At 46.7% G+C, this 71,223-nt stretch overlaps 1 protein-coding gene across 3 annotated transcripts; it reads left to right on the top strand.

Moving 5' to 3' along the window:
* The first annotated feature begins 44,425 nt into the window (after positions 1 to 44,425).
* On the top strand, positions 44,426 to 70,123 carry FAM76A (family with sequence similarity 76 member A). Of its 3 annotated transcripts, XM_080921763.1 has the most exons (10): positions 44,426 to 44,590; positions 45,972 to 46,036; positions 48,162 to 48,216; positions 49,174 to 49,326; positions 54,212 to 54,369; positions 57,563 to 57,649; positions 58,390 to 58,518; positions 63,510 to 63,645; positions 67,112 to 67,213; positions 68,039 to 70,123. In XM_080921763.1, the coding sequence occupies exons 1-10, from the start codon at positions 44,510 to 44,512 to the stop codon at positions 68,123 to 68,125; spliced, it is 1,053 nt and encodes a 350-aa protein (XP_080777889.1). In that variant the 5' UTR covers positions 44,426 to 44,509; the 3' UTR covers positions 68,126 to 70,123. The 3 variants fall into 3 exon arrangements, with proteins under 3 accessions (XP_080777889.1, XP_080777890.1, XP_080777891.1); XM_080921764.1 differs by lacking the exon at positions 58,390 to 58,518; XM_080921765.1 differs by lacking the exons at positions 57,563 to 57,649; positions 58,390 to 58,518.
* The last annotated feature ends 1,100 nt before the right edge of the window (positions 70,124 to 71,223 follow it).

The following is a 71,223-nucleotide window of genomic DNA, read 5'->3' as shown; positions in this document are numbered from 1 at the left end:
GGCTGACCACAGTGCTGAGCTGGTGGCCAGCTCGTGCTCATGGGATTACTGTAAAGACACGTCACCGGGAAGCATTCATTACCTCCACAGATGCTTGGCAAAAATCCAATTAAATGATCAACCCAAATATGGCCATCTGCCTGGTTCTGTGTAGCCAATGAGCTAAGAAAAATAAGTTAGGAGACAGGTAATTGCTATGTTGGCTCAGGCTGACTTCAAATTTCTGGGTTCAAAAAATCGTCCCATTTTAGTTCCTGGCTGGCTGGAACTGCAGGAACAGCCCACCGCTTCTAGCTTTGTCTGTCTGTCTGTCTGTCTGTCTGTCTGTCTGTCTGTCTATCAAGACAGGGTGTTTCTGTGTAACAGCCCTGGCTGTCCTGGAACCCAATCTATAGACCAGGCTGGCTTCTAACTCATAGAGATCTGCCCGCCTCTGAATCTCAAGAGCTGGGATTCAAGGCGTGTACCGCCATGACCGGCAACAATATATTTTAAATTTTGCATTACATTAATTTATTCATCTGGGGGGTTGAAGACAGTTTGAGGGAGTTAGTTCTCTTCTTTTTGCCATGTGTGCCCAAGGCGTGGAACCAGGTTCTGAGGGCCGATGGACAACCAAGTGCCTTTATCTGCTGAACCATCTCAATGGCTCCTTGACAATGTTTTTTTTTTTTTTTTTTTATGTTTTAAATGATTTCAAAATGACAAAAGGAGTAAGAAGAATGTTTCTCGGGGGATAAGAAAATTAAGTCGAAACCAAATTGCAGTGTGCACAAACAAAGTTGGGAACGTGGCCAGGCTCCATTTCTGTACTGCACACAGAAACTTTCATGTTACCATGACAGAACCGAGTGAGTAGCTGCAACCAAGACCGGGTGGCCAGCAAAACCAAAAATATTTATATTCTGGCCTTTTGCAGAAACAGTTTGCCACTCTCGGCTTCACGTCAACTCCCAATTTCAAAAGAGGAATCGGGCAACCATCACTGTGAGAGCTTCCAGACCTGTCTACAGTGTGTGGACCCCTGACCAGATCACTCTAAGAAATAGTTGTCAGTCTTTATCTACACAGTGAGTTTTAAAAGGCCAACCTGGGCTATATCTTATCTCAAAAAACGAAAGAGAGTGGTGTACCCCGGGAAACGATTCAGTAGGTAAAGTGCTTACCGCACCAATGTGAAGACCTGAATTCAAGTCCTCAGAACCCACATAAATCTGGGGGGAGAAGAGCTGGTCTGTAATCCCAAAATTCCTAGGGTGAGATGGAGGATTAAGATGGGAGTCTCTGGAAACCGGAGCGTCAGTTAGCCTCGTGAATACAGGAAGGGACAGCAAGAGACTCTAACCTAACCAAGGTGGAAGGTGAGGCTGTCACCAAGCTGACAATCCCAGGTTGTTCTGACCACTACATATGCACTGTAGTCTATGCACCCATAGTCACACACAGGAGGATGAACACACACACACACACACACAGAGAGAGAGAGAGAGAGAGAGAGAGACAGAGAGAGAGAGAGCAAGAGAGAGAGATTTAAAAACAGAAGAAGAAAAAAATAGTTGTTAAAGAATGAAGCAGGCATGGGTCACACACACACACACACACACACACACACAGAGATTTAACAACAGAAGGAAAAAATAGTTGTTAAAGAATGAAGCAGGCATGGGTCACACACACACACACACAGAGAGAGATTTAACAACAGAAGGAAAAAATAATTGTTAAAGAATGAAGCAGGCATGGGTCACACACACACACACACACACACAGATTTAACAACAGAAGGAAAAAATAGTTGTTAAAGAATGAAGCAGGCATGGGTGAGAGTTTTAGAGTATAAGAAAGTCTCTCTCTTTCTCTCACTCTCTGAGCTGTACCCTCAGCCCCCTCTTTCCTTCCCGAACTCCAAGCTCCACTTTGCTTATCATAAGAGTCTAGATACCCACTAGGTACCCACTAGAATGCTGGCTGGAGACAGGGATGAAGGAGGAGTACATCCTGGTGGGCTGGGGTGGGGCACGCTTTCAGAGCAGAGGCCGAATCTAAGCTGATTCCTTTTGCGGTTGTTTTCCTGGAGGTTACACCCAGAGCCTTAGTCGGTGCTATCACCGAGCTGAGCTGCTACTGAAGAATGAGGAGCAGGTGGCTCTAGGGCCTCAAATGCTAGTGATGACCCTTATTTAGGGAGCCCCAGATGGCAGAGCTCTGGCCTGATGTGGTGGCTAAAGCAAGCCAGCTTTCATCTTCGGAGCAAATCTCCATCATCAGCACAGCTTAGCAGCAGGGTGTTTGGTGTCAGGAGGAAACAGGGTGAGGTAGCACAGGGGCAGGCAGCCCCCACAGATGGACAGAGGATGAGTCTCCATGGTGATTCTACCACCAAGCCTTTACCCACCTGCTGGGCTCTGTCCTTTTGTGCCCAGGCTCAGCAGTTCCAGGCAGGTAGCATTCTTTCCCTTTTCAAAACCTTTTTCTTCGGTTTTCTGAGACAGGGCCTTGTTATGCAGTTCATGTTGGCCTTATGGCCTCTTGAGTGTTAAGGTTGCAGGCTGAGTTCCAGTCCCAGCCCCTGCTAGCACTTCTTGCCTGCACAAATGGGGATAATTGGCCCTCTGTGCCATGTATGGGAAGGTGTTTTCTGTCTTGTTTTTTCTTTGCTTATTTATTTGAGACAAGTCTCACTATATAGCTCTGGCTATCCTGGAATTCACTGCATAGACCAAGTTGCCCATGAACTCTCAGAGCACTCTCTAGTACCAGGACCACAGAGGGAGGCAGAGGCAGGTGGATCTCTATGAGTTCGAGACCAGCCTGATCTACAGGACAGCCACGGCTACACAAAGAAAACTTGTCTTAAAAAAGAAAAGAAAAGAAAGAAGGAAGGAAGGAAAGAAAGTAAGGAAAGAAGGAAGAAGGAAAAGAAGGAAGAAGACAGGGTCTTACTTTGTAGCCTAGGCTAGCCTAGCATTGTGTAACCTAGGTTACCCCCAACCTCATGCCTATCCTACAGCCTCATTCTCCTGTGTGTGAGGATGGTTAGCAAGAACCAGCACAACTGGCTTCTAGTTTATTAATTGACTCCTGCTGTCTCAAAGCCACACACTCCGAGGCAATGATGGGGCTGTGTCTAGATCACCGACCCAGCCATGGAGCTCAGGACATTTTGTCCTGTCAAGTCAAGAGCAGGCAGTGCCCTATGTTTGATAGCTGCTATCATGTTTCTGGTCACGGGGGTTTTGGCATGGGGACAGAGACTCTGTGGGGCTGCAGTGCTGTAAGGAAGCCTGTGTGGCCTTTGCCCATCTTCCTCCCACCAGGATGTCGTCTCTCTCAGTGCCACGAGCAAGAGGCCCAGTGAATTCCATCAGGAACCTGATGTCAGAGCACACTCCAGTGAGGCTTGAGTTTAGTGGGGAGGAATATGCCACTAGAGGCTGGAGGACATCAGAGATGGCTGGGTATTGTACAGCAGGAGCTAAAGGACTCCTCCGGATAGGTCAGTGCACGAGATGGCTGCTCAGCCCTTGCCACCAAGCCTTACAAATTGAGCTCAATCCCCGGACCCACAAGGTAGGATGAGGAAACCTGCTCTTGAAAGTTGCCCTCTCCTCCCAAGTGCTGGGACTAAAGGCATGTGCTACCACCGTTAAGACCCCCCCATCTTTAAAACCCACCACCACCAACAACAACAAAAACCAACTGGGCATTGTGCCACATGCCTTTAATCCCAGTACTATGGAGACAGGGAGGCAGATCTTTTGAGAGTTCAAGGCTAATCTGGTCTACAAAGCAAGTTCTGGGACAGCCAGAGCTACATAGTGAATTAATCAACTAATTAAGAAGAAATAAAGAGAGAAAAACAGAAAAACTCTGTGCCTGTTACGCCATGACAAGCAAACATGGACCCACCCATGTAATATCTTTCAGAAAAAGAATTCCACAGAGACTGGGTTATCTCAGGCTGGTTCTACAGTATTTGGGGAAGTACAAGAGAACCTAAGAGTATTTCAGAGGAACACTAAAATGTCTTAGAGAAGATAAGATTCAAATCAGGAGGTAGGGTACACACATCTTCCTATCACTCAGGAAATAGAGGCAGGTGGATCTCTGAGATCTAGGCCAGCCTGGTCTACAGAGTGAGTTCTAGGACAGCCAGGACTACACTGAGAAAACCTGTTTCAATCAATCAATCAATCAATCAATCAATCAATCAAAGCAAAAGGAAAAAACCCAATAAAACAACCCCCTCCAAAAAATACAAAAAAAAAAAAAAAAAGAAGGTTGGATCCTTTCAGGGGAAGCTGAACGGCTTGGGGGAGGGAGACGGATATTTGGGGGTAGGGATGGAAGATGGATATTCAGGGAGGAGTCAGAGTTGACACATGAGAAATGAGAATCGAAGTGGGTATTGCACACGGCCTTTAGAGACTTTGACCAAAGGGTCTCCATTTTAATTGAGCTTTGGAGATGTGGGGGGTCTTTGAGAGGCTAATAGTGTGTTTTCTCTTGTCCCTCAGGATAGGTCTGGACTAGTTCAAACATACCAGTGCTTCAGCATAGGCAGTAGGGTTGTACTGTGACCACCTCCTTGTGGACCATTGACTGCTGTTGTCTCCAAGTCCCTGAGCTCTGCACTCTTAGGTAAGAGTAAGCCTGGGGCTGGAGAGATGGCTCAGTGGTTAAGAGCACTGACTGCTCTTCCAGAGGTCCTGAGTTCAATTCCCAGCAACCACATGGTGGTTTACAACCATCTGGAATGGGATCTGATGACCTTTTCTAGTGTGTCTGAAGACAGTTACAGTGTACTCATATATAATAAATAAATCTTAAAAAAAAAAAAAAAGTCTTCCTGGACAACCCTTCTTCTGTGTAGGCAGAAGTCTCTTTCCCTAAGTACCTTTCCCACCAATGGGACTCCTACAGAAGTAGAGAGCCTTCTTAGGGTTCTCTGGTAATCTGTGCAAACTCTCCCTGCTATTCTCAAATTGGCAATCCTCCTGCCTCAGCCTCTGAGGTGCCGGGATTAAAGATGGGCGCCACCACACCCAGCTAGGTGGAGTCAGTACAGTTCTTGCTTGAATGCTAGAGACCTCGGCTGAGGCTACCTCTTTGTTTCCACGGCCCCCCTGCACCTTTCTGTGCCTCCATGAGATCTGCAGCCAGGAGCACTCAGTCTGAGCTACAAGGGGGGTCAGTGAATGACAAGAGGGAAAGTCGTGTGTGCCAGCTATAAGGAATGTTGGACCTCCTGGGTATAGTTCCTGCCCACGATTTCACTTGCTATCCCCCAACTCTCCCTTTGACAAGTGACTTCAAATGTGCCAACTTCAGCAGCTGCTGTTCACTCCGCTGCACTTGGCCCTTCCCCGGTGACATGGATGGAGTCCCAGGCCATCTCCCTGCCAGAGCGTCCCTGCTCTCACCCACATACCCCAGGGCATGCACAATGCAAGAAAATGGTGTCCCAATGTCAGGAGCAAAGCATCTCCTTTCTGGCCAGTTTGTCTGTACCAACCTAGAAACCAGTCCTTTCTCCCCGGAGAGAGAGAGGCTCCCTGGGAGTCAGGCAACTCTGAGATTAGGGTAGGTAGTAGGGACCTTCTCCAGTCCTCTTGTCTTTATCACTTTGGGAGGAGAGAACACAGTGTTTGTCCCTAAGAGACTGCCATTTGGTTTGGCTTTTGTCCAGGCTTGGAGGACCCATGATGAGCAAAAGAAGGAATCGAAGAGGGAAGATCCTTATTGAGCACCTACTGTGTACCAGATCTAGACACCAAAGAGAAGGGATCAGCACCTACTGTGTACCAGATCTAGATACCAAAGAGAAGGGATTACACTTCTTGCTCTACAGACAGACACTGAGGTTGCAGATCAAGGTCACCCCTAGCGGCTGCAGGAAACACTGGAATGGAGCTGTCCCTCAGCCAACTCGGCTTGTCTGTCAGACCCTGACGTGAGCCTCGGGAGACAACCTCATTCTTCCTTCCTCCTGTGTGACCTTGAACAAATCACATAAAGACTGTAAGCCTCAGGTTCCTCATCTGTGAGATGCACGTTAACAACACTGGGCTACGTGAGGCAATGAAGTAACCGGTATAAGAGACAGGTAAAGGCAGCGTGACCGCCAGATAACACCAGGACTTGGGGGCCCCAGCCCTGCCCTGAGGAGAGGAAGTCCTGTCTTGGGGTGGGGAGAGGGCTCAGCCTGGCACTGGAGGGGGAAGCAGGAGGATCCCTGCTCTCTGGCCAGTCAATCTAGCCTAATTGGTAAGCCCCTGTCTGAAGGGAGACCTTGTCCCAAAGGTCATGCATTCCTGAGGAGAAATTGTCATCTGTCCTATACATGTTTATGTGCACATGCATGTATACAAATGTGTACACACTCTCAAATGCTCGCACACAGAGACATGTGTGCATTCATTATTCTTTTTTTAAAGATTTATTTATTATATGTGAGTACACTGTAGCTGTCATCAGACACATCAGATCCCATTACAAATGGTTGTGAGCCACCATGTGGTTGCTGGGAATTGAACTCAGGACCTCTGGAAGAGCAGTCAGTGCTCTTAACCGCTGAGCTACCTCTCCAGCCCCTATGCACTATTCTCATCCCCATGTTACAGTCAGACTGGGAGGAGAGAGAGGCTGGGTGTCACACACAGTCAGTGCCTCTCATATGGTCTCTTGTGAACATGGATGGTGAAGAGTGGACTTGCAGAAAGCTCCTTCAGCATGTCCAAGGCCCTCAAGTTCCTCCTCAGTGCTGCAAATAAAGTAGAAAACGGTCTTTGGCCACATTTGGCTATTTTGGTTCTGCCTGACACGGCCTGAGAAATTAGAGACTCTGGGTGAAGGGTCACTTCCCAGTCCTTAACAGCCAACAAAGTTTGACACAGAAAAAAACCCCTGGCCCAGCTGCTCCGAGAAGCCCTCAGTAAACAAAGAGGAAATCAGTTCTTCATGGCTGCAGAAGTGATTCCAGTTAGATGGCAGGAGGGACTTACAGACAAGAGAGGAACTAGGCAGCAGGGGAATTCCTCATCAGAGTCAGGAAATGACATAGTGGTCCCGGCAGACAGCTTCCAGGGCTGTGAGCTCTGGGAAAGGAGAGAGCCTGTGAGGTGCGGGCACAGTTCCACGGTTCCTGCACAGGGGAGCCATTGTCTCTTGGAGAAGACATGTCACACCCTTGGGTCAACAGCCAAATGTGAAGGTCACTTGGAAAGGAGAGAGTAGAGCTGGGAGAGAGAGAAGGGGGAGGGCACCTCAGAGAAGGAACCCGGGTGGTCATGTGAGAGGCATTCCGAGACAAAAACAGGGCTGAGGAGAGGGGTGACAGTGTCCCGGGGGAGTCACATTTACAGCATCTCTCCTGTGAGTGCTTTGCAGGTGGTGTTTGGCTGTGTGAGGTTGTGCAGGGAGGAGGACTACAACTGCGAACACGGCTCCTCCCCTCCTGGACCGTGGCTGTGGGAAGAGACAACGGACAGACACCACACTGAGGGGGAAGGTGGGAGTAGTGGTGGTGGTGGTGCAAGCTTTGAAGTAGAAAGGGAAGCAGGGAGGGGCCTGGGAAGTGTCTGCAAGCACTGCTCTGAGGAAAGCAAATGCTTCGGGGAATGGAGGCTTCCCCCCGAGAGAGGAGACTCTAGCGGAGGCCAAGAGGGAGGGGCTTGGGGCAAAGATCCTGGAGGATGGGCGTGCCTAGGTGAGAGCTGGAAGGGAGGGGGTGGGTAATGAGCTGTTACTGAGGGAGATGAATGGCCCCAGTCCAGGATCTTGCTGGCCACAGGAAAGATATTTGATCTTGTGAATGTGGAGAAAGCCACTGGCGGGTGGGGTGGGGGGTTCTGAGGAGTGTAATGAGATTTAGGATTTCGTTTTGGCCTTGAACTTAGTATTTAGCCCAAAGATGACTTTGAACTTCTGATCTTCCTATCTTAGTGTTGGAGATTGTTGTTGTTGTTGTTTTGAGACAGGGTCTCACTGTGTAGCCCTGGCTGCCTTCGAATTTGTTGTAGACCAGGCTGGCCTTGAACTCACAGAGATCTGCCAGCTTCTGCCTCCCCAGTGCAGGGATTAAAGGGATGTGCTGGCTGGCAAGTGTTAGAACAATAGGGGTGTGCCACCGCTCCTAATTTTATGTAGAGCCAAGAATGGAATCCAAGGCTTTGCCTGAGCTAGGCAATCTAGCAACTAAACTGCGTTGCCAGCCTTGTATGGATGGACAGCAAGATATCATTCACTTGATTTTTTTTCAATATTTGGGTTGCATATGCTAGGCCAATGTTCTATCATGAAGCTCCCTTCTAGGCACCCCTCTTTTGAGATTGAGGGGAAATTTCGATGTAGCCTGGGCTGTTTGCAGCACCCCAAGTCACAAGATCACATATATGTGTGCCACGGACATTTCCTCATTCTTTTTGGTCACTACATGGTATTCCATCAACTGGCCAGCCTGGGCTATAGGAACCCCAGCCTCTGACACGCATGGGGCCTGTTTCCAGTCTCTTCCTAGCGCCTTTGCAGATAACATGGTGGAGAACAACATTCTACATATGTACCTTCTTATTCGGTCAAGAAAACCTAAAAAATAAAAATGCCCAGAGATAGTGCTATTTGGATGTGGTTGTAATTTTGATGGTTTCTACCTAAATGGCCTGGTCAAACCTTTGCCAAAGTTTGTCCACACGAACAACAGAACTTTCTTCTCATAACAAAAATTGGTCATCTTTTTTTTTTTTTAATGTGGTGTCAGATCCCATTACAGATGGTTGAGAGCCACCATGTGGTTGCTGGGAATTGAACCTCAGGACCTCTGAAAGTCAGTACTCTTAACCATTGAGCCATCTCTTCAGCCCCAGCCATTCTTACTTTAAGGGTTTAGTAGTACCTGCATGCGTGTTGAACGCGCTGTGTGCAGTGCCCAGAGTCCAGAAGGGAGCACCTGTAGTGAGCATCCATGTGCCATAGGTGCCAGTACTCTTAACCCCTGAGCCATTTCTGGGGGGGTAGGAGGTGCCCCCTTTCTTTGTTTAGAGACAGGTTCTCATGTAGCCCAAGCTAGTCTTGAACTCACTATGTAGCTTAGGGGTGTGCACCGCTGTGCCCAGTTTGTAGGATGCTGGGAATTGAACCTGGGGCTGTGTGGATGCTGAGCAAGTACTTTTTCCATATGCAAAGCTGTTTGTGATTGCTCTTCTGGGAATTGTCCGGTATCTGACTGTGCCTGGGTTTCTATTAGGCTGTTGGTCATTTTCGTCAGTTTCCAAGAACTCATTATAAATTAGCAAAAAGGCCTTTTGTGATCTGAGCTGCCCGGCACAGCCCCCTCGCCATTTGTCATTCATCTTACAAGTTGATCAATGGTGTTTTCCTCCCAGGAGTTTTGGGTTTTTATGTGTTGCCTTTATTAATTTTATTTTATTTTATTTTGGCCTTTTCAGTCATCATTAGACTTTCCCCATTATGAGGTTGTAAAGCCTCCGGAGTTCTCCTATTTGTTTTTATGGTTTTATTTCGGGGTTTATCAGCGCTTGGACCTTTGCTCCTTTGGGGCTCATCCTGGTGCTCTCTGAGAGCACAGATCTATTTTTTCCCCCTAGATGGCCACCTGGCTATCCCAGCCCCATGTATTAGAAACTCCCTCTGCACTCTGACAGGCCACCTTTATCAACTCCTGGATTCCCACGTGCACCCCAATCTATTTCTAGACTTTCTATTCCAGTCCCTAGGTCTACTTTGTCTCTTCCTGGATTCCAACCAGCCAGTTCAGTTGCCGAGGCTTTTTGTTTTGTTTGTGGTGCTTGGGATTGAACCCAGGGCCTCACCCACAGGAGCTACTTCCACTTGAGGTGGAAGCTTAAAATACTATCACCTAGTGGTGAGAAGATTAGCGTTGTCCTGTCCTACCTCAGCACTTTATTGGTTCTTTGTTTATTGGAGGCGAGGTAGGGGTGGGGTGGGGGTGGATGGGGGGGGTCTTGATAGCTCAAACAACCCAGTCACCACAGAGGTCCCCAGCCTCTAGGAGAGCAGGGATCATAGCCCATGCTTGGCTTCTCATCTTCACCTCACCCCAACTCTCATATAACCCAAGCTGTTCAAAGGAGGGCCAGGGTTGATTTGAGCACCTGGTGGTTTGTCTTTGTCCCTCCAGTGTTGGGACCACAGACACCACACCCCGGATGCTCCAGCCTCCCTCTCTTCCTTCCCTCCTCCCTTCTCCTCCTTTCTTCTTTCCTCCACTTCCCTTCCTTCTTTTCTATAATTCATTTTCTCTCCCCCCTCCCCCTCTTCCCCTCCCTCCACCTCTCCCCCTCCCTCCTGAGCTCTCCCAGGTCTCACAGTCCAGCAGGGAACAGAGAACAAACAAGCAATTTCGAGCCATTCGGTCACTCTGCAGAGAAGGGATAATAAAACAGGTAGAGGAGCCAGAGGCTGAGGAGGAGGAGTTTTTGTCTGCCAGGGAGAAGGCAGGCGGCATCAAAGAGGGAAGGAGGCCCTGTGGTTCCCTGGGGAAGCCTATCTGGAGGGGGATGGTGCTCCCAGGGCAGAAACAAGGGTCTGAGAAGGGAGGCTGCTTGCAGACAGTAGCTTAGGGGGGCAAGGTCTAGAGATGGAGGCCAATGAGGGGTGGCTGAGCCTTGTAGGTCACAGCAAGGACACTGGCTGTTCTAGGAGGAAGGTTGGTGGAAGGGTGGCAAGTTCTGACCTCTGTCTCCAGAGGATGGCTCCAGCTGCTGCCCAGAGTGCTGGCAATGAGGAGGGCGACAGACAGAATTTACAGGGAGAGGGGGGCTGAGTGACCTGTTTCTTGGGTCCTCCCTTCCCTGTCAGGCACAGGTCGGGTTCTGGAATCTCCCTGCAGGAAGGGGGCCTGAAGAAGATGGAAAGGGGAGCAGGTGGATGAGGCACAGGGGCAGAGTAGCCAGAGCACACCACCTCTGCAAAGGCTGCAGAAAACAAAGGGACCAAACCTAAGAGCCTCTTTTCTACCAGGGATCAAGATGCCCCAGACAACTTAAAAGCTGTGATTGCCACCAAGATGTGAATCTAAGCAAATGGTACATACTTGTAACACAGGACGCTAGGCCAGGAAGATGATGGCCAGCCCTGGGTTACAAAGTAAGATCCCATTTGTACCCCTAAGAAAAGTACCAGGGCTAGGGATGTGACTCAGTTGGTAGAGGGCTTATCTAGCATGCATGACACTCTGAGTTTATGCGCCACCTAAAATCATTGTGGTGGCACATGCCTGTAATCCCAGCAGGAGGCAAACATAGGGGAGTCAGAAGCTTCAGGTCAGAAAGCTGGCTTTGGTGCTTTATCCGAGACCCAGGTGCTATAGGGGCAGAGGCAGGCGTATCCCTGGGGATCTTATTAGCCAGACAGGTGAGCTCTGGTTTTGAGACAGCCTGTCTCAAAAATATAAGGTGGAGAGTAATGGAGAAAACATGTGTCATTGACCTCTGCTCTACAAAGGAGTACAAGCATGTATGTGCACATGCACAAGCACATATACACACATCTGCACATGCCCCCTCCACACACACAAGGTAAATTTAAGAAAAGGTGGGCTAGAAAGATAACTTAGTGGTTAAGAGCACTGGTTGCTCTTTCAGAGGATCTTGGTTCAATTCCCAACATCCACATGACAGCTCACGGATGTCTGTTAACTCCAGTTCAAGGGGATCTGACAACCTTACACATAAAATAAAATTAAAGGGGGATGGGGAAGCTGGAGAGATGGCTCAATGGATAAGAGCACTGGCTGCTCTTCCAAAGGTTCTGAGTTCAATTCCCAGCAACCATATGGTAGCTCAGGACCATCTGTAATGAGAGTTGATGCCCTCTGACGCCCTCTGCTGGCACACAAGTTGTACATGCAGCAAAGGACTCATCTACATAAATAAAAATTAAAAGAAAGGAAGGAAAGAAGCCAGGAAAGTGCCTCAGACAAAGCAGCAGCTTTCTTTGGACTTCGGCTTCAGGGAATCTCAGGCCTTTGCTGGGATGGACAGGAATTAGAGACCTTCTAACCAGCCAACGAGGACTGAAGAGAGGCCCCAGAGGTTACAAGAATGTAACTGCTTTGGGGAGGACCTGAGCGCCACACGTGGAACGCATGTAGCCCATGCAGCTTATAATTTCCTTCTCCAGGGGATGCAAAGCCTCTGGCCTCCAGCACCACCTGCAAGCACATACACATAATTAAAAATAATAGGACTGGAGAGGTGGCTCAGTGTTAAGAGCACTGATTGCTCTTCCTAGAGGTCCTGAGTTCAATTCCCAGCAACCACATGGTGGCTCACAACCATCTGTAATGAGATCTGATGCCCTCTTCTGGTGTGTCCGTAGACAGTTATGGTGTACTTATATGTAATAAATAAATCAATTTTTAAAAATAATAAAAATGAGATCCCTCAGGGTAGTGGTACACACTTTTGACCCCAGCACTCAAGAGGCAGAGGTACATTGGTCTCTGTGAGTTCAAGACCAGCCTGCTCTACATAGTCAGTTCCAGGCTAGCCAAGGCTACTTTGTGAAACCCTGTTTCACAAAAATAATACTGTTTGCTTGTTTGTTTGTTTGAGACAGGGTTTCTCTGTGTAGTCCTGGCTGTCCTGGAACTCACTTTGTAGACCAGGATGGTCTCGATCTCACAGAAATCTGTCTGCCTCTACCTCCCTAGTCCTGGGATTAAAGTTGTGTGCCACCACTGCCCAGCAAAATAATAATAATAATAATAAATTAAACATGTTTTTAAAAGTAGTGTGCTCACTGATCTGAAGAAATACTGGGTAGAAATGATTTATTTATCCAATAAATTCCTACCAAGAACTGACTTGATTCAGATTCTATACCCACCATTATTAAAGGAGGACACAGCAACAGGCTACCCTACCCTCCTGTAATCCGTGTCTGAATAAGAGTTAAAACTATTAAAGGATGCCAATAAGATGGTAATAGGGGCACAATTTGATTCCAGTATTCCAGAGGCAGAGGCAGAAAGATAATTGTTAACTCAAGGACACTAATGAACTATGTCATGAGTTTCTGCCTAGCCATGAAGGGAACCCTGTCTCAAGAGGAAGAGGAGGAAGAAGAGGAGGAGAAAGAGGAAACATACAAAGAACAGGGTGGTGGTAGTACAGGAATGGATTGGTACCTCTCCCCTCTAGGGAAAGTGCTGGGTTTTTGTTTTTGGTTTGGCTTTTTTTTTTAATATTTATTTATTTTATTTATATGAGAACACTGTAGCTGTCTTCAGACACATCAGGATAGGCATTGGATCCTATTACAGATGGTTGTGAGCCACCATGTGGTTGCTGGGATTTGAACTAAGGACCTATGGAAGAGCAGCCAGTGCTCTTACCTGCTGAGCCATCGCTCCAGCCCCGTTGGTTTGGCTTTTTTTTGTTTTTTTTTTTTTTTTTGAGACAGGTTCTCTCTACATAGTACCGGGTGGCCTGAAACAGAAATCCTCCTGCCTCTGTCTCATGGAGCTAAAGGTGTGTGTGCTTCCACAGAAAGCCTTAGAGGATGTGACTTTCAGACTCAGATTGGAAGAAAGAGCGCAAGCTGGGCGGGGAGGAGCCAGGAATCCGCTCTGTTGAAAGAATGTGCGCAATGTGCGCGCGATGCCGCGGTTCATACCCAGCATGCCACACGCCAGGCTTGGTGGCCAGGGATCTTTCAACGTCATCTCAGTTACATGAGGTAAAGAGAGGCGGACGTATTTAGGTTTGAAGAACAGCAGGGACAAAAAGCCCAGAGGCCATAGCGCTGCAAGTTTAGCTTGGCCACAAGGAAGAATGTAAGAAGAGGGAGGGTTGAGTCACTTCCTGGTCCTCAGTCTCCCATGCTCAAGGGTAAGGAATTAGCTTAAAGAAAGGTGAAGGGTGAGCAAGGAAGATTGTCCCAGACGAGGGGACTCTACATACAAATAGCTCACAAAAGTTGGGTGTGGTAGCACACTTTTTAAAAAAGATTATTTATTATATATATATAAGTACACTGTAGCTGTCTTCAGACACACCAGAAGAGGGCATCAGATATCATTACAGATAGTTGTGAGCCACCATGTGGCTGCTGGGAATTGAACTCAGGACCTCTGGAAGAGCAGTCAGTGCTTTTAACCACTGAGCCATCTCTCCAACCTTGTAGTGCACACTTTTAATCTCAGCACTCGGGAGGCAGAGGCAGGCAGATCTCTGAGTCCATGGCCAGCCTGGTCTACAGAGTGAGTTCCAGGACAGCTAGGGCTACTCGGAGAAACCCTGTCTCAAAAAGTAAAAAACAAGCAAACAAACAAAAATCACAAAAGTCTCAGGGTGAAGGAAAAGCTGAGGTGCTCACTTTGGCCAGAGCCTGGTAGGGAGAGAGAAGGGACCTTGGCCAGAAATAGAGACCCAGGCTACAGCCTTCTGGGGCTTGCTGAGTGACTTGAAAACTGGTAATCAATCGGGAGCTATATAGAAGGATTTTATACAGAGGAATGTCCCACTCTCAATTGGAACAAGAAAACTAACAAACAAACAAAAAACAAAACAAAACAAAAAAACCAAAACAACTGTCCCTAGGATGTTTTTGAAGGTTCTTAAAGAGGACCCTAGGACTTTACAGAACCTCTGAGGAAGGGTGGGGGAGGGCAGGGTGTCTATGAGGGTCACCAGTATTTCTCTCCAAAACAAAACAAAGCAACCCCCTTTAGGGAGTCTGCCACCCCCTCACCCACAGACATTATGAGTGCCTTCCCAGAAAGATTGGGAAACTCCTTTGTCAGAGGGACCTCAGAGAAATGCAGGGGCAAGTCCAGAGAGCTAGCTCGAGCCAAGGTTTTGGGGGAGAAAGAAGAGAAGGTCCATGAGACAAGTGAGTATGTGCTCCTCACATCAGACCACAACCAGACACAGGTCTGGTCTTGGCTTACCGCCAGCTCAGTGACTCAAGAGGTCTGCGCTCCCAGGACACGAGCCCTGAAAAGTTAACCTTCTCATGCACAGAGAGAGCATGGACCATCGAGCAGAAGCTCTCTCTAGCCACGGGCAAATCTGTGGTATGATCAAGGTCCGAGGGAAAACTAGGATATCTATAAAGCAAATCGCGTATGCAAACCAACAAAGGACCCCGTTTGTTCGCTTGTTTCTCAGGGTCTCATGTAAACCAGGCTGGTCTGGAATTTGCTGAGGATCCAACTTAGGGAGGATCGTATGCATATGAGGCACGGGTCTTTCTGTGCTGGTAGGCTTGCCTCTGCCTCGCCCGCCAGCTTCCTGCCTTCCAAGCGTTGGGATTCTGGGAGCTTCGTGCAGCCTGTCAATCAGCCAAGTACAGTCAAGCCTGCAGGTCCGAGGGCAGGACTCTTGTTCGGAGGGAGGGAGACAAGGCCTGTGGTCTCCCATCTCCCACAGTACTTTTAACTCTTAAGTTTGGGGTTGGGGGAGAGGAGAGCCGTGTAAAGGGGGATGAGTGGATAGGTGTGGCTGCCTCTGGGACTTTCCTCATTGAGATCAGAGTCCCCGAAATAGCCGGTGAGAGGCTGAGGCTGGGTCACACCCTCTGAGCCGCAGGGAGCAGCGGTCCCACCACAGCTCGCTCGATCGCTCGTCCATTCGGCTGTCATTTTGCCCGCCCCAGAGGCAGGTCCTGTCCCCTGGAGATGTTCTTAGGAGCCTTGTATGGCTTCACCTTATCAGGTCAACTGCTACTGAGGCGAGCTTCGCGAGAAACTGTCTATAACCACCAGTCAGGAAGTAAATACTCATTCTGGCCAAGCCCCCCCCACATGACGTCAAGCCCGAAGTCCCAGAAGCCATGCTTTGCCAAAGGAGGGCACTGTTGGGATTACAAACTGTGGACTTCCAAAGGGTAAAAAGTTCATTTTAGTTATGCACATCATAATTGCCCTTGGCTAGAGAGATGGCTCCGGGTTTTAGAGCATGCACTAATCTTCCAAAGGACCTGAGTTCGATTCCCATCACCCACAACAGGCACGTGCAAATATGCCGCTTAGTTAACAATAGTGCACAAGTATACATATAATTAAGAATAATGCAAATAGAGGACCGGAGAGAGATGGCTCAGTGGTTAAGAGCACTGGCTGCTCTTCCAAAGGCCCCGAGCTCAATTCCTAGCACACACATTAACTCACAACTATGTGTTAATCTAGGGGATCTGTTACCCTCCTCTGGCCCCCAAGGGTACTAGATATATATGCAGTGCACATACATGCAAAATACCCAAACAAACAGGTTAATTAAGTGAAATTAAAACAATTAACTGCCCTAGATCAGGGTCAGGTATGATGGTGCACGCCTTTAATTTGATCACTCCAAGAGGCAGAGGCAGTAGATCTCTGAGTTCAAAACCAGCTTTGGCCACATAGGGAGCTTCAGGTCAGATAAGGCTGAGTAGGGAGATCCTGTCTCAAATATAAAATAAAATGTAACAGCCCCAAGAAATCTAGGCAAAGCAAAAAGGTTCCCAATTTTATTTTTCCACCTCACTGAGTATGACCTCCAGCCTCTCTTTACTTTGTTTAAGCGAGGTTCTCCATCTGTCGCTCAGGTAGACCTTGAACGTGTGATCTTGCTTCAGCCTCCAGGTTCCTGGGATGATGAGCCTGAATCACCAAGCCCAGCTCGGTATGCACGTAGGTCTGTGCGCACAGACACACATGAGGAAGCCAGAGGTAGACACTGGGTGCCTCCCTCAGTCCCTCTCCACCTTAGTTGTTGGTTTTCTTTTTGTTTGTTTGTTTGTTTGTTGTTTTTTAATATTTATCTATTTATTTAATGTATGTGAGTTCACTGTTGCTATCTTCAGACACACCAGAAGAGGGCATCAGATCCCATTACAGATGGTTGTGAGCCACCATGTGGTTGCTGGGATTTGAACTCAGGACCTCTGGAAGAGCAGTCGGTGCTCTTAACCACTGAGCCATCTCTCCAGCCCTCGGGGCTGCTTCCTGATGTCATTATGACTCCCGTTTCCTTACTGTTCTTTTTTCTTTTCTTTTCTTTTTTTGGAGATAGGGTTTCTCTGTGTGTGGCACTGGCTGTCCTGGAGCTCACTCTGTAGACCAGGTTGGCCTTGAACTCACAGAGATCCACCTGCCCCTGCCTCTTGAGTGCTGGGATTGAAGGCCCTAACCACTGGGCTTCCTTACTGCCTGTGCATAAAGACGGTGCTGTGGTAAAGCAGAGTGTCCGGTCCTATCTGTGCACCGTTCCGGCCTAGAGAGTTGCTTTATTTGTTTTGTTTTTAATTCCAAAGCCCAAGCTGTATCCGAGACTGATTAGACAGCGACTTCTCTAGTAAGACACAGGTACCAGGATTTTTGACGTCCCCCAGTGGTTCCAGGAAGGGCACTGTGGTAGTGAGAAACGAGATGTGACCTGGGTCCCCTCTCTGCCTGAAGGTACCTGCACTTAAGCAGGTGAAGACTGTAGAAGACCTTGGCTTGGGGTGAGAGATTCAGAGAAAATGGCTGTGGGCACTCTCCTCTCTCCGTAGGTTAGGATCTGGGGTGCCCCGGCAGCGGTGGATGTTGAAAGCTGAACCCCCGGTTGGCTCATCAAGAGTTTCTGCACAGGCAGGTAGGATGGCTCAGTGGATAGACACCAGCTACCAAACCACAGGGAGAGAGAGAATGAACTTGTGGAAGTTGTCCTCTGACCGCCACAGAAGCTAGACAGTGGTGAGGCAGAGGCCCAGATACATACACACACACACAGACTTTGTCATGCAGCCACGGAAGGCGTGGCAGTCCCCTGCTCTTTGCTCAGAAAAGGTTCCAGCATAGTGCTCGGCCCCTGACCTTGTTCAGGACGTGGGCTTCTCCATATATGTGACAGGAGACACAACTCTGGACACACAAGTATGTTGTAGAGCAAAGGCAGTCAAGCTGTCCCAGTTTGGGCTGCGTGATTATTTGCATGACCAGACTGGTATTTCTTTGGTGTTGGCTACAGAGACGAGTCAGTTCAGTAAACAGATCCTGTAAGGACGATTGGTGCCAAGCTTTTCATCTGGAACCATTTGTTCGTTCAGATAAAGAACCTCTGAATCGAATCGTCTGTCCTGTGTTCATGTGTCCCGAGCTCGCAACCCCTCCCCTCCCCCTCCTTCCCACCACCCCCTACACCCACCCACACAGCCTCCAACAACAGGGCATTACATCTTCCGCTTGCGCGGAAGTGGGGCGTGCAATTGGGAACTGGGAGTCAGCCGGGTTTTTGAGGCCGAATACTTGGGGCTGGGTTTCTCTATCTGAGTTTCTGAGGTTGGGCACTGAAACCTTGGGTACTTGTGGCTGGGTGCTTGGACTTGCCGTCTGTATGAGCAAACAGACCTGTTCCCTCCCCCGACTCTTCCGCGTAGCTTCACGGCACGCAGCTTCACATTAATGACACTGTTTGTCTTGCCTGTCTTTCTTTGGAGATGGCAAAGGCTGAAAGGCAAGAGAAAGCTCTGCCCAGCCGCTTCGTGTGCCTTCCTGGGACCCTGTGGTCTCCTTACCGGGAGGCCCCAGATTCCTAGTCTTCCACCCCTCCCCCCAGCCATCTGCTTAAAGGACGTGGCTCCTCAGTTCTTCACAGGAAGCCACAGGCCTCTTCTGCTTCAGCAACCTCGAGCTGCTGCTGGCCCAGGCCCCTTTCCAGGCCAGCCTAGTAACGCCCGGTTCTTAGCATTTCCCTCTAGCGCCAGCCAAGACGCCTGTGCAGCGTGTTTCTCTCTTTTTCCTTTAAAACCTTAAGGCTCTGTCTTGGAAGATAGACCTGAAGGTAGAGAGAGGGTCCTGAATTGTTGGAACTAGGGGTTTGGGAAGGAGAGCAAGAGGAAGGTCCTTCAGAAATCCTGGGAATGATCACTCTAGCGTCCGGGCTTCCTGCTGCAGAGCAGAGAAGCTCAGTCCATTCATTTCAGCCTCGGAAGGCTGTGGTGGAGCCTGCCCGAGGGAGGGCTTTTAGTAATTGCGGAGCGGCTCAAGGATAATGAGAGCAGATGAAGTCTAGCCCGGGACTACAGTGCCACCTGGTGGCCATGTTTATACACTGCACCATGAGGTTGTGGAGCCTTTGGAGGCGACGTCTGTTGGTATCAGGACCTGGAAGGAAACTCTCTAGATAAAAGGGATTTAATGAAAGGTCAGAACTACGTCATCTGACATGGTATCCCTGTGGTCAAGTGCCAGAGGAGCCTGCGGCCCAACTGTTGAACTGAGGAGTTCAAGGGCAACCTGGTCAACACAACAAAAAACTTGACTCAAAGGGAGAAAATCGGCGAAGTTTTGGAAAGATGGCTCAGCAGTTGCCGCTCTCCCAGAAGGCAGAGTTCCGTTCAGTGACTCACAGTTACCTGCCACTCCAGCTCCACCCTCTTCCTGCCTCCCTGGGCACACACACATTTTTAAATCTTCAAGATAAAACAAAGGCACCTTCTCTAATGTCAGCACTTGGGAATGACATTCTTGGTCTACTTAACACCATTTGACAGACAAGGAAGCTGAGGATGACCTCGACATTGTCTTACAGCAAGGCAGTCAGAAACTAGGGTCTTTATTCTTTATTTTATTATTTTATACTTGCAATTAAGCCACCGAGGTCTAATTTGGGGCTCATCTTAAGAAGTAGCTCCAGAGTAAAGAGCACCCTCTGCTAGTTCCTAGTCACCCCCATTTGTGACCAAACATGGCATTGCCCAGTACAAGCCCCACTTTAGTCACCAAAGTTGGCACTACAAGGTGGCTTTTCCCAAAAATAAACTCCACTCTGAAGCACGAGGAGCTGAGAAGGTCAGGGGTTACAGAGTGTGTGCTTTTTGCTCAGCAGACACTTTAGAAGAGGAAAGCCATGGGGCTGGAGAGATGACTCTTTGGTTACAAGAGCTCCTTGTTCTTCCAGAGGACCGTTAAGTTCCTAGACCCCACATTAGGGAGTTAACTGCCTGTAAGTATAGCTTGAGGGGACACTGTTTTCTGAACTACACACATGTGCGAGTGCGCGCATGTACGCACACACACACACATAAAATAAAATTTTATAACTGGGTGGTGGTACACCCCTTCAATCCCAGCATTCAGGAAGTAGCATATCTCTTTGAGTTTGAGGCTAGCCTGGTCTACAGAGTGAGTTTCAGGATGGCCAGGGCTACACAGAGAGACCCTGTCTTGAAAAACAAACAAAACCAAAAAAAAAAAAAAAAAAAAAAAAAAAACCATATAAAAGCCAGTCACCTTAGCAGAGGAAACCCATTGGCTTTAAAGAAAACAGATTTGGGACCCCAAAAATGCAAGGAACTTGTCAGGTTTCAGCCCTGCAGCAGGACTAGGACTCAGTGATGGGCCTTTCTGAAGGCCACTGCTAGAGAGAATTCTAAAAGAGATAGATGTCACATGTTCCCGCGGCGGCGGCTGCTGCGTGTCATCGTGCGCTGTGGGAATGCAATAATCAGTCTGCGCAGACCAACAAGGGTGAGGGTCATCCGAAGAAATGGGGGTGAAGAGAAGGTGAGCAGGAAGAGGTGGCCTCGTGCCTTCATTGTGAGCTGCAAGTAGGCAGGAAGTGGCTCACTTTTGCTGTGGGGTCCTTAGCACACGGCACGGTGCCTGGCATAGATGGACCACTCAGTGAATGCCTGGGGATGAAGGTGAAGAGTTGAGCTCCATTCTGGGAGAATACCGTGAGGCCATCTTCAGGGTAACTCAGCCTGAGGGGTTAGCTGGGGGGCTGGGATTCAGAATCCTAAGGAGCTAGTCCAGCAACCCCAATACTCAGGAGGCCGGGGGCAGGAGGATCGCCATGAGTTTGTGACTAGCCTAGGGATATATAGTAAGACCCGGTCTCAACAACCAGTTAATTATGTGATTGGAGAGATGCCTCGGGGATTAACACTGCTTTTAGAGGACCCGGGTTCAGTTCCCAGCATCCACACTAATAGCTAGCTGTCTGTAGCTCCAGTTCCAGGGGACCAGACACCCTCTTCTGGCCTCCTTGACCACTAGGCACACTCACAGTGCACAGCCACACACGCCGGCAAAAACTCCTTCCATGTGCATAAGATAAACATAAATAAACCATTTTAAATAGTTAATTTAAAAAATTAGCCTTGAGTGAGTAGAGCTGTCCGTTTTTCTTTGATGATATCCAAGGGAATAAATGGATAGGGGGCACCCCAGGACCGAGTGGTCCTAATTGGATGCCAATCTTTGGGAGAAAAGAGGGAGAGTTCTGAGCCCCTGGGAGCCATGCCTGGCTCCGGAGTTAGATTCTAATCCCCAGGTTGTTCCTTGGTTATATCCTCCACTCCCTTACGGTGGCTGACATTTACCCAGCGCTTGCTGCTTGCTGGGACCATGCTCAAGCCTTTCTGTGCTTCGCGTCTGACTCGTGTGTGTATGTCTGCCAGACATGTTTCCCTAGGGACAAGCCAGTGGTGGCAAACAATTGCCCTCTGCAGAGGTGGCCCTGAAACCGAAGCCAGGGCGAGCAAGCAGGATGGGAGGAGGCCGTGACTCAGAAAAGCTGAGAGGTAGAGGAGGCCGAAGGGCAGCTGCCTTCCCTCCATCCTCACTAATGCTGCCCTGGGGCTCCAGACAGTCTAAACCATAGTTCTTTGGGAAGCAGCTTCTACAGCACAGAGATAGTCCTCTTCCAGGAGTGATTCTTCCCAGCAGACTTGGGAAGCATGGAGCCCACTTAATGGTGTGCCTAATTGGATGAAAGCTATTACATGGTTCTTTCTCTTCAGGGTTGGAAACTACCCTCACCCCCATCTCCCCCCCCACACACACACACAGACACACCTTTGGTTATTTTTGAGACAGTTTTTAATATGAAGTTCAGGCTGGCCTGGCCTTGAACTCTGGATCCTCCTGCCTCAGTCCTTCAAGTACTGAGATTACAGGCATACGTCACCATGCCTGCGCTGTTGCTGTTTGACTTATCAGGTCTTTTTGACCCTTTCCTGCCTTGGTCTGGCCACTGAGATGTCCCCGAACATTCCCCACTCTGGCACAAGACACATAAACATTAAATCCACCCAACACAGCTTGGGAAGTGCGGTCCTTCCAATCAAGAGGTGTATGGGCGCCTTCCTTGTCTTCTGTCCTGGGAGCTCTGCAAAGACGGGGGGCCTTGCCTTCAGAGCGGAGTCCTGGCTGATCCACCTCTGCCTCAGCAGAGCGAACCCGAACTTTGTGTCAGTAGCGTCCCTGAGCTTGGCTCCTCACCTACCGGACCCTGGACAGGAGCACTCCAGTCTAAGGATCTAACAGAAGGACATCGCCGAGGAGGAACCTCAGGGGAGGCAATATCTCAGAACAAAACGGGAGGGTTTCTGTAGGCAGGTGAGCTTTAGAAGGACACTCCAGACAGAGAACGGCTCGTGCTCTGAGCCAGAAACAAAATCAGCTGGTTTTGTTCCGGGAGCCGCGGTTGAGTAGAGGGAAAGATGAGGGTGGGGGTGTGTGGCTGAGGCAGGCCCCAACCAGGTCTTCCCGAGCTTCTCACTGCCTGAGTGACTCACAGGACACGGTGTTTTCTCATCTAGGTCACTGAGGAGAGCGGTAGAGAAAGTTCTGGACTCCAGCTGGAAGAGGGAGGGCGAGGACGAAGGAGAGGGTTCCTGGGAGCCTCCAGCTATTCCTCTCTCTTGTGACCACCCCCTCGTTTGCAAGGTGCTAGGAGATAGTGTAGCCCCAGAGGATGCTGCTGCCACAGACAAGGCCCTCGGGGGCCCTAGAACAGAGTCTGGGAAGCCAAAATGTCTGAGAACCAATGATCAGATCGAAGCTTCCGACTTTCCGATGGAGAAAGCTCAGGGAGGGGCTTCTGTAGCTAATCAAACTCCATTCCTCCGTGTTTCCATTCCAAATCAGAGACAGTGTCAGAGATGATTCAGACAAAAACAGGGATTACTTGGCTTCGTGCCTTCAGTAAAAAATGGTATGCGCCGTCGCCATCGCCGCCGCTGCAGCAGCCACGGCCACCACTTAGGCCACTACCGCCGTCACCATCATCACCACCTCCTCATCATGGACACGATGCACACGCTAGGCAAGTGTCTGTCCCCGAGCTATGTCCAGTCCCAATGCTATGTTATTACTAATGACGGCCAGCGAAGGTGGAGACCTTGCACGGTGCGGGAGAGGGCAAAAGAACAGCATCATTTCCACAGCCGGGCGACGTGTGTGTGAGGGGTCGCCATCTCTTAGCACTAGGGTATCCTCATCCTCGTCTAATCCAATCTTCAGCCACGGCACCTCCGTTTTCCTTTTCAGCCTTTTTGTTCTGAGACAGTGTCTCACTATGTAGCCCCAGCTGGCCTGGAGCCCACAAGGGCTGTCCTTGAACTCACGGAGACCCACCTGCTTCTGCCTCCAAGCGCTAGCTAGGATTGAGAATGGGCATCCCCATTGACAGATGAGGAAACTACGGTTTGGTGTGACTTCATGCATTTATGAGGAACCTAGTGTAAGTGGCTAAAAGCAGAGGTTCTGAATGGTACTCACGGGGTTTGGATGCAGCCCCTAGTACTGAGTAGTAGCAAGAACTTAAGCAAAGCTAAGTCTTAAGGCCGATGCCTGGGAGTCCTAATCAAGGACCCTGAGCTGGGGCGTCACAGGAGGTAGGAACGGAAGAAGGATCAGCCTCAAGTGCCTGATCCCCTGACTCTCTGCTTCCATGTACCCCACAGAGCCAGGACCTCAAAGCACTATCCTCTGGGCTCCCTGAGTTTCTTCTTCTGCCTGAAGAGAAGCTAACAAAGCTGAAAGTATGAATGTTGGAAGAAAAGGGAAGGGTCACCTACTTTGTGTCTAGAGCTAGGGGGTTGGACCCTCTGATTTTGGAGCGTCTCACAAAAGTAAAGGGGCTTTCCCCAGGCACCATGCTTGATGAGGCTGCCCACATGGCAGCTGCGGGACTTCAGTAGCAGAGAAGATTCAGCAGCAGAACTGTCATTGCACACATCTTGGTTAAAACAGGAACTGGCAGCGCGGGAGTTCAACCCGGGGACCCTGGTTAACTCTGCCCCTTCTTGTACGTAATGATCCTCGCCCTCCACCCCATTGCAGAAACACGCCTGAGTCTCTATGATTGGGGTCACAAAGCTCTGTCCCCTACCAGCGACTCATCACATAGCCCTTGCCTGTCTGGCACTGGCTCTCTTTGACCTGCAATGTTCCCCATCCTTCAGGATCCTTACCCACCTCTTCTCCAAGAGGTAGCTAGTATAAGAACGATACCTCCTTTCGCCGCATGGTGGCGCCTCTCAAGGACCTTGTCCCTGGATCGAAAGTTGAAGACCCGTGGCCTGCAGACCCTGTTGTTTCTCCTTCCGATTTGATGATGGGTTGGGGGTGGGGTGGGGGTAAAGAGAGAGAGAGAGGAAAGGGAGGGAAGAGGGAGAGAAAGCGAAAGCAGAATGTTCTGGTAACTGAGATTAGAACCCTGCCTCGGGAGCCGCACCAAATCCGTGTTCTTTCTGCTAGTTGTGGCCCCCCCCCCCCCCCCCGGTGGTCATACTTTCAGGTAGAATGTACCCAGTAATGTCTGTTACCAGGGCCTGGAGGTTCACATCTGTCGTCACCACACTTATGAGACCAAGGAAGGAGGACTGCTGCGAGTTCCAGGACAGCTCAGTGACTTCCAGGCCGACATGGACTACAAAGTGAGAGCTAATTAATAATAAATAATATAACGACAACAGTCATCCTAGTAGTAATAGTAATAGCATTAGTAAATACTAGCGGCGGCTGGAGAGATGGCTCAGTGGTTAGAGCACTGGCTGCTCTTGAAGAGGTCCTGAGTTCAAATCCCAGCACCCACATGGTAGCTCACAACCATCAGCAACTCCAGGGGATCTAACACCCTCTTCTGACCTCTTCATACACCAGCATGCACGTGGTACACATATGAGTCCCAGGGCTCATACGCATAAAATGAAATAAATGTGATAAATAAGTGAATGTGATAAAAATAAGTAAAAACCTCTAACGTAAGTGCCATTATTACCAAGCATGCATTATGGATAAGAAACTAGGACCTGGAGATATTAAATGATAGTCCCAAGACTTCACAGCCAGCAAGATGAGGAGTCGGGGTTTAAACCCACAACTGACTGGTGGTCTTGCAGCGACTTGCAGCAACCATTTCAAATGATCTTGTCTGTCCTCAAGGGTGAACTCACTATCTGGGACCTTAGGGAAGGTGGCTTAATCTCCCTTACAACTTCGTCTGTTTGTTTGTTTGTTTAGTGGTCTGAAGAGAAGCACTTGCCAAGGCACAGATATGGAGGTTGAAGGTCAGCTTGCAGCAGTATGTTCCCTTCCCACCGTGTGTGTGTGCTCTGGGTATCGAACTCATGTCTCCAGTCTTCGCAGCAGTCACCCTAACCGGCCGAGCCATCTTAGCGGGCCTTTTCCATTTTATAGAGGTGAAGTAGGGTTGAGGGCGCAGACAGCTGAAATGACATCTCTTAGCTTAGATTTTTGTGGCTCTCGAAGCTTTTCAGTCCATCTGCTGAAAGCCCTACCTTCATATTAGTCACAGCCAGGGCATGAAAGGAACCTAAGGATTCTGCCTCCTTGATACGCACTCCGCCTCACAGGCGGGCAGCTTGGCAGAGGAGGGGGCAGCTTTGCACCCACACTTCCTGCCTCCTGGTTTTACCTTGGAGGAGCGAAGAAAAGCTGAGTTCCTGCCTAGAGCCTGCTGATAGATTGGAGCTGCAGAGAGAGAGAGAGAGCTCCTCTCTGGCTGGCTGAAGGCTGGCTTTTTATAATCATGTTGGATCCCCTCCACCCTGCCCCAGGCAGCCAATCCCCATCAGAGTTTCCATTTCCTGCACGATGCAGAGTTTTCTGGTCTCCTGTCTTCCAGCATCTGTGCCCTGCCTGCTGGCAGAAGATTGTAATTCAAGCCGAGGACCTTGGGAACAGCCAAGAGTATTCAAAGCCTGTCACACCACGGTGGGAGCCACCGCCCTATTGGGCTTAGTGGAGCTGACCACCAGCTTCCCTTAGGGCACAAAGACCTTTCAAAACCCGACCCAATTAACACTAAAAGCATTTACTGAGCACTTGCTGCATGACGGGACCTGCACAGAGCACTCTGTGTATATGAGGCCTTTCCAAAGGCCTTATGAAGTACCTTACTTAGGCTGTCTCTAAACCTTGTAGAGCTGTGGGGATAGAGTCACTCTCTTCCATTGTTCTCTTAGGCTAGCTACTTTGACAGGTGTATGGTAAGAAGGCAAAGTCAGACGTTTTTGACTTAGCCATGTGGCTAATGTCTCTCTCTCTCCCTCCCTCCTCCATCTCCTCTCTCTCTCTCTCTCTCTCTCTCTCTCTCTCTCTCTCCCTCCCTCCCTCCCTCCCTCCATCTCCTCTCTCTCTCTCTCTCTCTCTCTCTCTCTCTCTCCCCCCCCCCCACACACACACACAGAGTATATATTTTCCCTAAAATGGGTCCCTGGCTTTAATGAATGGATGAAACATTATTTATTTATTCAGCAAGACAGAGTCTCATGCACACCAGGCTGCCCTTGTAGCTGAGGATAACCTTGAACTTCTGCTCCTCCAGCTGCCATTTCCTGAATGCTGAGATTATCAGGCTTGGTGGAAAATACTTTTTTAAAAGATTGATTGATTTATTTATATTATGTATATGAGTACACTGTTACTCTGAGGACATTGGATCCTGTTACAGATGGTTGTGAGCCACATGTGGTTGCTGGGAATTGAACTCAGGACCTCCGGAAGAACGGTCAGTGCTCTTAACCACTGAGCCATCTCTCCAGCCCATGTAGAAAATACTTTTATCCACTGAGCTATCTGTCTGGTTCAGACAGAGCATTCCTGAAAGCCTTTGGGTGGTGCTACTTGCAGAAACACTGTGGGTAATTTTTTGGCGAACATAGCAGTTCCTGAAAATTGGAATTATTCCTGACCCCAGAGTAGAAAGGGTCTGATGTAGTCCTCACCCCCACCCCACCCCTGCCACCAGGTGGCTAGCGGTTGTCCACGAGCAACATGGCCATATTGTCTCCTGCTGCCGGAAGGTTGGCCCTTTATTGGCAGTTGCTAGTTCAGCCTCCATAAGAGAAAGCCTAAGCCGGCTCAGCCCATTCAAAGCCCCATCACTGTCTCCATGGATACTCTTACAAAGTCTATTACAAAGGCAGGGGGCTGAAATGTAGAGGCTAGCTGACATCCACAGGTGGGGACTGGCTGGGCACCTCCTCTGCTTTGTATCCACTCTGTGGGTTCATGTATATGTGCCTACCCACGGGACATTTCCCCAGCCTTCCAGTCCTGCTCATTCCGTGCCCTTGACCAAATTACGAAGACGTGCTGCTGGGAGGAGCTGGAGTGTGCTTACTCCCACCCATCTGCCTCCAAGCAGAGGATGGAGGAACATACTTGCCGTTGTTACACACCCGAGGGACTCTCGCCGTCTGTAATAGAACGATCCTTGTCCATCTGACTTGTGAAGTGGATTCTGCCCTTCCCTCTGTCATCAGTGGGTTGCCAAGAGCCCTCCTTGTAGCCATCCGGGTAGGTCAAAGAGCCCGAGTCTCCTGGTATTTAATCTTACACCTTCTGCATCCCGATGGCCCAGCTGTGGGTGCACTGCTTCCATCAGACGCTAGAATGCCGCAGTGCAGCCTGCTGATATCTAACTTGGATGCATCTACCTGGTATGTAGTCATAGCAGTGCAGATAACTGCTGAGCCATCTCTCCAGCCCATGTGGAAACGACTTTTATCCACTGAACTATCTCTGCATCTTATTACCCATTTCCAGGAGATCATCTCTCATGGATCTTAGTCACTTCTGGGGCTCACATCAGGCCCCTTTGTCCAAAAGGACCACCATGAACATGGCTGAGCTCCAGAGTCCCAGGAGTTCTTGAGGCAGATCTCCTCCCGAGGCTGTCAGAACTGTTGCCTCCTACAGAGACCCCCCGAGAAAACTCCCACCAGCAGGATCTTGTAATCCAATCGAATTGGCTTGTCTTGTGATCTGAACCCCTCGGGGAGCCAGTCCTATCTTGACTTGGGCACCACTCATAATTGGCACCTTCCAGACCACCCGATGAAAGTATAGGAGAAATATTTCTACATATAAGAAGCCCGTCTCCTGGGCCAGGGAGATGGCTTAGAAGTTAAGAACACACCCTGCTCTTTCCCAGAACCCAAGTTCAATTCCCAGCATCCATATCAGGTGGCTCATACTTGCCTGTCACCCCAGCTCCCGGGGATCTGACAACCTCTTGTGGCTTCTGGGAAGATCTACAGTCACATGCATGCGCTCCCTTCCCCCATATACATACCATTCAAAATAAAATAAATTTTAAAAAAAGTCTGTCTTCACAGCCAGGTGTGGGGCCTCATACCTTTAAATTGAGCACTAGGGAGGAGAGGCACGAGAATTAATGAGAGTTTCAAGGCCAGAATGGTCTACAGAGGGACTTCCCAGGACAGCCAGGGCTCTGCAGAGAAATCCTGTCTCGAACAAACAACGGAAACAAAAATGAGAAAACAAAACAAACAACAACACAGCTACCCTAGGACTGGAACAGTGACATTTTCTACCAACTGTGGTTTGTGAGGGCAAGTCACAAGGCCATTCTAGACCCAAGGACAAGAAAAAATAGACCACAAAACTCCATTGTTCTATATCATTGTGTGTGTGTGTGTGTGTGTGTGTGTGTGTGTGTGTGTGTATGTGTGTTGCGAGCACACATGTACAGGGGCAAACATACATATGGGTGTGCTTTTCCTGGCACACATGGAGGTCAGAGGATGATTTTTTTTTAATGGAGGAGAAGGAGTGTGGCATACTGAGGATTGAATGTAGGTCTTCATACATGCTAGCCAAGTACTGTGCTTCTATCTCTTGGTGTGAGGCTTGTCATGTACATGAAAGGAAAGGATTGGCCCAGCTTTGAAAAGTGTCTGTGAGAGCCCAGCTCCAGGCATCCTCGGGAGCATCACTTAAGAGTGGCCCTGGCAGACAAAGTCCCCGTCAGTCTTACCAGGTAGGTATTCTGACTGCTCAGGTCACATTCACTGCCATATGCAAGTCCCCAAAATTGTAAGCTACCTCATCCAACCCCCCTGACGTGCAGCTAACCATTCTCAGGTCCTGTCTTCATCTGCTCCACTCCAGTCACTAGGAACACAGTTCTTTGAGTGTGGCAGGAATAGAGTGAAGAGAGAGAAATGGCCCCTGCTTTGCATAAGACCGTGGTGTACTCTTGGGTAAGAGGAAACTGCTTTTCCTGGATATAGGGAAGGACCTGCCTCCTTATCCCAGAAACCAGAAGTCCATGAGAGACTTAGGTTTGTCCACATCAATATCCTTAATCCCTGGCCTCAGGGTCCTGTTCATCCCCTACTAAAACCTGGGCGTGGAGATGGAAGACAGTGCAGTATTCAGAGTCCTCTGGGATTCTACCTCCTAGAATCTTGTCCTGGAGTTGACTTTTTGATATAATCTTCTTCATCAGTAAATGATTCGATAACTGGGATGCCCACTGATGGCTGCTCCCATCCCTGACACCCTCTGTGAGGTCACAACCCTCAAATCCCACCCTGCTAAACGTCAGCCCAGGTTCCCTAGGAAGCAGGCCCTAGGTAGAAAGGTATATAGCTGGATGCTTTCTGGTAGTACAATCCCAAAGCTGCCTGCGCCTTGGGATGGTGTTAACTCACTCCAGCAGACTGTTGCTGGGGAAACCAGAGCTGCATAGGTTCTGGTGGGTCAAACTGCAGTGCGGAAGCTGCTTCAGTCCCCCATTATCACGGGCTTAATGGAGTTCATGACAAAACTATATAACATGACTCCAGTGAGGCTTGAGGTGCCTGTGATGCTTGGCAGTGAAGCTGGAGACAGGGGTCCTGGACTGAGAGGCATCTATACTTAATCGGAGTCAAATGTGCAATGCTTCTTTCTGATCCCAACACTAAGAAAGCTGAGACAGGAGGATTGCTGAGAGTTTGAGGGTGGCATGGGCTGCATAGTAATCTCAGGCCAACCTGGAATTCACAGTGAGATCCTGTCTCAAACCACAAACAAAAAACAAACCTCAGCCCAGCTTGGTCTAGGTTTGACTTGGGCATTTATCTATAATATATGGGAATGGGAGCCAGAGAGATGGTTCAGTTAGTAAAACTCATGTTACATAAGCCTGAGGACATAAGTTCAGATCCTCAGTACCAATGTGTAAGCATGCTTTTGTACACCACATAAAGATTACCCTTGTGCTATTCAAATGCTGATTTCTCTGCCCCCATACCTAGTTTCAGTCCAGACATAGCATTGTAACGCTCAAACCAAGAATCTCCTGTCTCAGGTTTGTGTAAACAGTATTCTCTGCCTTGTCAATAAATGCTGGTCACCCACTGGTAGGACAGAAGAGAGAAGAGGGCAGGATGTTCACCAACCTGAGGAAGGAGAGGGGGAGAGTCCGATCAGCGGCAAGATAAAGGATTGGAAGGGCCAGATCAATAATGATATGCAAGTATCATGAATTGGGGCTGGGAGGTAACCAGATTAGCATAGGAGGTAAAGGTAGATCATTCTTTAAAGATTTATTCATTTATTATATATAAGTACAGTGTCGCTGTCTTCAGACACACCAGAAGAGGGCATCAGATCTCATTACAGATGGTTGTGAGCAGTTTTGAATAGGTTTTATTTTTTCTGTGTGGTCACTGGGGGACAGCATAAGGTAAAGAAATACAGCCGCCTGATTAATTCATTGTTTATATTAATATTAAGCATAATTCATTTACACCCATGTGAGCAGCTGGGTACGGTGTCACGGCTATTGGGGAGGGTTACAGTTTCAGAGGGTGAGTCCATGGCCATCATGGGGAGCACAGCAGCAGGTAGGCAGACAGCAGGAGCTCACACCTTGAGCCACAGACACAACGCAGTCTAGCACCAGTAACATAACATCCCTCCTCCAGATTCCATGAAGGAGAACCCAACAGTGAAAACCAACCAATCAGCGGGGCTGTGGTGCATCCCTTTAATCCCAACTCTCAGGAGATGGAGGTAGATGCAGGTGGGTTTCTGTGAGTTCGAAGTCTACACAGAGACACAGAAAGTTCTAGAATAACCAGGGGTATGTACAAAGACCCTGTGTGGTGGTTTCAATATGGCTGACCCATGGAAAATGTGGAGGAAATGGATCACTGTGGGGGTGTCTTTGAGATTCTATGCTCAACCTCCACCCAGTATGGAAGAAATTATCTTCTGGTCGCCTTCAGGTCAAGATGTAAAACTCTTGGCTCCTCCAGCAACATGTCTGCCTGCCCACTGCCATGTGTGCTGCCATGATAATAATGGACTGAACCTACGAACTTGTAAGCCAGCTGTCATTAAATGTTGTCCTTCATAAGAGTTGCCTCGGTCATGGTGTCTGTTCACATCAATAAAACAAGTAAAACACAAACTAAAATTCTGTCTAAAAGGAAAAAAAAAAAAGAAAGAAAGAAAAAGAAAAAGAAAAGGGGGGCTGGAAAGATGGCTCAGTGGTTAAGAGCACTGACTACTATTCCAGAGGTCCTGAGTTCAAATCCCAGCAACCACATGGTGGCTCACAACCATCTGTGATGGGATCCGATGTTCTCTTCTGATGTGTCTGACAGCTACAGTGTGTTCATATAAATAAATCTTAAAAATAAAAAAGATTTTTCCAAAGAAGTTATTCAAATGACCACCCACACCCAGTAAACACAAAGAAGATGCCCATATTATATGACTTTTAAGTGAATGGAAATAAAATCACATTGCTACGCTACTTTACAATAAAGCAAATATTACCAGTGTAGCGGCGGGGGTGGGGCAGGAAGAGAAGTAATTGTAAGGAGGCGTGTTAGTGGGGATGCAGGATGTTAGTGAGGATGTAGGATGTTAGTGGGGATGTAGGATGTTAGTGGGGATGGAGGATGTTAGTGGGGATGGAGGCATGTTAGTGGGGATGCAGGATGTTAGTGGGGATGTAGGATGTTAGTGGGGATGGAGGATGTTAGTGGGGATGGAGGCATGTTAGTGGGGATGCAGGATGTTAGTGGGGATGTAGGATGTTAGTGGGGATGCAGGATGTTAGTGGGGATGCAGGATGTTAGTGGGGATGCAGGATGTTAGTGGGGATGCAGGATGTTAGTGGGGATGCAGGATGTTAGTGGGGATGCAGGATGTTAGTGGGGATGCAGGATGTTAGTGGGGATGCAGGATGTTAGTGGGGATGCAGGATGTTAGTGGGGATGTAGGATGTTAGTGGGGATGTAGGATGTTAGTGGGGATGCAGGATGTTAGTGGGGATGGAGGCATGTTAGTGGGGATGCAGGATGTTAGTGGGGATGTAGGATGTTAGTGGGGATGCAGGATGTTAGTGGGGATGCAGGATGTTAGTGGGGATGTAGGATGTTACTGGGGATGGAGGATGTTAGTGGGGATGGAGGCATGTTAGTGGGGATGCAGGATGTTAGTGGGGATGTAGGATGTTAGTGGGGATGCAGGATGTTAGTGGGGATGCAGGATGTTAGTGGGGATGTAGGATGTTACTGGGGATGGAGGATGTTAGTGGGGATGGAGGCATGTTAGTGGGGATGCAGGATGTTAGTGGGGATGGAGGATGTTAGTGGGGATGCAGGATGTTAGTGGGGATGCAGGATGTTAGTGGGGATGCAGGATGTTAGTGGGGATGCAGGATGTTAGTGGGGATGTAGGATGTTAGTGGGGATGCAGGATGTTAGTGGGGATGCAGGATGTTAGTGGGGATGCAGGATGTTACTGGGGATGGAGGATGTTAGTGAGGATGTAGGATGTTAGTGGGGATGGAGGATGTTAGTGGGGATGCAGGATGTTAGTGAGGATGGAGGAAAGCTGCCACAGCCACGGAAATCAGTCTGACATTCCATAAAAACTACACAGAGGAACCAGCAAGACAGTTCAGTGGGTGAAGAGCTTCCATGGGGGTCTGGTGACCTGGGTTTGATCCCCAGAACTTACAGTGGAAGGGGGAACAGGCTTCTGAGGTTGTCCTCTGACCTCCATACAGATGCCACCACCCATCCAGACACACACCAATCATAAAGAGAACAAATTCAGGGCTGGAGAGATGGCTCAGCGGTTAAGAGCACTGACTGCTCTTCCAGAGGTCCTGAGCTCAAATCCCAGCAACCACATGGTGGCTCATAACCATCTGTAATGGGATCTGATGCCCTCTTCTGGTGTGTCTGAAGATAGCTACAATGTGCTCATATAAATAATTAAAAAAAAATAATAATAAAAAGAAAGAAATGTGTTCCCTGACCAATAAACATACATTATTGTAGCAATGCATTGTTGGATTCCTAACAAAACATCAAATTAAAAGGATTAATCTAATAAATAAAAAAAAAAAAAAGAAAACAAATTCAGCTGGGTGTGGTGGTACACACTTAAATCCTAGCACTCAGGAGGCAGAGGCTGGAGGATCTCTGAGTTCAAGGCCAGCCTGGTCTATATAGTGAGTTCTAGGACAGCCTGGGATATATAAAGAGCCCCTGTTTCAAATAAATATGTAGATAAACAAACAATAAAATTTAAAGTTAACAACACACACATGCACACACACCTACTCAGGAAGCTGAGGCAGGAGGATTACAAGTCTGAGGCCAGTTTCCTGAGAGAAGGAAAGTGCCTGCTTCACCAGCACATTTTCTAAAAGCGAAGTCCTACAGAGAAGATCTGAATGATCCTCATGCAAGGAAGACCCACAACTTCAAAAACCTCAAGCTGGATGTGGTAGCTCACACTCAGGAGACAGAGGCAAGTGGATTTCTGTGAGTGTGAGGCCAGTCCAACATACATAGCATGTTTCAGGTCTTTCAGAGTGCTGTAATCAGACTATGTCTCAAACAAATAATAAAATTGAAAGTTCAGAGACTTAAACGTAACAGTCATAGCGGCGTTACTCACAATCACCAGAAGGTGGTGCTGTTGTCAAAGGTGTCCCTTCCAAAAGTCAAGCATGTTAACAAATCTCCTGGAGGTAGTGTTAAGATGGGCCACTCACTGTAAAGAGGCCACCAGGTCCTGAGGGCTTTCTTCTCTTCCGCTGAATTAAGAGTCTTATAAAGAGGCTTCAACTCTCTGGTGCCCTTTGACCTTCTTCCGCTGTGTGATGAACACAGTACTAAGAGGTGCCACCCTCACTGGACATTGAAAGCTGCCAACGCCTTCATCTTTGATTAAATAAAGTTCGGTTCTCTATAAACCACTCAGTCTTAGATGTTCTGCCCTAGCAGCATTACGTGAACAAAGACACGTGGAAAAACCTCCCATGTGCAACAGATAAACCAAATACAGTATATTCATCATGGGATGGTATTCATTGATAAAGAGTCGATATGGGTGAATCTTAGGGACTGGGTTAAGTTTGGGCCCTGGAGATGGCTCAGTGGGTAAGGGCTCTCAGTTCGAGCCTGAGTTGAATCCACACCACCCACACTGTGATCTCCTTATCACCAATCCCTTCAAAGGTGTCTCCCAACCCTCATATACTAGCTGTAGCATGCCTGAATGCTTGAAAACACAAGCACGCACACACACACACACACTTAAGTAAATGTATTAAAATGTTTTCAGGGACAGGGGAGATGGCTCAGCAGTAAAGACCACTCACTACTCATGCAAAGGACCTAGGTTTAGTTCCCAGCACACGTTGTCAGACAGTATTGTAACTCCAGTTCAACCGGTTTACCTATGTGACTGCCCACAGAAGAAAGGTTATCAGAGGATGAGTTTCAGCTTTCCATCTTGTTAAGGCAGGGTCTCCTTAGCTCAGCACACTCCAGATGTTGGGATTCCAGGCCTGTGCCATCACATGGGGTCCGGAGTCTGAACTCAGATTATTGGGTTTACACAGCAAACACCTCCAGCCTCAGGATGGCTATTGTGTTCAATTTATTTTACATGCATTTGAGTGTCTGCACATATTTCTGTTCATTACATGTGTGCCTGGTGCCCAGAGGTAAGAAGAGCACCTCAGATCCCTGGAGCTATATTCATAGGAGGTTGTGAGCTACCCAGGTCCTCTGGAAGAACAGCCAGTGCTCCTAACTTCTGAGCTCTCTCTCCAGCTCTATCCCAGAGTGATCTTTTAAACTATGGATTAAGGTTGGAGAGATGGCTTAGCAGTTAAGGGCACTGGCTGCTTGCTCTTCCAGAAGACCTGGGCTATGATTCCTAGCAAGCACATGGTGGTTTAAAACAACCTGTAGCTTCATTTCCAAATGATCCAATACCACCTTGTGGCCTTGTCCGCACTAGGCATGCAGGTGACTCACAGAAAACCCCCCAAGCAAAACTTCTAGTGTAGGCTGCCTACACTGTTATTATGATTCCTAATAGTTCTTCCAGTCCCAGGACCTTTTCATTCCTTCATCTGCACATCCAATATCCATATCCTCCCCTCCAGTTAGCTGCTACCCATCTAGGCAGTCCTTTCTGACAATTCTGGGACCCAACGTCTCTCATCCGGTTTTTTACTTTATTCTTTAAGTGATGTCTTTCTTTTTTTTAATTTTATGTGCATTTTGTTCACCCTGCATGTATGTCTGTGTGAGGGTGTCAGATCTCCTGGAACTGGAGTTACAGACAGCTGTGAATGCCAGGTAGGTGCTGGGAACTGAACCCTGGTCCTCTGAAGAGCAGTCAGTGCTCTTAACCGCTGAACCACCTTTCCAGTCCCTGTTTGTTTTTTAAAATACCATCCGTCTCCTTGACTCCTGAAAGAGAAACTTCTTGAGGTCAGAGTCTTGCTCATATTCTTGGCTATACTTTCAGGTTCTAAAACTCTGTCTGATACATAGGACTATGACTTTTAAAAATATATTTTAATTAATTCTATAACAATTTAATACAGATACATATTTTATTGATACACACACACACACCATGTGCATTACCCTCTCTTATCCCTCCTTCCACTGGATCTTTTCTTCTTTCCAATAAAACTCTCTTCTATTTTCATGTCTTCTTCTTAAAAGTATTGCTCTGAGACAGAGTCTCACTATACACAGCTACATAGTTCTATTTACATAACTCACCCGAACCTCTCAACTGCTGAGATAAAGGGTGTGCCACCACAGTTGACTTAAATTAATTTAAATAAAGTTTTATTGCTAAACCAGGCACGATGGCACACGTCTTTAATCTCAGTGTTCCAGACCAGCCAGTGCTAAATAGAACGATCTTGTCTCTGTCGCCTGGGGGCTAGGATTAGAGTGTTTGCCAGGAAGCCCAGCTCAAATTTATTTTAATTGAAAAAACATTTTAAAAAGTTGTTATTGGATAAGCAGTGATAACAGAGGTGGGTGGATGTCTGAGTTTGGGCTAGCCTGGTCTACAGACTGAGTTCCAGACCATCCAGGGCCACATAGAGAAATCCTGAGAATTTACAGCTACAGAAGTGTGTGTGTGTGTGTGTGTGTGTGTGTGTGTGTGTGTGTGTCTGAGGATGGTGCAGGGCTTTTCTTTTCTAAAGATTTACTTATACTTATGAGTACACTGTACCTGTCTTCAGATCCCATTATAGATAGTTGTGAGCCACTATGTAGTTGGTGGGAATTGAACTCAGGACCTTTGGAAAAGGAGTCAGTGCTCTTAACCACTGAGCCATCTCTCCAGCCCACACACAAAGTTTTTTAAATTTAAGTCAGCATGGAGGTTGGGGATCCCGCAGGGCAGGACAGCTCGCAGTTGTTCTCTTCTTTCATCCTGAGGGTCTAGGGGGCTTTTGTTCATCCTCTGAGCAATTTCACGGATCTCTCGCTGAAGCTCCAGCCAGGGGCACTAAATGCTCAGGGCTGTGAATTCTTGAAGGGATTTTTTCCGGGAGGGCCAGGTTTACTGTGTCTGCAGTGTAGATCCATGCGTCACCCAGTTTTTGAGGAGATGGTTGTTCTTGTTCTGCCACTGCTTCTTCCATGACCATTTGAGGGTGTCCCGGATGATGGCTTCAGCTCCAGCACCGTGCCGGACCCCTGAGTTTCCACAAAGATTGTGGTGCTGGATTGTGAGGCCCACAGGTGTTGGACGCTGAGTCTGTCTGGACACCAAGGGGCTTCCTCCTAATGTAGTTTAGAGTTTTGGCTGGCTTGGAAATTGGGAAGTAGTCCTGAATGGCTTGGGGCTTTAAGTAATTAAGATTCTCCTAAGGTTTGGTAGACAGATTCATTGAGATGGAATTTAGGCAAAAATCTCCTTTAGTAATGTCCAGGACCCTGGACTGCAGAGCCTGGGGTGGGGGTGGGGAGTGGGGGTAAGAGATCTAAAAGCAACAGACAGAACATCGAGAATCTCATACTTTTATCCACTTTAGAGGGAGGGTTTTGAAGTTAACAGATTAAGGATGGTGGTAGACAGGATATTAGTTGTGGCTGAGCCCCTCTACAGTCAGAATGTCTGTTCTGATACCAGGAACTTGCTGTGTAGCCAAGGCTAGCCTCCAATTTACAGGGATCCAAGTGCCTCCAGCTCCTGATTAGTGGATGTCTGTTTAATCTTTTATTTTGAGACAGGACCTCATTAAGTTGCTCAAAGTGGCTTGAACTCAGTCTGTTGCCAAAGCCTAGAACTCCCAAACAGCTACCTGCATCAGCTTTTCTAGGGTGCTGGCATTAAGCTGGGTGGTAGTGTGCCCCCTGGTGGAGGAGGCAGTTAATTCTACTTCAGCCTCTGTGGTGGCTGGAGTTTACAAGTTTTCAACACAGACCCTACTTAATCCTTTTTGGTTTTTCCTCTGGGACAGGATCTCCCTGTGTGGCCCCACACTGGTCTTAGAACTCATCAGCCTCAGCTTCCCCAGTGCTGTGCTCAACAAACAGGAATTTACTTCGAGTTTTTCTCTGAGCCGGGGTTCTCCTGAGTGGCCCTGGCTGTTCTGGAATTTGCTCTGTAGACCAGGTTGACATACAGAGATCCTCTTACTTCTCTCTGCCTCTCAAGTGCTGGGATGAAAGGTATGTGTCACCTCTGACTGACTAGTATTGCTTTAAAAAAAAAAAAACTGATAGAAACTACCCCCCCCCATTTCCTCAAAGGTACACCCAGTCAACACTGCTAAAAGCACAGAGAATCTAAATGTGGGGAACACCTTGAGTCTCAGCATACAAGCATACAGGAGGAGGAGGAGGCGAGACAGGCAGATCTCTGTGAGTTAGAAACCAGCCTAGTCTCCAGAGCAAGATTTAGGCCAGCCAGAACATATCAAGATCCTGTCTCAGGGCAAAAACAAAACACAAAGAAAGACATGATGGGTAAAGGCCAAGTTTGACAGCCTAGACTTTCAGCAAACACAGGTTAGCCCGGGATACATCAGCTCCTACCTCAGCTCAACGAGCGTCCAAGGAGCTGTTAACCCCGTTGACTGGAGTCTCGTGCTTTTCTCCTGGACTCTGATCTAACTTGTGCTATGTTGTTCTGAGGCAGGGTCTAAGGTTCCCTGGACTCTAAAACCAACTTCCCTCTCTGCACCACCTCTCAAGGCTCCTCTGTGGGGGTCTCCTCCAAAGCTAGACTTCTAACTGTTTGAATTTCCTTTGCCTCAGTAAGGGCCTTTCTTCTTCTGTGATTCCCAAGGTCATCTCTAGTTAAGCTCAGAATAATTCCACGTGCAGAACAATAATCCCCTCCAACATCTATCTTTTAGGGACTAGAGAGATGCTCCGTAAGTCAAAGCGTTTGTTGATCTTGCCAAGGGCCTGGGTTTGACTCGTAGCAGCTACACAGTGGCTCACAAATGCCTGTAAGTTCAGGAGAGCCAACACCTCTTCTGGCCTCCAAGGGCACCAGGCAAACGTGGTGTATAGACATGAATACCTGCAGGAAAAAAAAAATAAATAAAAAGTCATACACATTGAAAACAAAGACTAAGGATGTATGTTAGTGGTAGAAAGCTTGCCTAGCAGATAAGAGACCCTGTCTCAACACACAAATGCACCCAGACACACACACCCAGACACACACATATACAGGCACACACTTCCAGACACATACATACCCAGGAACACCCAGATACACACACACACACATATACAGGCACACAGACAGACACACAGACACACCCAGACAGACAAACAGATAGACACACCCAGACACCCCCCCCCCCCACACACACACCTATTTTCTTGGCTAGAGATGTACTAACAAGATTGAAAGTATGACTCCAGTGCAGAAGACCTTGGGTTTAGTTCGGGGTACTACAGAAAGCAAAACAAACCCCTTCTGTATTCATTTCCCATTTCCCAGAGATACAAAGAGCCCACAAGCTAGAGAAGCTGGAGAGGTGGCTCAGCAGTTAAGAGTGAGTTACTCTAACAGAAGATATGGGTTCAATTCCCAATACCCATGTGGAGGCTCACAGATTATTGTAACTATACTACTAGGGGATCCGACATCCTTTGATGGCCTCCTTGGGGACCAGGCACACTTGTAATGCAAACAAAACCCTCATATCCATATAAAATAACTAAGATCTAAAAGAACTTAGTAAGGAGATGAAGTCTCCCCATGTGAATCTAGAACTTAACATGTCAAAACAATCCCTTTCGGTTTGGGCACTGAAGGTCACTTTTTTGTCACAAGTCCTACAACACACATGGCTGGGCATGTTGGTCATTATATACATCTGCCCTTCCCTTACCACCTCTCAAATGAAATCCACTGTACATCCTGCTCACTCTAGCACCACGCACACGTCTGGAGTCCTTCACTCTTCCCCACTGTGACCTTTAATCCACTACCTCTAACCTAGATAACTGCAGGAGACTCCTAAAGGGATAGCTAAGCTTTTACTCCAGCCTGGGGCAATCAATTCTGATGTAATTGTTTGCTGGCTGGTTTACTGCTTCTGTCTACTAATTTAGGATTCTAGCCCCCAGGATAAAGTCATCTGAGCCTGGACTGTTCTCTCACTGCTGAAAAAGCTCACCCCTTCTCTGGTTCTTCTTCTTCTTCTAAAGATTTGTTTATTTATTTAATGTATGGATACACTGTAGCTGTCTTCAGACACACCAGAAGAGGACATCAGATCCCATTACAGATGGTTGTGAGCCACCATGTGGTTGCTGGGAATTAAACTCAGGATCTCTGGAAGAGCAGTCAGTGCTCTTAACCGCTGAGCCATCTCTCCAGCCCCCTTCTCTAGTTCTTGCTGATTATCTCTGCCTGGCTGGCTCAGTTCAGCTGTTGTGGCTCAAACTCCTCTCCATGCTAATGAATTCAATCTGGCTTCTCTGGGCTTCTCCTGAATTGCTGCTTGACCTTAAACTATCTCTGTCAATCTGTTGGAATCTTCTGGCTCCTTCTCATGCTCTGGTTTGTTCTGTCTTCCCATGTGTCTGTCTGGTTCTCTCTCTGCAGCCTGTCTCTGTACAACTGCCCCAGAAAACCTGTCTCCCCCCTTTCCCTCTCTGTACTGCCTCTTATGTAGCTTTCCTTTCTCCTCTCTTCTCCTGTGAGTTGAGCAGATCCTATTCTGTCAAATCTGATTCTTTTGATAACTTTGGCCACTTCATCTGCCACCCAACTGGACATCACTTTCAACCTTGGTAGCTTCCTTCTACAAACTAACTTTACCCTTCATTGTTTGGAATTAAAACTGTGCACCAACTGTGCATTCTAGCCAGAGGGATTAAAGCTGTGTGTTAAGGCTGAGCCACACCACAAACAGCTTTTTTTTTTCAGTGATTAGCACAATCTCGAGGTTCACAGTGTGATCAGGTATCCTGCAAGGACACAGTCTTACGGAAACCAAGCCAGCCTCAACATCACTGTGTGGAGGAGAATCACCTTGAATTTCAAATTCTCTTACCTCTGTTTCCTGAGATTATAGGCAGGCACCATTGTGCCCAGTTTATGCAGTGCTGTAGACTGGCACCTAGGGCATCCCTAAGGCTGTACAGGTTTTTAAAACTTGGTCTCACATGTGGTCCCCCACTGACCTGGAGCTAAGTATGTAGACAAGAACAGCTTTAAACAAGTACCAATCCCGCCTCTGTGTCTGATAAATCTTAACAAATGGTATTTCAGGCTTACTTTATACGTATGAATGTTGTGCTTGTATGTGTTAGCATTCTGTCTAAGCTCCGCCCCACAGTTACCTGGCAGCAGCCAGGTTTGCCTGACAGTGGTGTTCTCTCTTGTATTACCCTCTTCCTGCTTTGTCCCTTCTCTCCTCGTTTCCCTACCCCCTCTCTCCACGTGCTCATGGCTGGTCTCTATTTCTCTTTGCCTTTCTCTGCCCCTACTACCGTCTTGACTCCCCTCCCTGTACCCTGAATAAACTCTATCCTGTACTATACGGTCATGTGGCTGGTCCCTCTGGGGAAAGGGATGTCAAAATGGTTTGCCAGAGGCATTCCCCTTACCCCACATTTCACCACACCTCCGTAGAACTTATCCCCCCCCTCTCATTATCTCTTTATAAACACATCAGTATGCATGTCTGTGCACTACTTGTATGTCCCTTGAATCCCCTGGAACTGGGGTTACTGATGTTTTGACACCATTTTCGTGCTGGGAATTGAACCTAGGAGTCTGAATCGGCTCTTCCTCCTGAGTCATTTGCAGCCCCTTCCTCCATGCAGCCCCTCAAGTCTTTAAGAAGACAAACTCAGTCATGTGGCTCCTTGCTTAAAACCTGTCTGTGACTTCTTTCCCATTGTCCTGTATGTTCCACTATGATAAAAACCCATACGGAACCTGGTAGTGGTGGCACAGGCCTTTAAGCCCAGCACTCAGGAGGCAGAGGCAGGTGGATCTCTGAGTTTGAGGCCAGTCTGGTCTACAGAGCGAGTTCCAGGGCTACATAGAGAAACCCCTGTTTCAAATCAAACAACAAGAACAACATTGATCCATACAGGGTCCGAGGTGCTGCACATGGTCTCTGCCGGCTCTGTAGGCATCCTCTCTCTCCTCTTTTCCATCAAGGTCCAGGTGGATGGCTCTTTTATCTCTTTCCTAATCTTATAAACCCTCTCTCATCCCAGGGCTTTCCCCTTTCTCTCTGCCTAGAATGCTTTTGGCTAAATCACGAGGCTAACTCCTTCTTGACGTTGGAATCTCAGAAAGTTCTTCATTTTATCATTCTACCATCTCTGTCTATCCCTCCCCCCATTCCCCATGCTGGGTCTGCCCTCTTTCCTTGTGGGATCATTTTTTTTCTTTCCTTTCTTCCTTTTTTGGTCCAGTACAGCCTTGGCTGTCTTGGAATTTGCTCTGTAGACCAGGCTGGCCTCCAACACAGAGATCTGTTTGCTTTTGGCCCCAGGGACAAGGGACTGAGTTGCATATTTTACAGATCAAAGCAGACCTGCCTTCCAGGTTCTCCCAGCATTCCTCAGTCCCCACCTGGCATACCCTGCCTCCAATCCTGAAATTTACAGCGCAGAGGCTAAATTGTCCTTCGCCAGAGACTCCTCCCTATATAATCCATTTTCTTCTCTTGTTTTTCTCTCTTTTCTCCTCTTTCTCTTCTCCCCCCCCCCCCCATGGTGACTTCCTTGGTCTCAATCCTTGTGGCCAGTGAACTTTCCAGAGAGCTGCTTCCAAATAAACCTACATTTAACATACTCTAATCTGGCTTGAAGTTAGCTCTTTTCCTGGATGGAGAAATAATTTATCATGATCCACCTGCCTCAGACTCCCTAGTGTTGGGATTAAAGGCTCATGCCACCATGTTAGGCTGTGGGTTTTTTTTTTTGTTTGTTTGTTTGTTTTGTTTTTTAAAGACAAGGGTCACATGGAGCTTAAGCTAGACTCAAACTTAGTATGTATTCAAGGATAGTTTTGAACTTCTAATCCTTCTGTCTCCAATTCTCATCTACTGAGGTTACAGGAGTTACTACTATGCTCAATGTACAGTCTGTCTTTTAATTTATCATAGCCCCTTTTGGCTAATTTGCCCAACAAAGGCAGAGACCATGTCTGTTTTATTGACTGTGTACCTAAGCCAGAATCATCATAGTAAATATATAACACATATGCAAGGAGTCTGGAGAGATGGCTCAGTGGCTGAGAGTACTTATGGTTTGTGCAGAGGATCCTAAGTGGGGTATCCAGCACCCATGTCAGGCAGTTTACAACTGCAACTGAAGTCCCAGGGGAATCCATCTAGCCTCAGTAGGCAATGCATTTATGTGTCAACACACACACATGAAAATACCTTTTATTTTAAAAAAGATTTATTTATTATATATAAGTACACTGTTGCTGTCTTTAAGACAGACCAGAAGAGGGCATCAGATCTCATTACAGATGGTTGTGAGCCAGCATGTGGTTGCTGGGAATTGAACTCAGGACCTCTGGAAGAGCAGCCAGTGCTCTTAACCACTGAGCCATCTCTCCATCCCCTAGGATCTACCTTTTTTTTTTTTTTTTTCCAGTGTTGGACATCAAGTCAGACCCAAAGTCTCACACACACTTAGGTAGTGGTGAATGGCTAATCAATTAACTCCAGACTAAGTGAGGGAGAGACAGAGATGACCCAAAAGGACATTACCAGGGGATACTATAAGAGAAAAACAGTGGCCAATTGTAAAATGGTAACACTGTAGAAATCGGAAGCTAGAGTTAGAGGCAATAGGAACAGAGGCTCCGGGGTACTCTTGAGATCAGTTGGCTGTGTATGTGTGGAAGCCATGTGTACGTGACTCAAACTCTTTATCATGTTTTATTCTGCGTGTGTTTGTAAGTGCACGTGAGTGCAGGTGCCTGCAGAGTTCAGAGGCATCGGGAGCCTCCAGATGTTGGTGCTGCGAAACAAACTCTGCAAAAGCAGCATTCTGAGCCATCTCTCCAGCCCATAGAGGACACTCATTTAATATCCTGCTTTTCCTTCCGCCTGCTCCGAAGATAGACTTTCCTCCTTGGCTGCCCCACGGGTTCAAACTCAGAGTGGTCTCTCAGTTCGAATCCGATGTTGCCCCACTGTCACCCCAGTCCCGCCCTCCTTCGGGTAGCGGGAAGCTCCATGGCAACCCAAAACATCACAACTTCATCGAGTATCGCGAGAAGCTCTAATGCGCCCGCGGCCCAGGAGAGGCGGAGCGAGGGCGGGGCCGCAGCGGGCAGGTAGGCGGGGCCCGAGGGCTTCCGCTATCCTACTCGGAAGACGCTCTTTTCAGGCGGCGCCCCCGCGTGACTGCGCTTTACATAATCGCGGCCCCGAGCGTCATAGTGGCGTAGTCCACTCCAGACCGAATCAGAGCCGTCGGGAACTCCACGTTCCGCCCCCTCCCGCGTGATCGACGTCCACGCGAGCCAGCGAACGGCCTCTGAGCACCAGAGAGCCCGCCCCCGCGCCCGCGGCCCGCCCTCGCCCGCCCGCCCTCCGCAGCCCGCGGGCCGGCCGCCGCCGCCAGGTTGTGCCTGAGACTGTCAGATAAAGCGGCGGGCCGGCGGGAGGGGCGGCGGCGAGCACGGCCCGGGCCGGACATGGCGGCGCTCTACGCCTGCACCAAGTGCCACCAGCGCTTCCCCTTCGAGGCGCTGTCTCAGGGGCAGCAGCTGTGCAAGGTGCGCGGGCTGGGGCGACGACCGGGAGCTGGGGACGCTCCGGGCGCGGCTCGGAACTCTCAGTCCTGCGAGGACCGCTGCCCGGGTCCCCTCGGGCAGGGTGTGGTCGGTCCGTTTTGCCGAGGAGCTGTGCCGGGCCCGCAAAGGACTGCAGGGCACGTGGGGGAGCTCCGGGCGGAGTTCAGGCCCTGGCCGCCGGCGTGTCCTAGTGCTTAGCAACGGCGGGGGTTTCTTCTCGGACCCGGTGAGGTCGCGGGAGGGACGGCGAGTCTCCTGTTTGTCCCCGACTGGCCCCCGGGAAGATTCCCTTGAACCACCTTCTCTCCTGCCGTGGTCGCCTTGGGTGTAGAATGAGGGCCTAGAGATTCCCCTGTCTTGGCTGAGATTGAAACCTCGGAGTCAGGTGCTGCCTGTGAGGAGTGTCTCGAACTCGGACACTTTGCGGGCACTATTCCGCCAATATCAAAGTTAGAGGTGGCAAGGCTTTCTTAGGGAAAATAAAGAAAGTACCTCAACATAGACTTGGAACACACGAATAGGATAACTTTTTAGCATCCAGTAGATAGCTTTCTGCCTTTCCCGAAGCATTTTTTAACCCCTGAACTGCCAGCGTTTTTATTTATTCCATCGTCCTCTCCTGTCCATTCGAGTGAATAGAGTGCAACAGTTAAGTCGCCAAGCTCGTGCGTTGCCGTTGACAAATCCTCGGATGTTTCAGATTCAGAGTGTGTGTCCGATATGTATAGCTCACCAAAATAAAAGAAAACAAAACAAAACAAAAAGATACCCATATTTTTCCTACAGCCACTTGGGTTTAGTGAGTCTAAAAGATAGTTTGAGGCCCACCTTTGGACATAAAAACTACGATCTACAATTTTTTGTTGCTTGTTTTTGAGGCAGGGTCTTACAACTTGTAGCTCTGAATGTCTCTCTTAAGAGATCTGACTGTCTCTGTCTCCCAGATGCTGGGATTAAAGTTGTGTACTGCTGCTCAGCCTAAGACTGTATGATTTTTTTTTTAAAGGAAGTTCTATAAACAAAATGGTTTTAATCTTTTGCCTTCATTTCACAAATAATCCTTCCTTCTTGGTATCCCACAATGGCAGATGAACCAGCACTGGACCCTAGAGGTGTAACCACCAATCTAGAGCTTATTCATAATATATCTCTCTTAAAATCTATGAGTAGTTCATACAGATTCCCACTCCCACAAAAACAGCAGGGAAGGGATGCAGATATCACAGAGGAGGGAGACAAGGTCCAGAGAGTAAAACAACTTGTTCAGGCCTCTTGAGAGCAACAGTTACTATCCAGGTCTGCCACCTCTTACTGAAGACTTGTACTCCCCAGCTCCTTTTCAGATTATCTCCTTTCCTTTCAGGAGTGCCGGATTGCTCACCCTGTTGTGAAGTGCATCTACTGCCGGACTGAGTACCAGCAGGAGAGGTAGAGTTCTGCTCAACCGGAAAGAAGTTGTTTGTTTGTTTTGCTGTTTTGTTTATAGTTGTTTTCTTTTGTTTTAGCCCAGGCTAGCTTTCAATTTGAGACAGTGTTTATCTTCAACTTCCTTAGGGCTGGGTTTAACAGTGTGAGCTACCACATCTGCCTGGAGAAACTGTAACTTTGTTAACACCAGCAGTCCTGTTGGCTAGAGAGATGGCTAAGTGCTTAAGTGAGCTGTTCCTCTAGGGGACCTGAGTTCAGTGGAGATACTCTTTCCAGATTTTTTTTTGTAACTTCATTTCCAGGGGATCTGACTCCTCAGGTCTCCAAGAGCACCTGAAGAGATAAGTACATACTTACAGGACACCATTTTTAAAAATAGTACAATTAAAAAAATATGCCAGGCACTTTTTAAAAAAAATGCTACTATTTATAGTGATACAGGTCTATAATCCTGGTACTAAGGAGGCAGAGGCAGGAAGCCCCAGGACAGCCAGGACTCTCTGTGGAGACCATGTCTCTTACAAAGTCCTATACAAAGATGTCAGTGCTCCCTTAATTGTAGACCGGGGAGGCAATCTAGTCTCAGAGTGGAAGTTCAAGGCCTCCTAGGTTTACACATTACACAGTGAAATCATGTCTTAAAGTAAAAATGTAGCCAGGAGGTGATGGCACGTGTTTTTATCCCTGACCCTCAGGAGGCAGAGGCAGGCTGAGCTCTGAGTTTGGGGCCAGCCTGGTCTACACAGTGAGTTCCAAAATAAAATAAAAATGTAAATAGATTAATTTTTTTTCCTCTTAAAGTTTCTGCTCCTATTTCATGTATACACAGGGCTGTAATCAGTTGTAACACTGTTTTTCTTATCGGGTGTGGACTTACTATGTAGACCGGGTAGTCTGTTTTTAAGTTTCATTTTTATTGTTAAGTGTGTTTGTGAGCTCAGTTGCTGGCAGAAGCTCAGAGGCATCAGGAGCCATTAGAGCTGGAGTAAAGATGGTAGTGAGCCATGCAGTGTGGGTGCTGAGACTGAACCCTGGTCCTCTGGAAAAATAGGAAGTATTTGTAACCATAGCATCTCTCCAGCCCTAGGATGGTCTCAAGCTCAAGAGGTCCATCTGCCTCTGCCTCCATAGTGCTGAGATCAAAGGCGTTCACCATCACTCAAAGCTAAAACATATAGATATGTGCTCAATTACGTTATATACAAGTTATGTAGTTTCTTGCAAATTAATGCATATGTAGTATAAATGTTATTTCCTATTTGTCACCCATTGTTTGCTTAGAGTTTTATTTTATTAGTGCAGTTTTCTGCCATTTTGAAAAAGAAGTGGCAAGCTTAGCAAGGTGCTACAGGTCTGTATAGTCCCAGGGACTGATAAGACCTGTCTCAGCTAAACAAAGGTAACTCTATACAAATGATTAAGGATCTGAAAAGTAATTGACAAGTGACTTTAAACATTTAATCAGGCTGACAGAGTATTCAGAAAGAGAGACTCTGTCTCACAAAAACAATAGAAAACACACACACACACACACACACACACACACCAGTAGTCCTTTAATTTCAGCACTGGAGAAGCAAGCCTGGTCTCCAGAGTGAGCTACAGGCCAGCTCCAAAGCGTAGAGTAAGATGTTGTCAATCTGGAGTTCATGATGCAGACAAGACCTTATTCCTCATCTTTGATTTCTCAGGTACTCATCCGAAGCCAAGAGAATTAACTTCAGCTGTTTCGTTTCTTATTGTGAGGGCCTTTTCTATACATGGTAGTTTTATTTAGGGATACTTAAGGATGTCGTAATAAAAGCTGGGCATGGGGGTCTCATGTCTGTCATCCTAACATACAGGAGGCTAAAGCAGTTCATTCTCAACTACATTATTGAGTTTGAAGCCAGCATGGGCTACATGAATAGAATTCCAAACCTGGAGGTGGGGCACAGGACGTGGGACATTATCTGAAGCAACTGATTTTCTATTTAAACTAAGTTGTCATTATTAGTTTACCAAATGTCCAGACTCTATACCAGCTAACAAATTAACCTAAGCAGCAACAAATTCCTTGAACTTAATGAGGAATACATTTTCAGATGTTCTAAAAAAAGTCTGTGTTTCATTTTTTCTTTAACAGTAAAACCAATACAATATGCAAGAAGTGTGCTCAGAATGTACAGTTGTATGGAACGGTAAGTAGGATTTCTCTAAATTAAGTCCTAACAGGAATGAGTTCTTAGATCTTTTAGAACTTAGCCTTCCAGGGCTGAAGCGATTGTTCACTGATGAGAGTACTTCTTGTTCCCAGAGGACCTGGGTTCAGTTCCCAGCACCCACATGGTGGCTCACAGCCATCTGTAACTCCATTTCTATGGGTCCTGAAGCCCCCTTCTAGCATCTGCAGGGTGTGCACATGTAATGCACACTCAGACATGCAGACACCCATACGTACAGTTTTAAAATCTCTCTCTCTCTTTATCTCTAACTCACACACACACCTCTTCCCCTTCCCATTTTTCCTTCCTCTCCCTCCTCCCTTCTTTCCTGCCCTCCTTCCTGAATACTTGTTGGCACAGCATGCATGTGAATGTCAGAGGGAAGCTTTGTGGAGTTAGTTCTCTTCTACCTTTGAGAGCTCTGGGCTTTGGCAAGCACCTTTGCACACTGAGTCATCTCTTTGGCTTGTTTTTGGGGTGTTTGTTTTGAGTCAGCTTCTCACTAGGTGAGACCTGGTATCATTCTGTAGACTAGGCTGGCCTCAAATTCAGAATCCACTTGTGTCTGTATTCCCAGTGCTGTGAATTTAAGGTGTTCATCACACTTGGCCTGTTTCTGGTTTTGTTTTGAGGTAGAGATTCGTGTAGCCCAAGTTGGCCTCAAACTCAACTATGTTCTATTGGATTGTTTGTTGAAGCTTCATCATGGATTTTAGTGGGGTTTGGTTATTTGTTATTTTACTTATTTACTTAAAAATCAGCAATCCTATGGTGGTGTTACTTTTTTTAAGTGCTAAGGATTGGGCTTTATTTGAACACTGTAGGGCAGATGCGTGATGCTGGGAACACGTGTTTTCCATGTGACATGGACTAAAAGTAGGATTATTACTGTGAAAATGATATACTTACTTGACCCTTTTCTTCCTGTCCAAGCCTAAGCCCTGTCAGTATTGTAACATAATTGCTGCATTTATCGGGAACAAATGCCAGCGCTGCACGAATTCAGAGAAGAAGTATGGCCCCCCATATTCCTGTGAGCAGTGCAAGCAGCAGTGTGCGTTCGACAGGAAGGATGATCGGAAGAAGGTAAGTTTCGGTTTTTATCTCCTTTTCCTCCTCTTCCTCTTCTTCCTCATCTTTAGGAATTAAGTTGGGCACAAATCAGGTGGATATTCTTTTGAGATCCTTTCCTCCTTCTGGTTCTGTTACCAACCTTGAAGAGTTAGACTTTGTTTCTTCATTTATCCAATCTGGACTAGTCTAATATTTCTTTAAATAAAACTTTGTTACCTTTTATAGTGTGTTTGAGAGGGGTGCTTTCAGAGGTATAGGCAGGTTTGTATGGGAAGGGATCAGCTCTCTCCTTCCACCATGTGGGTTCTAGGGATGAAACTCAGGTGGCCAGGCCTGGTGGTCAGGGCCTTAGCCACTGAGCCATCTCACCTGCCCCATTTCTTTTTCTTTTTAAATTGGTTATTTTATATATTTACATTTTTTATATTTACATTTCAAATGTTATCCACTTTACCCCTTCTCCCAATTCCTCTCCCCCTTCTTTTTCTTTAAAACAAAAAAAAAAACAGGTTTTTTTTTTTTTTTTTTAGTATGTGGCCTGCATGTATACGTGTGTATTACATGTGTGCTTGGTGCTGGAGGTCAGGAGAGGGCATCAGATCCCCTGGACCTGGATTCGGTGTGTTTGTAAGTTACCATGTATGCTGGGAATCAAACCAGGCTTCTCTACAAGAACAAGAACTCTTAACTCTCCATCCAATCTCCCATTTGCCTTTTAAGACAGGGTCTCTTTGTATCTGTGGTTACCCTTCAACTTACTATATAGACCAGGCTGGCCTCGAGTACTAAAATGGGTTGTACCATCATGCCCTATTTCTTCCCTTTAAATTTTAAATTAAAGGGGCTGGAGAGATGGCTCAGCCAGTTAAGAACATTGACTGTTCTTCCAGAGGTCCTGAGTTTAATTCCCAGCAATCACATGGTGGCTCACAACCATCTGTGATGAGATCTGATGACTTCTTCTGGTGTGTCTGAAGACAGCTATAATGTACTCATATACATAATACAAACAAATTAAAAAAATTTTTTTAATTAAAATTTTATGTATTTGCTTTTGTGTTCTTTTGGTCTTGTACCACAGGCACACCTGCGGAGTGCGGAGGCCGGCTTGCAGGAGTTGCTTCTGCTGTGTGGTTTCCAGGTTGGCGGCCGGTGCCTTATCCGCCGAGCCGTCCTGCTGGCTCCTAACATTTCTTGTTTGTCTGTTTTGTCTTATTGAGATAAGGTTTTTCTATGTAGCCTTGGTTGTCCCAAAACTATATTTCTAGACCAGGCTGGCCTCAAGCTCAGAAGAGATCTGCCTGTCTCTGCCTTCCAAGTGCTGGGACTGGCAGCAGGACTGTCTTCCCCTAAGAATTGAAGTGAGGGGCTGGGGGGGTCACTCAGTGGATGCCAGGTCTGATGACCAGAACACACACGGCGGAAGGAGAAGACCAACTTCCCTGAACTATCCTTTAGACTCCACATGAATAAATAATAATGCAGTATCATTTTAAAATAATTCAAATTATAGTGAGCAATATCCCACATAAGTGGTAGCTGGGAGAAGTCTGAGTAAGTCTAAAAGGTAGAGCTTAGGGCCTAAGTGAGGTGACAGTGCTATTCCCTGTATAGCCCAGATGTTTCTCCATGTGGAAGTTAAAGCTAACAAGATGACACCAGATAGCATGTGTACATGGAGGGGTAGTGTCTTGGTGGATCAAAATCGTTTAGAGTTTGGTCATACTATGCTCTCTGCTTGAAACCCTCTAGCGCTTCCATTTTTACTTGAGTAAAACCAACCCCTTCCATGCCTGCTGGGTTTCCCCAGCACTGTTTCCTCTGACAGTGCTGACTGCCTTCCCATCCTCAGGCACCCCGCTCACCTTTCCGCGCTCCCCTTTCTTCCCTCTGACTTTGTGCTGGCTGTTCTTTGCTTTATGCAACCTTTCCCAGAGACATTTCATCTGTTTCTTTGGTCTTAATTTGGATAACACCTCTTTATAGAGACCTTTTATGGGGGGGCAAGAGGAGGTGAGACACAGGGTCTCAGGTGTCCTAGGATGGCCCTGAACTCTTGTGTAGTTGAGGAAGGCTTTGAATTTCTGATCCTTTTGCCTCTGCCTCCCTGAGTGCTAGACTGTACAGCAAGACACCTTTCCTTCCCTTGGTTACAATTTACATCACCTCTTTACTGCATACATAATGAAACTTAAAGCTTACCTCTTTACCTATGTTTTTCACGTTAGGCTGTCGACTCTTTCCCCCATCTTTTTCTCTTGAAGTTGTAGTGGCCTGGCCCTGGAAAGGAGGTGGAATGAAGGGTGTGATAGTGTGAATCTGGACATACTTAGGAGTGGACAAAGACTGACAGTACGGAAACTGTCAATGGCTAGAGGTGCTTGGTCTTGTAAGGCTGGCTCTTGCTAACCAAATGTATTAGTTTATAGTGGTGGGATGTAACTTACATGGATGAAATATTCCTGCCCGCCAGTAAGGACACCTTCCTTAAACAAGATACTAGAAAAGCTGTGCTAGTAGTAATCAGGAGATACCTTTAGTAGTATTCCCTGGACTAGAGTAATGACTCGGTGGTTAAGAGCACTGGCTGTTTTTCCAGAGAACCCAGTTTGATTCCACCTGGCAGCTCACAACTCTATCTCTAGAGCCAGGGGATCCAGTGCCCTCTCTGGCCTTGAGTACACAGCACACACTTGGTAAATCGACACACAGATAGGCAAAACACCCATGTACGTAGGATAAAAATAAAGGGGAAATAGCATTCTGTCCATCTCTAGGGCTAGGAGACTGCTTGGGCTATCTTGTCCCTGGAGCTGAATGGTCTTGGGCAAGTTATTATCCTTATGTGTCTATCTCTTTATCTTTCTTGATGAGAATAATGGCTACATCTGGAAACAGGGCGCCTGAATGAGGTACTTAAGAAAATAGCTTTTTTTCTTATGTTTGTTTAAGACAGGCTCTCACTGTGTAGCCTTGGATGATCTGGAACTCTTTGTTCTGGCTGACCTTGAACTCACAGCTATCTACCTGATTCTGTCTCCTAAGTGCTGGTGTTGAGGTTTGAGCCACCATACTTGGCTTTTGTTTGTTTTGAGGTAAAAGTTCATGTAAGGAAGCTCTCCTTGGACTCACTATGTAGTAAGATTGGCTGGACTCCTGGTCCTCTTACCTATGTCTTCCGAGTGCTGGCATTATAAGCATGTAACTCTGTACCAAGATAAACAATTGTAATTTTAATTTTAAAATATTTTAAATTAGGCTAGGCAGTGGTGGTGTACACCTTTAATCCCAACACTCAGGAGGCTGGAATTAGAGGTGGATCTCTTGAGTTCTAGGCCAGCTTGGGGAATTCCATATTGAGTTCCAAGATAGCAAGAGCCACAAAGAGAAATCTTATTTCAAAAAAATTAAAATTAAATTATAATTACTCCCTGTCCTCCCTTCAGCCTCTCCTACACTCCCTCTTCCCTCTCACATTTCAGCCCTCTTTTCCTTAGTTATTGTTTTTTAAAAGATTTATTTATTTATTATATATAAGTACACTGTATATATGAGCAACCACATGGTGGCTCACAACCATCTGTAATGAGATCTGATGCCCTCTTCTGGTGTGTTTGAAGACAGTTACAGTGTACTCATATACATAAAATAAATCTTAAACCAAACCTGGAATATAACTCAGAAAATAATCTCTAATTTTTATTAATATTGCTAATATCGGTACTGTTAATGTCTATTAAGTTGTCTATTGTCAAATTTATTAAATTCTTACAATATTATTCTACTCTTAAGGGTTTGGCTTTTTTTTTTTTTTTTTTTTTCTTGAGACAATGTTTCTTTGTGTATCCCTGTTTGTCCTGGACTCCCTTTGTACACCTGGCTGGCCTCCAGCACTATGCCTAGCCTAGAGTTTGGCTTCTTCTTCTTCTTTTTTTTTCTTTTGAGACAGGATCTTTACTCGGTAGCCTGTTTTGGAACTCACTCTAACACTGGACTGAGCTACCTCCAGTGTATTCTTCTCTTTTTCTTTTCTTAAGTAGAGTTAGCATTTAATAAGAAAAGGTGTTGGGTTGGAGAGAAGAGCTCTGGCTCCTCTTCCAGAGGCCCTGGCTGGATTGAGTACCTAGCAACCATATGACTGCGTTTAACCACCTGTAATTCCAGTCTTCTGACCTCCAGAGGCATCAGGTATGCCTGTGGTACACAGATGTCTCTACAGGCAGAACACCCATATACATAAAATAAGATAAATCTAGGGCTGGGAAGATGGCTCAGCAGTTAAGAGCACTGACTGCTCTTCTAGAGGTCCTGAGTTCAATTCCCAGCAACCACATGATGGCTCACAACCATCTGTAATGGGATCTGATTCCCTCTTCTGGTATGTGTCTGAAGACAGCTACAGTGTACTCACATACATTAAAAAAAAAAAAAAAAAAAAAAAAGTAAAACATTTTTATTTTAAAGGTTTTGGCCCAGATATGGTAGTCTATGTCTTTAATCCTAGGGCATAGGCAAAAGAGACAGACGGAGCTTCATGGACTACATACTGAGATCCTGGAGAGCCAAGGATACTTGGCAAGACTCTCAAATAAAAATGTTTCTCTGTGTGGCTCTGGTTGTCCTGGAACACACTCTGTAGACCAGGCTGGCCTTGAACTCAGAGATCTCCCTACCTGTGACTCCTGAGAGCTAAGACTAAATGTGTGCAGCATAAATCAGTTTTGCATGGGTGATTCCCATACTAAGTGGCTTATGGACATTGTCACTGAGTCCTCTGTGGCTTGCCCCAGGCTCACAGGGCTGGAGCGGATGCCTCAGCTGTAGCTGCACGTGCGCATTTAGTGCTCATGGTCTCGGCGCTGACCTCTCTTCCTCTTCATTTTGTCTCCTCTCTCAGGTGGATGGCAAGCTGCTGTGCTGGCTGTGCACACTGTCCTACAAGCGTGTTCTTCAGAAGACCAAAGAGCAGAGGAAGCACCTGAGCAGCTCTTCTCGGGGTAGCCATCAGGAGAAGGAACAGTACAGCCGCCTGAGTGCTGGCAGCCATTACAACAGGTAACCCCAGACGCACAGAGGACAGAGGAGCCGCAGGGCAAGTGCCATGTCTCCATAGGCAGTTGAAGAGGGTGCTGTCTCAGGGAAGCTTTCCTGCTGTGACCACCTTTAAGGAGGGAGTCCCTTGCTTGCTGTACTTTATAGTTCCTGTGTTTCCCAAGGCCAAGGAGGTTTCTGTATCCTGTCTTTAAGGTCTGTGGGACTTCTGAGTGCACCTCATCTTTATTGTACATAAGCTCTTGGGGACTGGACATTTTGTTTCCTGTCTAGAGAGCGTTTGAAATACTTATTTTGACAAATAGTTGGTAGATGTTTTCGACTTTTTCAGAGTGGGGTCTAGTCAAAAGATGCCCTTTCTTTGTTGGCTGAAGTCTCCTTTTAGAGTATGTACAATAATGTTGGGGTTTTGGGTTTAATCCTGTCCCTAGCAAGTTTTCTTGGACAGTGAGGAAGAAAACAGTGTTACCTCCTGTGGTTGCTGTGAAGGCACATTATGTAGTACATGAATAGCAGTTTGTTTTCTAATGACAGGATTCAGTAGGTTTTAGCTGGGTTTTGTTATTACTGTCATTATGGGTCTGTTTGTTCTTGAGGCATTATTAAGTACTCTCCTGGGCCAAGAACTCTGCTGGGAGTACAGAGATGAATAAAAACCATGCTGCTCTCAATAGTGAGTGCCGTCTGCTAGAGAAGACAGACTCATAATCAAATCATTGCAGTCTAATGCAATGGGCACTACTTTAAAAACTTGTCAAGATTCAGGGAAGAAAGGCAGTTCTAATTAACTGCCTAGGAAGTCCGGAAGGCTGGCGTGGAGAAGAGCCTGCTGTAACTATCTTCAGATGGATTGGTCTTTTCAGATGACGAGGGGACCAGAGGGCCTGAGACCACACAGACCTCTTGAGTGCATCAGTCCATTTGTGTTGCTGGAAACTGGAGGAGAAGGAAAGGGCCAGCATAGCTTGTCAGCAGCTAGTAGGCAGCCACTGAGGGAAGGACCCAGACTATGTTGGGTGCAATTACAAAACTAGTAGAGAAGACACTGAAAGAATAGGTGACTGAGGACTGGGAATGTAGCTCACTGTAGTGTTGGTCTAATGTTCTCAAGGCCTTGGGTGTACACCTCTTCCCAGTGGGGCCGCTCTTTAATGTAAGTATAGGTAAGCTTAGAAATATTACAGGAGGGCTGGAGAGATGGCTCAGCGGTTAAGAGCACTGACTGCTCTTCTAGAGGTCGTCAGTTCATTCCCAGCAACCACATGGTGGCTCACAACCATCTGTAATTCTGGTGTGTCTGAAGACAGCTACAGAATACTTACATATAATAAACAAACAAACAAACAAATCTTTAAAAATAAAAAAAGAAATGTTACCAGAACCTCATCTCCAGCTGGAGGTGATGGTGCGTACCTGTAACCTGAGCTCCCTGGAGGTAGAAGCAGAAGGATCCTGAGTTTAAGGCCCGCTGCAGCTGCATAGGGAGTTGTAAGCCAGTGTGAGCTACATGAAACCCTGCCACACCCTCACATACCCCACTTCTCCTACCCTTCCCTCCACTACACATACAAAGAACCATCCTGAGGATGCCCTGCAACAGTAAGCAGGCACTTAGGAATGAAGCTAAGAAACTTGGATGTGTGGTTTGTTTGATGCCTTTAGTTCTCAGGATTCTCATGTAGATGAACACATAGATCTTAAGAGAATTAGGAAGGGGAGGAAGAAGTTCAGTCTTTGAAATGCTTTGTTTGAAGTTCTAGAAGAATTGTTTAAAGCTGATCCTGGAACTGAGGAGATTCAGACATGAATTGGTAGTAGTACATTCATTTAAAAAAGTCACTTAAGAGCCCAGCAGTTGCAGTGTACACCTTTACTCCCAGCACTCTGGAGGCAGAGGTAGAGGCAGGTGAATCTTTGTAAGTTCAGGGCCACCCTGATTTACACAGGAAGTTCCAGGACAGCCAGGGCTACACAGAGAAACCTTGTTTCAAAAAAACCAAAACAAGAAAAAAAAAAAATCACTAAACATGGAGATGATTTATATCAGTCCTGTAGCCCACTCGAGATTAATTCAGTAGGATGTGCATTGTGGTCCCAGTGTCTCATGATTCTAATGGAGGCGATTCCAGGGAGCAACTGTGTCATGTCCTGTTAAAACCACGCTGCTTGATGTACGCCTTAAGAGCAGAGACCGATGACAGACGTTGGAAGCATTCAGTATTTAAGAATCAGGAAGCAACCATTCCCAAAATAGGATGTCTAAGTGGTGAAGAGTTCCAGGAAGGATAGAGCGCTCACTGAGATCCCACACTGAAGAGAGGTCAGATGAGAAGTATGGCAGCTGGGAAGGTGGCTTAGCAGTTAAGAGCACTTCCAGAAGACCTAGGTTTATTTCCTAGCACCCCAGGGTGGCTCTCAACCATCTGTAGCTCTAGTTCCAAGGGATCTGATGTATCTCTTCTGGCTTCTGAGGATGCACATAGTGTGCACATGTACATACAAAATACACATTATACAATACAAAAAATAAGATAAAATTATTTTTTAGGAAAGGTGTGTGGCACAAGTGGGTGGCATTGGGATACTCGTCAATGTAAAGGAGTTTCAGGACACTGACAGGCTTCCAGCTTTGGTGTTAAGGCTAATTTTTGGGTGACCTTACTAGACTTAAAGCTGATTTTATTGTGGGACTGGGGTCCATATTGGATTCACAAGGGATATAACCAGGCAGGCCAGGAAACCAGAAGTTGAACTGTGCCTGCTCAGTTTCTCATTGCAGCTTTCCTGCTGAGATCATTGGGTAGCTCAGAGAACCTTGATGAAGTCATCTTCTTCAAGGCCTAGAGAATAACTTGTCTGTATTTCTCAGAACTATGAGATGGAAGATGCATGTGATACAGGAAACAAAGATTTTATAAACTGGAAGACAGATTCTGTTTTTTACCGTACTGTCTGCCTCAGGCCTGTTTCATAGAAGTAATTAAATCAGAATGGTTCTGACCCTGTGGAAACTGGGATCTGAGTGCACTGAAGGCAAGCACCGACCCTATGAAACCACCTTGGCAGATTTTACTAATGATAAAACAATAAGCTATTATACAGAAGAAATTACTCGTCCATTTGACAGACTTCCCTTGGAGTGCATTGTTAATCTTTGACTTCTAATGTGTGTCTCTCTCTTTTTTGCCACCAAAAGCCAGAAAACACTTTCTACATCTTCAATTCAAAATGAAATCCCAAAGAAAAAATCCAAGTTTGAATCAATCACAGCTAACGGAGACAGGTGAGCCAGTTGGAGTATTCATGCACACACTTAGAACACATACACAGCTCTTGACTACACTGAGTGTACCTCGAAGCTAGCCAGGCTCCCACGTGGACCAGTTATGAGTGCTGTGCTGGTCACTTTATAGTTGATAAATAAGCTGTACTGATAGCTGCTTATCAACTGAATATAAGAACTTAGCTGGCATATTGGCTCTCAGAATTTGGGAAGTTGAGGCTGTTGGGTGGCCTTGAGGTCCAGGCCAGTCTGATGTAAATAGTTCCAGGCCATCTTGGACTACAGTTTGAGATCCTGCCTCAAAAAACAAAAGTAAGATATTTGTGTGTGATGGCATACTCCTTTAACTCAGCACTCGGGCGATAGAGGCAGATAGATCTCTGTGAGCTCAAGGCCAGCCAGGGATATATAGCGAGACCCTGTTCAAAGTAGAACTAGTAACCAGATTAACTGTAGTCAAATTCTTCAGTCAACTAAGAAGGTCTAAGAAGTGAGGCACTGAATGTCTGTATGATCTGTGCCTGCAGCCTCCTTTGGAAGGAGTTGGTTTAGAGCTAGAGCAGAGACAGAGGAGGGGTGAAAACAGGGCTGCATGTCTGTCAGGGTATTCCATGCTTCCTTGGAGCCTTCCTCTGCAGATGCTGGGGCAGGCAAGAATGTGATACAGTTCAGTATTTTTGTTTCATTTTAGCCTGCCTAAATGCATATTTTCATTCCTCGCTTTCCTCTCTCCTTCTCAGCGATGCTTCCTCTCATGAGCTGCTTTGTCCTAATATCCAGAGCCCATCTGCGTTGGTGCAGTGGGCTGCTTCCCAACAGAGTCTTGGAGCCATCCATTTTCCTGTTCCTCCAGGCCCAGGCATCCTGAAGTGAGACCACCTGACATTTCCCCAAAGGCCTTGGAATCTTCTTCATTCTGAAAACTGGCAGTCACAGTTCTCCCTCCAGCCAGTGTGGTTGTGGGAGCAGCCAGCAGAGGGGCTTTCTGGGGCTGGCTGTTGCTCTCTCCCAAAGTGTGAAGTGCCTATGGAGGCTACCCCTTCCTTGTTGCATATTTTATCTACTTGATTTCAGATCCTACCAAGGTAGTCTCTATTTATACTAGTCTACTTGGTTTTCAACTTCTTGAACATTCTGGAAATACTTAACCTTTTCAGATTTTATATGAGAAGGAACCATGCAGACCAACTTTCTGGTCCCTTCCCCTGTTCTTTTGAGCAGCTAGTCTTGCTGTTCTGAAGAAAACAGATGTGTCCATCATCTTTGATCTTGTAAAAACGGCTTCAAGGAACAAACTGTTTGAAGCCCTAGAAAGCAGGCCCCTAACGCCCAGACCTTTGCTTTCAAATCTGCTTATCACCCACTTCAGCCAGCCCAGTCCTTAGCAGCTGTGCCTCCTCCCAGCTTGTTTGTTCTTGGGGTATCAACGCTTCGTCTGTGCCTTGAATGCACTGAGCTAAAACCTCAGGCTGGATGTGAAGATTGTTAAATCACATCTGGCCACAAGTAAGGCTGCTTTTTCTGGATGGGATGCTAGTTAGCTTTATTTATTTTATGTATGTGAGTACACTGTAGCTGACTTCAGACACACCAGAAGAGGGCATCAGATCCCATTACAGATGGCTGTGAGCCACCATGTGGTTGCTGGGGATTGAACTCAGGACCTCTAGAAGAGCAGTCAGTGCTCTTAACTGCTGAGCCATCTCTTCAGCCCTGTCTCATACTAATTTTAAAAGTTATTTATTGCCAGGTGTTGTGGCGCACACCTTTAATTCCAGCACTCAGGAGGCAGAGGCAGGGGAATTGCTTGAGTTTGAGGCCAATAGTCTATAAAGAAAGTTCTATGATAGCCAGGGTTGTTATACAGAGAAGCCCTGTCTTGACACACTTTCTCCTCCAAAATTATTTGTCTTGGTGCATGTATGTGAGATTAGAGATAAGAATTTTACTGTGCAGTTTTGACTCTGCTGGAACTTGTCTACAGTCTAGGCTGACCTCAGACTTGAAGTAGTCATCTTTCCCCAGCCCACTGATTACAGAATATGGCACCATGTTTATCTTATAATTTGAAATTTAGATAATTTTTTTTTCTGCTGCCACAGAAATGTTCATTTATAAACACATTTTTGAACATTCACACATTAGTGCTTCCAGTAATCTAGTCTACTTATTTGCATATTTAAAAAGTATTGATAATACAGCACAAAGTACATTTTGCTTTCCTTGTTAGTTTTTGTGAGGTTTGTCTGGTCTTTTACTTTACCTTGGAAAAAAAGCATTCAGACAGTGGACTGGTGATGCACCCCATAATCCCAGGAGGTAAAAATAGAGGAAGCAAGAGTTCAAGGTTGGGGACTGGAGAGATGGCTCAGTGGTTAAGAGCACTGACTGCTCTTCCAGAGGTCCTGAGTTCAATTCCCAGCAACCACATGGTGGCTCACAACCATCTGTAATGGGATCTAATGCTCTCTTCTGGTGTGTCTGAAGACAGCTACAGTGTATTCACATATATAAAAATAACTTAAAAAAAAAGTTCAAGGTCATCCTCAGCTACAAGGGAAGGTCAGGTCAGCCTGCAGTGCATGAGGCACTGTTTCAGAAAACAAGCATTTCTGCAATTAAAAAATTTTTTTTAATATTCAAACTATTTTATTTATAAACATGGAGTGATTTAAGAATTTGCATGTCATCCTTGGGCAGGGGTCATGTTAATTTTTGTATTTAAATTTTAGTGTTTGTGTTGCTGAAGCAAACACTTCACACACTGCCTGCCTGCCTGCCTGTGTGCAGATGGGAGCACGGGGAGTCTCGTGGGTCCCAGGCTGGCCTCATTATCTGTTAGTGGAGGATGATCTTAAACTTCCTGTCCCGTCTCTGCCTCCTGAGTTCTGGAATTACAAGCATGAGGTACTCTGCCAGGTTTACAGAGTACTAGGGATCCAGCCCAGGGCCTTGTGCAGCCAGGCCATATGCAGTTAGCCTAGGTACATTTCTAGCCCTGAGCGTCCTTAAGTACTTAGGGTGGGGCAGCTGCTGAGTGACAGGAGTGCTTCCTGGGCGTGTATGTAAGGCCCTTAGTTAGTTTTAATCTCCGACACTTTGTTTAATTAATGATTTTACTCTTTAACTTTTTATTCTTTGTGTCATCCTTATGTTGCTCTGTGACAGTTCTGTGCTGATTTTACTGCCACATTCTCTTTTTTGATATGGAGGCATGCCTGATTTTCTTTCTCACTTGAGACAAGGTCTTACTATGTAGACCTTGCTATCCTGAAACTTTCTGTTAACATGATCAGCATGTATTATACTTGATCTTAGTCAAGAGGCTAAGAAGCAGTTCTGGAACTTCCTGTGGAGACCTAGGCTGACTTGGACCTGAGGAATCTGCCTGCCTCCATCTCTGTCTTCCACGTGTAGGATCAGTGATGTGCACCGCAGTACCTAGCCTAGTCTCTCATCATTGCCCTTTTGTTTTCTGTCTGGAGAGCAGAGTGTGTTTGCTTAGCCTTGTCTGATGCTTGGATACTTACTAGGTGTCTTAGTCTATTTGGTAGCCTACAAAATTTATAGTCCCTGTTGGGTATTTTGTAATTTGCTGGTTAAAATTGTGATCCCACCTCTCCAGTGTGAGGCATGTGAGTTAGAGTCCCTTCTTTGAGGAAGTACACCAGTCACACTCTTAGCCACCACACGAAGTCCAGAAGCCAACTCAGCAGCGAGCGACAGCCAGGTACCTAGTTTGTGATTTGCAAAGGACACTTTAAATTACATTTTATTCTCTGCCCTTGGGGTTCCTAATGGCCTTTGAAGATGACCTGAGGAACAGTGTGTTGAGTTACTGCAAACCTGTTCTGATTTCACCCAAGGAAAATAGTTGTCCTGACAGTGAGGCTTGTAGCATAGCACAAGTTGGTCTTAAATTTCTAGTTTGCTTATCTTAGCCTCTTAGCATAGAACTTGTCTTGTATTAAAAGCTTTCAGAAAAGGCAGGAAGTCCTGGAGAAGCAATAAGATCCCAGTGTGTGAAGGTATTTGGAGAGACTAGCTTTCTGTTTTGCTAACTAGTTGTTGCTTTTCATTTCTAGTACTGTCTATGCTAGAATCTAGAGTCAGAGATCAGGCTCTAATACAGGACAGACCGGACTGGTTTTATCTACAGTTGATTGGTGCAAGAATAATTTCTATGGCTGGTGCCGAAGCTTGGGGGTAGGGCGTATGCCTCTCATGCATGAGGCCCTAGTTCAGTCCTCAGCACTGCCAACAGTGTCAGCAACACAAGTAATCTAAGAAGCAGGTAGAGCAGAGCATTTGGAGCTTTAGAGACGATGGAAAGTTACACTAGGATAGCCTGTATTCTGTGCCTTTGCTTGCTATAGTTACGAGTCTAAATAGACACTGTTGGGTTGAGGGAAGATGCATACTGGTGGGTATTGAAACAGATACAAGGAAACTTCTGGCTCTGAACTTGGAGGAGCCTGATGGGTCTTTATCCTGAGTGTTGGTTTTATTGTTTTACGTTGGCTCTTACTCATCCCGCATCAGTTGGGAGAACATCATTGCAGTCTTCCTCTAATGCTCTTATTACAGGTGCTTCATGTGGACAGGATGGAGGATGTGCTGCTATCAGGTGTTGGTGTCTTTCAGTCCCAGGCTGAGGAGTGTTTGACTCGGTAACTAGGAAGAAGTGTGTGCAGTGGAAAGGCTTGCTGTGTCAGAGTTTTTTCCTGTGTCTAGAGAAATGCGGCATATTAGGTGCTGCATAAGATTGAGGGAAGAACACATGCAGAGGGGCTGCGAGTTGTTGCTCTGTTAACAGAGAGGACCAGTGTCCAGGTTTGTGTATTGCTTTAAAGGTCATTCAGAGAAGTAAACACAGAGAACTTCTTTCAGAATTTCTTGGGGACAGACAGGAAATGACCTTTGGCAATGATTCCTGTTTTATCAGAGGAACCTCTGGCACTATTGAGAACTTTGGATCCTCAACCAGAAAACTTCCTGTTGTAGACTTAGGAAAGATTCTGCATATATAGTTTCAGGGCATTATAGGTTCCCTGATGCGGAGACATTAGGAGGGTCTGCTGAAAGGACAGGAGAGGCACCAGTACTTGACAGAGTGGAGAGTGTGGAAAGCATGTGACGTGACTAGAGTTTGCCACCTTTGTTCCTTCCTCTGAGCACCACAGAATTCTTCTTGTTGATGTTTGAGACAAGGCCTCTCATCCTATAGCTCAGACTGTTCTAAAATTCACTATGTAGCCCAGGCTGGCCTTAGACTCAAGAGTGCCTTGGCATGCTGAATATTGAGATTACTGGTCCCCGTTGCAGCACAGAGAAGCTAGTCTTCTTCCCCTACATCCCATCTTTTTTAGGTGAGCCTGGCTGCTTCCAGGGTAAGGGCCATAATTTTTTTTGGAGCTGAACCTCATTATAGGGCATTAGACCTGAGAATGTGCTCAAAATTGATGGTCTGTTCAGGATTCTAGGGAAGTTGTCTGATTATAGATACGACTTTGTTAACAGCAGTGGATCGGAGACACCTACTGAGCCTGAAACAGTACCCCAGTACCCTTAGCTTTGAGATTGGTGTTTATTTTGATCCCACATGTGAGAGGTTGTGGGTGGTGGTTTGGGTTGGCATCATTTTCTGATGACCATCTTTCCTGTGCAGTTCAAGTCCAGCAGACACTGGTGAGTGTGATGGGGGTGGAGCATTGCACTTGGTGGCTGGACTTGAGATTGTTACTGAAGCCCCTGAGTTCACCATCATGTGACCTGGAGTTAAGGACCGGAAGTGCATCCTTAAGTAGGGAAAAGTTTTTACATTCAAGTTATGAAATTTCCCTCTTCCTCTTCCATCCAGCTTTTCCCCAGACCTGGCTCTGGATTCCCCAGGCACTGACCACTTTGTCATCATTGCTCAGCTGAAGGAAGAGGTGGCCACTCTGAAGAAGATGTTGCATCAGAAGGATCAAATGATCTTAGAGAAAGAGAAGAAGGTATGATCATTAACCCTTTCAGGCCAGAGGCTTACAAAAGTAAGAACTGTGGAATGGGCTATGGTGCTTACTTTCTGTTGATACTTGCTGTTGGTGGCTTACGAGAGAGCCTATGGTCAGGTTGGGATTCCCTGAGAAGAGAGTGCCTATGTGCCCAGGTGACCCATGGGATAGCATATTGGTCAGCCTAGGAATCCAGAAAGCTGATTTTCTCCCGCTTCTCAGACAGGACATTAGTTAACAAAGCTAACAGGCACAGTGTACAAAAACCAGATCAGCCTGAGGGACAGCTGAGCCACAGAGTGCTTGCACTGTGCTCCAGGCAGGCCTAGAGTTCAGTCTCTAGCAGGAGAGTGAGAGAACGTGGATGTGCCTGTGTGTGTGTGTGTGACTGCTCTTCCAGAGGTCCTGAGTTCAATTCCCAGCAACTACCTGGTGGCTCACAACCACCTGTAATGGGATCTGATGCCCTCTTCTGGCATGTCTGAAGACAGCTATAGTATACTCATATACATAAAATAAATAAATTAAAAAAAAAAAAAAACCACCACACCTGGCTCCTTTGTGATTTTACAGTAATTTTCATTGATGATAGTTGCCCCATCTACTGATCTGCCATAAATACTGAATACCGTACATCTTCAGTATCAATATTCCATCTTCATACTTCAGTATTTTCTTTTAAAGATTTTATTTATCTATGGGATAGGCACGTATCCTAGTGTATTTGTGGAGGCAGAGGATATAACCATAGGAAGTAGGTTCTTCTCCAAGGTATGAGTCCAAGGGATTGAGCTCTGCTTGGTGGCAAGCACTTTTTCTCATTGAGCCAACTCACTGGCCTCTTGTTTACTTGAGACAGGGTTTTTCTGAGTAGCCCTGGCTGTCCTAGAACTCACTCTGAAGACCAGGCTGGTCTTGAACTCAGAGATCTATTTGCCTCTGCCTCTCAAGCGCTGGGATTAAAGGCCTGTGCCATCATATCTGGCTGTGTTTTGTTTTAATGGGAGGAAGAGTTTCTTTTTACTTACAGTTGGAGGGAGACAGGACAGGAGACGAACGCATGAGGGGCTGAGCACAGTGCACTTGGTCTTTGTTTACTTACTCTGTGTGTGGGGGTGTTTTGTCTGTATGTATGTCTGCACCATGTGCATGAAGTGCCCAAGAGGCCAGAAGATGTCAGATTATCCGAAACTGTAGTGAGAGCTGAGAATCTAACCGAGATCCTCTTTAAAAGCAACGAGTACTTTTAACTACTAGCTTGTCTCTCAATTCCCTCTTTTTGCTTTTAAATTTTTATTAGATTTTTATTTGTTCTGTGTATGTATGCATGTTCAGGCTGGCTAGGTAGGTGTGCATAGCATGTAGTCAGAGGACAACTTGTAGGAGTCATCTCTCTCCTGCAATGTGGATTCTGGGGACCAAACTTTGGTCATTGGGTTTGGTAGCAAGCCTCTTACCCTTGGTCCACCTCTCTGACCTGTGTTCTGTTTTCTAAGGAACTTGCCATGTAGACCAGGCTATCCTTGAACTGTGGCAATCCTGCTTTTGCCTCCCAAATGCTGGGATTGTAGACATATGCTAGCCCTGCAGCCCAGGCTAGCCTTGAATTCATATGCAGCTCAGGATGACTTTGAACTTCTGATTTTCTATTTCTCTAGTTCTGGGGTTACAGGCATGTAGTACCATTCCTGGTTTAAATTTTGTAGAAGTTCTTGTGTTTTCATGCATTTTTCAGGGAGTCCTAGAGATTGAAACCAAGGCCTTATGCATGTTAGGCAAGCACTTAACTACTTCATTCCCCCAGCTCCCAGTACCTGCTTTTCTCTACTCTGCTGTGTGACTGACAGATGACAGACACCCACGTTCCTTAGACCAGATGAGACTGGCACAGGTGGACTTCCACCAGCAGGGCCCAGCGGAGCGCTTGCTTCTTCCTTGCAGAACTACAGTCTTGAAAAGAGCAAGTCAGATAGTGCTTGAGTCAGGACCAAGATCACAGTGCCCAGTTAGGGCACTGTTTCTGTGGAGTCATCAGCCATTGAAATAGCAGTACTTGCTGGCATATCTCTGGCTGTGTCCATGCTGGTCTCTACTGAGATGTCCTTCTCTTCTGCTTCCATGCCTGTTCTGTCTCTCAGCCTAGTTCACAAATCACTGTCTGTACTACCTACTGTTCTGAACTAGTAGTCAGTAGAAGTAAGTCTAGAGTTGGAAATGAGTTCAGTGTCAACACTGTGGGTCCTCTAGACATACTTAACCTTTTAAACCTCAGGCTATTATAGGATCAGAAAAAGCAGGAGTTAATTTTTAGAAATAATAGTGCCAGCAAGATGACTCAACAAATTTAAATGCTGCCACCAAACCCGAAGACCTGAGTTTGTTCTCTAGGACTTACGTGGTAGAAATAGAGCACTGATTTCTTGAGCCTCCCTGACCTCAGCGTGCACACTGCGTGCACACCGTGGCAGGCACAGGCACTCACAATCTAAGTAGATGAGCAGATGTGACTCTCAAATGCTTCTAGTAAACAAAAGAAGTGCAGCAGGTGGCTCAGGTGTCACAGTGCTGGCTTCAAAAGCCTGGCAGCCTGAACTGGATCTCTGGAACACATTGGAAAGGTGAGAGAATCAGTCAGCTCCATAGCTAGCCTCAGACTTCCGTGTGAGCTGTATCACTTGTGCCCATGCGAGTTATACACAAGTGACACTAGGATGTACTTTTAAAATTAAGTAATGAATGAAGGTTGAATGAAGTAGTAAAGCCAGCTTTTCACAACGGACAGCAGAGATTACTCTCAGAACTCCTCGAACCCAGTCATCTTGGAGTGAGCATTTGAGGTTGTTGGCACTGTCAAATCCTAAAAGACATTGGTAATTTCAGTATCTAAAGTTTTTTGCTGTTGTTGTTTTGGGTGTGTGTTTTGTTTTTAAGAGTTAATCTATATAGTCTAGGCTGACCTTAAACTCAAGGTAGCCCTCCTGCCTCAGCCTCTTGAGTGCTGAGGTTACACTTCTGCTCCACCACTGTGACCAGCTGAAATGTTCACTCAGGGAGGTGGTGTCGAGCTGTAGCATGGAAGAATGTGGGTGCCTTCCCATGAGTCTCTACCTTACTGTTTACCAATTATCACAGGACGAAGAAGAACTTGGGAGGCTGAGGCAGGAAAATTCTTGACCCTATGATTTTGAAGATAGCCTGGGTAATAAACTCCCACTCCCATCCCCCCTAAAACAAAGAAAGGGAGGAATTTAGGGAGAGAAGGGAAGGAAAAGAGAAAGGAGAAAGGTGGTGAGCACAGGAGCTTGTGAACTTTCAGCAAGGAAAAGGAAAAGGAAGAACTGCTGTGTGGCTATAATGAAGCCTGGATGTGCAGGAAGGCCCTGGGTTCCAGTGTTTAGTCCAGAAATGAAGACATTGACCATTATCAGAGTGTTCTTTTAGCCACTCTGATGTTTTTCTACAGATTACAGAGCTGAAGGCTGATTTTCAGTACCAGGAGTCTCAGACACGGGCCAAAATGAACCAGATGGAGAAAACCCACAAGGAGGTCACAGAGCAACTGCAGGTGAGTGGGTGGTGACTGACTGCGCTCGGTGTGTTTGATAACCATACCTAGATTTCCAAGTCCAGAGTACAGAAACCTCCTTTAGACAGCTTTCATCGTTTTCAGTTGGGTGCGTTTTCATCTCTCCCTTAAGAACTGGAATTAACAAATGTAGTTTTTGATTTCTTTAGTACAGCAGATGTGAGTGCAGGTGTCTTCATTATAGATGTGCTTATCCTGCTCATTGAGGCTCTGTGGTTGGCTGGTGTTGCATTCACCATCTTTCTGTAACAGTAGTCTGGAGTCTCCAAGAGAGTAAGGCTCACCATGAACCTCTACCAGTCCTTTTGCACTTAATCAGATGGCAAGTCCCAGAATTTCCTGTTGTTCCTTCCTCAGGACTACATCTTGCCTCTCGACCCACCCCCACCCCCTGCTTGTGTTGTTTTTCAAGACCCTAGCTACTTTCAAACTCAAGATCTGCCTGACTCTGCCTCCCAAAAGCTGGGATTAAAGGTGTGCACCACCACCACCTGGCTTCCATTGTTACTATTACTCATTAAATATTCTGCACTAAAACCACATATTGTCAGCTGGAGGGATGGCTCAGAGATTAAGAAGAGCACTGACTGCTCTTCCAGAGGTCCTGAGTTCAATTCCCAGCAACCACATGGTGGCTCTCAACCATCTGTGATGGGATCCAATGCTCTCTTCTGGTGTGTCTGAAGACAGCGACAGTGTACTTACATACATAAAATAAATCAGTTTTTCTTTAAAAATAAAAAAACCCACATACTATCCTGTGGAAACTGATCCTTTATTGACCTTTATTTTTATTATTTTAAGGCCAAAAACCGAGAGCTTCTGAAACAGGCAGCTGCCTTGTCCAAGAGCAAGAAGTCTGAGAAGTCAGGCACCATAACGTCTCCGTGAAGACCGAGACACCGCTCCCAGCAACAATAACCAGTGCTCCCGGGTCAGGGTTGGGGACCTGGTTCTCTGGGAATTGTGCTTTCCTACAAAATCTCTATTTTCTTACCTTACCCCTCTTTGTTCGGATGTAGTGGCTGAATGGAAACACCTGGCCTGTGCCCTGTTATGGCTGCATGCTGAGCGGTTAGGGTTCCAGACCTGCTCCTCCTCCTCCTCCTGATCTCCCTGTGCTCCTCCCTCTCTCTATTTTAGTACTCTGTTTTCCATAGTGGTCACTGCTCAGTGTCATGTGCAGAGTGTCTGTCTACCATCACACCTACCACCCCCACAAGCAAGTAATCTGTCGTCAGCTGTACATCACTGCCACCCCCGAACCTCGAAAACTGCCACCTGAGACTTTGTGCAGTGAGGGAGGCATTTTCTCACAATAAACCTTTTGCTTCAGGGTATACTCTTGGGTTTTTCCAGGTATATTGTGTATGACCTTTGTACTATGTATAGACAGAGTCTTATTTATTTTTTAAAGGAAGCCTTTTCTTGATAAAGGAATGATGGTAGCCTAGTTAGTTCTTGTAAAAGTGATGCCTCTTTGAAAAAAGAAACCCTCCAGTCCTGTTTGCCAGCTTTTAGTAAAAGAATCCAATCTTTTCTTTCTCGTTACCTTAGGACTTGGTGCTAAGGTAACTTTTGGAGGCGTAAGTGTGGAGCTTAAGTGCCTTTTGGAGGATGCCATGGAAGAGCATGTGAGGAGATGCTTAAGGGAGGTTGCTGAGTTTGGCCAGTCTGTCTTTAAGTAGGGCAGAAAGACGGTTGTCCAGGTTGTACTGGACACTTCCTCCTCTGTCTACCCCTCCTCCTCCTACATAATTTTCAATTCCCACACTGCCACTTCTTTATAAAAATGTTCCTGTTTCTTGCTATATCAGCTGTCATACCAGGTTATTATCAAAACATGGGTTGTTTTTTTTTTTTTTTAATAACATGAGCAGATTCAAGAGGGATACGATTTGAACTACTTGTGTGTTTCTGATGGTTGGCATGGGTTGCTTGGGCATAGGCTATATGGTGGGGAGAACTTCACTGTACCTTCCTTTCTCTCCACCTTATCCTGTGTGCTCCCTGTTCTTAATGGGAATGTTCAGAAAACACACTACTGGGAGCCAAAGGTCTGCTGGGTGTGCCCTTCTCCCTGTCCGACCCAGTAGGAGTGGGAAGGAGCTGTACTCCTCCATCTTTGTGAGAGGACCTAGAGATGGGTGGTATGTGCTGAGATACAGAGCAAACCCTGCAGTGAGTGTCAGCGGTGCTGGAGCTAGAGCTGGTCATGAAGGCAGTGACGCTGGGACAGGGTCACTGTTCTCTTGCTCTGCAGTTTGGGATTGCATTCTCCAAAGAGACACGTGCACACAGGTGAGCAGAGGCCGGACATGAATGGCTCTTCCTGACAGGAGATTCGAAGGACCATGTTTGTGTATCACTGTGGTGGGGAATGCTATTTTCCCTTCTAAGCAGGGAAAACTGCCATGCTTAATCATTTTGTACCTTTCTGAATGAGAAACTTTTAGGTAAAGATAAACTATCATACAATGTTTTTCAAATGCATTTGCATTGGCTGTGGGGAAAAAATGGTAGAAAAAGAATAACAGTCATGGTTTCTTAAAACAAAAAGTAAGACTGAGAAATTGTGGGTGTGGTGTGTGACAGTATACAAAGGCTTACTTAGTTTTATACTAAACTTTTTTTAAGGTCTTGGCATTTAATATTCAGCAAACCCACACATTTTTCTAAACCGCCATGAGCTCCTGAAAGATAGAGAAAACCTCAGTCTTAAATTGTTGATTTTTTTTTTAAATCATGACAGCATTTTACCATGTAATTGAGTAACTTTTGGTAACATCTTTTGTTTCTTTGTATGTTTGTAATAATGGACATTTTAAGACATAGGAATGTTTGGTTTGTACAGACTTTGACAAATGTGTGTTAATAAAAATTCATATTGACTCAGATGAATGTTTTGATTCAGCTGTTGGGTTCTGTCTTTTTCCCTTCTCTCCTCTCCCCCTTGCCTTGTTTTCCCTCCCCACCTCTCCTCCCTTCTTTTCCTCTGTGCTGGGGTGGAACCCAGGGCCTTACTCTCAGGTCAGCAAACCAAACCACTGAGCTGAACCTGGCCCATGAGTTTATTCTTGCTGATTCACCTATTGATATATTCTCCTAGCACCCTAAAAATAGTTTATCCTGTTGTCGACTAATAGGAAATTGAACAGCTGTCAGGAGTAACAGGGTTCTAGTTGCTATTACTCTAAGACCAGTGACCCCAACATTCAATGACTTGAAACAATTTTAATGTCACTAGACTCTATTGGATAATTTAAACAGGGCAAGGACAAGAGTTGGTTTTTGTCCCGTATCCAGTTTTCAGCTATATCTATAGGTGAATCAGCTAGGAAGATTGAAAGCTCACAGGGCTGGAATTGGCCCTCTGAACCCTCATGTATCTGCACTTGGGCTGGGCGAGTAGAAAGTGGAACAGTGCTAGCTTGTGCAGCCTTCCTGGCATGGGGGCCTCAAAGGAACCAGACTTAGGCAGCACCTGAAGACTCCAAGCAGCAGTTACAGCGAACGAGGCTCGACACTCCTGAGGCCACATGTCCTCGTAGTTACTGTACACTGGTTATTTAAGCAATCAGAACCCACTCAGACTCAAGGAGAGGACACAGATCTTCCTGCCTGATGGTTTAATGACTGAGTACACATGGGATGGAAGCCATTCAGACCATCATGAGATAGGATCTGCTACATGGAATAGCTTCTAGAACTAAACCAGGTCCAAGAGAGCAAGGCAGCAGCTGCAGGGTGTTGTATGTCCTGCCCTCTGACAAAACAGTTTCCTTACTTTTCCAATATCCATTGACTGCTGAGGCAAAATTACCACCATTATTCAGCACGAGAAGGGAGAACCTACAGGTTCCCAGGAGTGAGAATCACAGGTTGAGACTGGAGAGATGCTCAGTGGTTACAAGCACTAGCTCCTCTTTTAGAGGACCCATGTTAAGATCCCAGCACCCACATGGTAGTTCACGGTCATCTGTTAATCT

This window comes from Micromys minutus (genome assembly GCF_963924665.1).
Source record: "Micromys minutus genome assembly, chromosome: 9".
NCBI lineage: Eukaryota > Metazoa > Chordata > Mammalia > Rodentia > Muridae > Micromys > Micromys minutus.
The sequence above is the reverse complement of the archived record's forward strand: the minus strand, read 5'-3'. Positions and strand labels throughout refer to the sequence as shown.

What these genes read in the sequence shown, in the direction of transcription:
- FAM76A (XM_080921763.1), top strand. Translation starts at nt 44,510, where the DNA reads ATGGCGGCGCTCTACGCCTGCACCAAGTGCCACCAGCGCTTCCCCTTC. An exon ending in ATCACAGCTAACGGAGACAG is followed by an intron (nt 57,650 to 58,389) that starts GTGAGCCAGTTG and finishes TCTCCTTCTCAG; the next exon opens with CGATGCTTCCTCTCATGAGC. An exon ending in CCAGGCCCAGGCATCCTGAA is followed by an intron (nt 58,519 to 63,509) that starts GTGAGACCACCT and finishes TCTTCCATCCAG; the next exon opens with CTTTTCCCCAGACCTGGCTC.